A 72,089-nucleotide genomic window follows, 5' to 3' on the forward strand; every position below is an offset into this window, starting at 1 on the left:
TCGCAATCCTGCCCGAGAGCTGACCGGGGCCCCGCGGCACCTCAGCAACCGTCATTGCTCATCCGCATGCTAATCCTCAAAATAACGCCAAACTCCAACTTACCAGTTTCGGTGATGAAGCAGGTATATATTTTGTTAAATCTCGGAAAACATAACAACATATAAGACAAAATTCTATTCTATACCCCTTAAATGGTATTTCAAGTACAGTTCTGCAAACTCAAACCAGAAAACAAGACGAAGAGGATCTGGTCTCCAGGCCAGTGATCCAGAGCTAGAAAGCACTATAATTAGAATCAGGACTGAGATTGAAGACCCAGTTTGTTTGCAAAACTAATTAGCTAATGTCATTAGAAAGCAATAGAGAATAAGCAAGGGCAGAATCAGACTCTACAGCTCTCTAAGCAAAGGACAGTTTAATAACTGTACTTAGGATATATTTTAGAAGAAAAAAGAAATCACTTTATGGATTAAGTTTCAGCCTGGGCAATATTCATACATCTCAGACTTAGCAAAATGGCTTGGAGAAGAGGGTTTCATCATAGTAAACAAGGCTACTTCACAGCAAGATTTATTAATACATCCAAAAGAAAGAAAGAAAATCATTTTGTCACACTATATACAGATAATACATACAGTGTTTTATACACATATTACATCAGTTTTTACACAAGAAAAATATACATAAAAATGTAAACTTTTGTATACAAAAACCCTTAAACAAATTAAACAAGGACCAGATAACAAAAGGAGACCAATCTATTATCATTTCATTGATTTTTTTTTTTAAATGGTAATACAGTACATTCATTGAGAAGTATGAGGAACATGTGAGCCAACCTTTCCTATTTAAAGGGAAAGTACAAACGCGAGCTTTCCTACCCGCCCCTGGAATGCCGTCTGTGAGCCTCCAGCACTAGAAGCAGTAGTGTGAGCTGCTATCGCTGCCGGGGACCCCGTAGGAAAAGACCCTTCTTCTTGGGCATCCCCACGCACCACACTCTCCGAAAGCGACACATCCGCAGAAGCAACCGGGACTGGGCTTTTTGTGCGTATTAGCTAGTCTTCCAGCTAATACCATGAGACGGGATGTGGCAATGCAAGTTTGTATGTTCCCTTTAAGCAGTCATTAAGTGGATTTAGCTTTGCTGGAGTAAGTTGTTTATTTTTCCCAATGTACGGTATGCTGAACAGGTGTCGAGGATGAGAGGGAAGAAGGGAGGGGTGTAAGAGACTGCTAATCCTTGCTACCATGCAGTTACTTCAAAATCAGGTACGTTTGCAAGCTACAATTCACTGGTTCAAAATACACTGCCTCACCTTTGCTTTCCCACTGCAACTTGTTTACATTTTAAACTCTAGTGGCCAAACAACTGTACGAGGCTCTTTGTTACAAGGCTGTTTCTGATATCAAAGTGTGATCAAGCTACCTTTAAAATGACACCAAACACAAACTTCTCTGAGACAGCCTTAAAAAGAGTGAGCATTCCCTCTAAGCATTTCGGATTGTCCATTTGCCACCTTCTCTTTTATTAAATCTAGGATAACGATATTTACCCTTAACTGCAAAAAGGATATTGTTGAGATTCTGACATCTGTTTTGCTCCACTTGTAGATAAACATTCTGGGGAATTGGAGGGAAAAAAAACCAAAAACCAAACCCACAACAATAAACCCAAACCCGAAAACCTCAGGCATCAAATAAGAAGGGAACTACTTAATTTGTTGGTGAAAAAACAGTTGCAGAAACTCGTTGGAAACAAACAAACGACAGATTCCAATGAAGGCTTCTCACATTAAATAAGTTAAAGACTTGTTACAGACATCTTCAATAAAAACATCCATCCTCCACAAAGTATGTTAAAATGTAACACAATAGTGATGCACTGGTATTTCTCCTGAAAAGGACAGAAGGACATGAAATCTCCTTAGTGATATCAGTACGATGAAAATCTCCTCAGTGATATTGAACGTAGGAGGTGAACAATGATTTACGAAAGTAAAGTAATGAGGGAAAAAGCTGTGTAAAAGAAACCATGAATCATTAATTATAATTGGACAAAAGATGGGATGGGGCAGAATGTGAGTACAGTATGCCTCAGAAACCCCTGAAGGAAATAAATACTCAGAAACTTGTGTTTCCATTTCTTTCTTATGTCCATCTAAGGATGGTGGGAGTAAGGGCTTGTCTGCTTGCTTTTGGTTTTTTGTTTTCTCTTTTTTTCTTTTTTTTTTCTTTTTTAAAATAACAACCCTTCCAGTAAAAAGTCAAAAGACAATTACAAATGGCTTTAGATAATTAAGAGTCTCCTTTTTAAAATAAAACTTTGATAACACATTTCTCCATTTCTTCTATATAATGCAGCTTCAGTGAAAATATGTCATAAGGGACAGCAATTTGCAAAAAGTGGGGAAAAAAATTGCCAACCAAGGTTCATAACATATATACACATGTATATGCAGGACATCTACACTCTATATACATATTTAATATACGTATGCATGAGTATATATCAGGAGAGAACCAACAGGTACATTCTCCACATACATAAACTGAAATAGCGTAATATATGTGTGCGTATAAATATGTATTATACACACACAGTACACAGACATACCCATACACACGCCCGAACATATGTATTATAGAAATCATCGTGTATGATTGCATGAAAGCTCAGATGGAGCAGTACACCAGTTACCTTTTTCTAATAGAAATGCAAGGAAGACAAAATTCCATGGCTGAATTGCGGCCAAGAAAAATCATGCCATATCCATACTGAAAACGTGGAATGCAGTACGGCTCGATGACAGAACTGGAGCAGCATTCTCCATTGAAACTGAAGCCTAAGTTAGCCAGGAGTTTCAACAGTGCTTAAATGTGACTGAGCAGGTTTCTGACAGCTGCTTTCTGCTAAAAGGATATAGAAGCTCCACTTAGCCAGAAAACAGAAAATAAAATACTTAAAACCTCAATTTACTTGCATAAGCAAGCTCATTCAATACACAACTAGATGCAAAGTGCTAGCATGTTAACGGTCAACTCTGCAGCTCGTTTTAAAATCTGTTTAGTGGTAAAATGTAACGAGCTGTGTTTCTCTTGGTATGTCTGATGACCACCCCATTGCTCAGAACAGAGGACAGGGCTGCCTTCTGCTTACTGCCTGCATTACGGGAAACACAAACCGAACTCCCTTTTTCCCCCGGGGCTGAAAACTGAAGATAATTTTCGGTGGGTGCATTCTTCTCATTTTGAACATTTAGCTCTAAAATATGATGCTGGGTTAACCTTTTAATATGCTAGGAAGCTTTGCATCAGGTTCTAAGAAAAGTTTATGTTCATCTGCAAATCAATCGCAGTCGTACTCAAGCACAATTGAATAGCTGGGAAATTCTGCGTAAGTTCAAGCAAGTGCTCAGGGCCCAATTCAGCTGCCACTACAGTCACCAAGCTAATTTCCCCAATGCATAAGCAGAGCTGGATTGGGCCATTAAAGCTGATTGCTGCTAGCAAGAGAAACTGTAGAGATGCGGGGACAAGGAGGAGCTGGAATGGAGGCAATGTAGCAGAGAAGCAGAAGAGGTTGCCATTGCAAGAGGCCTCAACGAGTATTAATATAGAAGAAACAAAAGCAGAAACGTACCAAGGAAACTCCACTGTGAGGGCTGAGGTAACAGAAATCAATGGTGACCAAACTCAGATCAGTCACTGATGTCATCCAAATCCCTCAGAAGAATTAAAACCACCTTGTTTGGCACAAGTGCTTACCTGTTACACATATGTTACGTGGATAGTCTCTCTCTTTAGCTCACACACTTACTCATGTTACAACTAATGTACATGTGTGTGATACAACGTATATTCCATCTATACATCCGTATGCATGTATATATAGATTTAGATTGATTGCATTCATACGTATTTATTGTACATCATGAGGGCAAATCCACATTCAGCAAAGTGCTACCAACATCTCATATACAGATAGATCTCTCTGTACAGGTATACACAAAAATGGGTCTATTCTTCCCCATAAAGGCATAAAGATTTATGCTACTAACTCCCATTACCACCAAATAGCAGAAGGAAAGGCCTCTGACAACTTCCACCTCCCTGCCCTTTCACTTGTATGCATATGTGCCAGAAACGAATTGCGGGGAGGGGGAAAGGGGGAAGGATGCCTGGGGGGTATCAACATACTGATAAGGAGGGGGATATAAAAAAAAAAAATTGAGAATTAAGATTTGATTTGCAACTGCTTAAAAAAAGCCTTCAAAAAATTCAAATGTCTGTGCAATACTGGAAGCTCTGTTTTTCTAAACAGATTTTTAAAGTCACCAGGATCATCATCATTAAAAGTGATACTGTATCAATAAATAACAATTAGGTTACTTTCTCCAGCCTAAATAGAACAGTACGAAGAGTAAGCCAATCTGTAAGAATGTTTCTGACTTCTCACAATCTCAAGTGAGAACTCCCATAAAGAAATCTTCCTTCTTCAATTAAGAAAAAAAGGTTAAGTGCCCATAATTAAATTCAAAATTTCACAGCACAAGTGAAACTCCCTGGATTGAAGTTGTATTTTGTTCTGCGATCTCACAACAGCAATTTTGGGGCAAAATTAATACACGCCAAGACCCTCAGGAAAGAAAAGAATCTACTTTGAAGACAACATCCTTTTACAGAACGGAGATCACCCCACAAACACTGCCCCTTACAACCTAATTTGAAAACACAAGTACCCTGATTGACAACATTTTCCAAGTCAGACCATAGGAGATTCGGGTATTAATACAGCAATTCCCACGCCTCCCCATCCCACCGAATGCAGACCTTCCCATTTCAATTTCTCCTGAAAAATATCACTCATTTCTCCCATCCCTCCTCCTCCCCCATTTGTTTTATTTAAAGGCTGTCTTTGGGAGCTTGGTATTTTCATGGCATTTTAAACAGGGCTCAATGCAACTCTTTTAAAAAACAGTAAAATTGACATGATATCAGAGTTAGCCTTATAACAGAAGATTATGTAGTAGAGAGTTTCAGTTATTTATACAACAGTGAGGACATAACAACCCCCTACTAAATAATCACATTTCTACAATACATTCCATCACCTCTCAACTACTTTTCTCTTTACAAAACTATGACCTACATACAATATACACATTCGTATCGCACATACATCCCCCCCCAATGCATATTTTTTGTGTGTATATATAATACATACATGCACACAAGCAGTCTAATTCTATTTATAAGTCACAGTGGGAATTCCTTTGTGAGGAAAGGAGGGGAAAAATTCCTGAATAAGACACTGTAGATTCCTAATGTTCTGACTTTTCAAATTCCAACTCACAGAGCTAACTGGAAATAAATACATTTAAAAAAAGAGAAAAGGTCTTACAAACTTGGTTCACAACTTCCAGCTACAGTAGTTGGATTTTTTTAATTTGATCTATTTACCCTGTAACTAAATTTCTAATCATAGGTACAAACCACGGATAAATTATTGCAGAATGTAACACTCAAAATAAAATTTAAAAAGAGTTATAGGAACAGTAATATAAGGGTTAAAAAGAGTTCTATGCTTTGTTGATACAGGATACCATTTTATTTTATTTATATATATATATCTATATATAGATATAGATATCTGCAAGGTAGCAAAGAATAGCTGTACACCTTGACACGGCAAAGATCCAGTGTAAAAAGGTGCTTCACTAGTTTGTTTTTCCAAAAAAGCTTGTATATAATTTTATAGCTATTAAAAACACATATGCAACATAATTCATTACACTCAATACAGCTTTAGTATAAAACTTATAATTTATGAGGTGATGTTAATAGCATAAATTAATATACCATTTCTCTTAAAATCTACAATAAGTATTCTGAAAGCTCATTGGGGAAGGGTATCTTTAAATAAAAAGTTTAAAGCTGAGCGTGATGAAAAAGATTCTGTATGTTGAACTTGAGATGAGAGCCCCGAGAAGAGAAAGAGTCCCTAAGCCAGACACCATGGACTACAAAACTGAACAAAGATTTCTCCTTCTTGCGCTCTCACTTAGGTGACGCTCTACCTTAAATTATTATTTATGTTTAAAACTATTTACTTTTTTTTTTTTTTGTTAACTGCCCTTATTTCCACAAGGAATCCCTGAGACATACCCAAAACTGTACAGTGAAGGTCATCACTGTTCAGAGAAACTGGTTCAACCCCTTCTGGTAGGATGTAGCTATTTTGCATGAGAATCGAACTGTCCATCACTTCAGAATGAATCTATTTGCACCGGAACCAACTAGACTGTTTAAGACGCAGGTTAGAGAGTCATTTCAGGGTAAATCAGTCCACTCCAAGGTAGAAGCCAACGCCATCGCAGTTAGCTACGTCAGAGCAATCTGCACCAAAGTTAAAGTTTTCCAGAGGATATCTGGGGACATTACCTATCCAGAGTTCACCTCCGCGGGCACCAGCTGACAACGACAGAAAGCAGGTAAAACATTAGCATTACTGAACCAAGTTCAACACGCGTATGCGGTCAATACGCTGGTACTCTGGACATCTCACTGTGTGTGTGCTTGGGGGACTAGCAAGGGGAAGGAGTAGGAAGAATGCATTTTTCTACATTGAGTAAGTACAGTTTTAAGGTCAGAAGCCCAAGTTTCATTCTATTCACTTCCAAACCGAATTCTATGAGCCAGAGTAGACTGAAAAGGTGCCAACACTTACTTCAAGGAGACAGAAAAAGAAAGCCTTCTCCAACTATTGCTGTCAATCTACGGCCAAGCCCACTTTCTTCCTTCATGCTTCCGCTACCTTATTCCATAGTAGCCAGAGAAGGAGCATGTGAAAGCAGACTAAAACAGGGGAAAGCAAAGAACCCAACAACCATGAGAAGTAGCAGAACAGCAAAAGGAAAAGTTCCCAAAACAGTCACTGTTGTTTTTTTTTTTAAAATGGCTGAAGACGTGAGTGAAAGAATTGTTCTAAGACACATCTTTTGTAACTCCTTCTCCTCCGCCAAACTTTCCTTTCCCAACAACAGTGGTTTTGTCTAGTTTTAAAAACAAAACCAAAACTTCACCTCATAGAGCTAAGGTGTCTCATGACCAGACCGCTCCTAAAGTCCAAGTTTAAATTTAGTAAACACAAATGTAGATTTTTCGACCAACCCTCCTTGCTTTTATTTGGGCTTGCAGGTATTAAAAAGAATAATTTAAATTTTTCTTCGTGACTTTCTACTGATGCACTTCTCAAAAGAGGAGGAGCCTGTGAGAAGGTAAACTCTTGCTAAAAACACCTGCACGTTCACTGCTAGCGTGTGCACTCCCATGATCAATGTTGTACCCTCAGCATCTATTACGATATATTAGCGTGCTGTGAAACATCATCTTACTCACTGATCTGAGAAATACTTTGATCTATTGCACTGTCATTCTAGCATCCAAAATGTATGTTACGAATTGCAGGAATCTCTCCTCCTTTTCATTTTACAGTCAGATTCACTCAGGACCACGGAAGACTTACTGGTTGGCATTACTTACATTGGAGAAGTATCTGAGAATGGGAGAATAAAAGAGAATGACGAAGAATGTAGAGAGGAAGGAAATAAAGGAGGTACGAGAAGCAGCCCACAACACCCCATTGTTAAATGTTACCAAGAGATCAGAAAGACCTTGTGACCAGAAGATCAGAAAGTCCTGAAGATCTGGTCAGCACATTAGCTCAAAACTATTCCTTCAGTTAATATTTCCACCACCACCGGACCTTACAAGAGGCCTGCACAGGAGGTTCCTTCACATGTAATGGTAAAAATACAAAAGCAAAAGGGAACATCCCACCAGGGAAGCTGCCCAGACACCCATTGCAGAAGATCACTGCAGGTAAGTTTTCTATTGTTTGTCTGCTGAAAGCATCTCCTGCCACCATCCCTGCGCCCCACAAGTCTTGAAAGATCCAACGGCAGCAAGCTGGCTCTTCTAAAAATTTTTCCCTCCTCCCTGCCCAAAGGCTCGTACTGTTGGAGAATTCACCAGTGGATTCAGCTCACTGCAGTACAAAGACAGGGAGAAATACCCCGGGAGCCCTGCCGATGCCCACAGGGAAACGCAGCAGCCACGATGCTGCGGGAGCTCAGGGAAGAGCTGGAGTTCAGAAACAGGCTGACAACACGCGTGTGTAACCACCAGGGCCAGCTTCTCAGGGAAGACACCTGTCCACTGTTTATTGTACTCCTGCGTGAGACTTTTCTTTCCTGGCAAGCAGATTCAATCCTAGCCTGTAGTTAGATGTGGTTACATCAAAATGAAGCTTCAAACTGAATTTGGCTACGGGTTTGCAGGTTCAATCCTAGGGCCTTCACCTTGGCCATGCCCCTGAAGCCAGCGGCATCACACTGTGCCTAACAGTTCACAACAGAACTTCCCAATTTTTCAACTAATACCCATCTCCCTCTTAAAAAAAAAAAAAAAAAAAAAAAAGCCACTTCCCTTGGCTTCTCTTTGCTATTATGGATGACTCTCCTTGGACATTTTTTTCCTTCATTTGTACTTCCAATACCACCTCTGATTTTTGCCTAGCAGGTGATAAGCTTCTTGGAGCCTTCCAATGCTTTCCAAATGAGAACTGCAAATCCTTATTTCACTAACCTGCTGAATGAAGTGGGAAATCTAGCTGTTGCCATCTTCTCCACAATGTCTGAGGCAGACCTGCAACTGTGTTACCTCTCAGCGTTATCGATTTAAAGCCTTTATGCCCAACCATAGAGAGAAGCATGCCACTAACGAGAAGGGAACTAAGCAAGAACCTGGAGGAACTGGAAGGCAGGAGGACACAAAATGATGCATCTTTTCCATCTTATTGCATCACACATACATCTTCTTGTATCATAGTAATTACAAGGCCAAAGAACAAATCAACTTTGAGGTATCTAAGTGCATATGGCTCCCCTCAAAGTTGGCATAAAGTCTTCCTAAGTGAAAGGAAACATCAAAGCGTGCCTTACAGAATGCCTTACACACCAGGCCAGCATGAGGCTGTTCCTGATGAGCCTCTGTACACTGTCAAAGTTCATCTTGTGTTAAGTACTTTTGTACAAAGACTAACTGAGGTGCTATTATTACCAAAAATTATGTTACTGGTATTTTATACTAAGTCTAATTTTTTTTCAATTCTTTAAAACTCCGATCCTATGTAAAGAAATTAACTTTTAGGTTCAACTAGCTTTATTCCATTTGTTAACACGTAAAGGGCACGACAGGTATTGACCATCTCAAATCAATGGACTGAAATTGCTACACTGGCTCTTTGGTGAAAGGGTGATTAGAGTGCTAATTGCTATACGACAAGATGATACTCAAAAACCTTTGTGAGACAGCATGGATTCTACTCGGGAACCACATAAATAACAGCCTTGAGGACTACCTTAACCAGACCTGCAGTATTTCCCAGAGGAAGAGGTGTGAAACATCTCTGGCTGCACATACCTCTCAGATTGGACCTCTCGCATCCAACAGTAAGACTCTGATTCACTGAAGTCAACAGGTTGTGTGGGTGTAGAAGCCCATCTGGAATGATCCACCTTGTAAAGCTAAGATCAAGACCCGTAACTGCTTGGTAGGCTGTAACCATGAAATCGGTGGCAGTGAAAAACCGGGATGTGAACCAGGAAAAGGCAAGAGTGGTGGCCCATTTCAGAACTCTGTGTCAGACAGGACAGAGGGATTCCTATTTCAAATGTATACAAACCGAAGTTTATTTTTAAAAGTGCAGCTTTATTGCAAACCTAGTTTGCTCATTGAAAAATGTTATGTAGTCACTTTTCAGGGAAGAGTCATCAAGGGATATACAAAAATTGAAGTCTAAGCAGGGGAAGAGAGTTGATATCCTAGGCTGCCTTAAAGAAATGCAGGTACATAACAGCCATTGATTTCAAATGGGAATTACAGACCTGCATAGCTTTGACAGCTTTTGAAATTCCCTGTCTAAATCAATGCTCAGATTAAGAGCTGGGTTCTGTTCTGAGTTAGACCAGTACAAACTCACAGTGACCTTAGACCAAAGAGCTCCTCCGTAATTTATACCAATGCGAGCAAGCAGAACTTGGCTCTCAGTTCCTCTCCTCCCTTCCCCCCTCGGCATTTCCTAAGAAAGAGAAATGTGATGTGGGGCAAATATACTCTGCACTAGCTGCAGCTTCATTAAAGAGTTTGATGGGCATAAGAACGATTTCAAGACCAAAGTCCTGAAACCAATTTATAGAAATTAACATCTTCTAAAATGACATGAATACACAAGCAGATTAAAGAATTAACCATTTGGTATACTAGTTCTCCACTCTTTTTCAGCCAGTCACCCGAACACATTGAAGAAGGTATACGGACACAACGAAAATCATTTACAAATCAAACAGTTGTCTCCTCAACAAAGTATGGGGAACATAATACAAAAATAAATAAATGCCTTGTCAGATTTGCCTCATTTCACAATACCACTGGGCATTCCTCAATCAGCAGGACAATCACAAGCAGGATTTCATAGGCTTCAATTCAACTTTTTACATGATTTAAAAACATTTAAATGTTACAAACATATTTAAATCACCACTTAAAAATACTCGGCTTATATTATTAAGATCTATTTTACCAAGTATGAAATAAGGACTTCATAACAACAGAAGCATGAAAATAATTTTTGTTTCCTCCACCCACATACACTTGCAATTTCAGAGAAGGACATATGCATCATCCATACTCCTTTATATTTAAGGAGAACAAATCTTTCAAGGAAAGAGGGATAGTATGATTGCTACGATAGTAAGAAGACACAAGACCTATCCCATTTAAATTCTGTTCCTTAGCAAGATGGAAGGAGAGGTTTGGGTCAGAGATTTTGGTGTGGGCCTGACTGCTAACAAAATGAATTTCTATAGCAACTAAACTTCATTCAATGATCCCTTGCTCAAACAATTTAGTAGGCCTCCCTATTACATGTGCTTGGTATCTCTTAATTTCCTGAATTAGACTAGAATTCATGCAGGTAGGACGTTTTACTGTAAGGTAGAATGAAATCTGTCTTCTACAGTAAGAGACTGAAATGCGGGATTTTCTATTCTCTCTCATCTGCATCTCAGAAACAAATGAAGAAAAGTAGAGACTTGTTATATTAAGTAGGAGCTACTTTTACAGTCAAAGTCAGAGTACAGTAGCAAGTTTGAGCCCTATAAAGTCACAAGCAAATTCCTTTTTTCCCTTCCTGATAGAGATGCAAGTAAACACCTCAGAATTTCTGCTGCTGTTATCTCTTCGATTAAAAAACATAAAGTAAAATTTAAAAAAGGTCTAAAAGCTAGTGGACTCCTTTCTTTAAGAACTGAAATTACTACCAAAGAGTCTGAATACTATCTTTAGCAGGTGGGCAGTAAAAGCAAAACTGTCCTGCAGACAGAAGGAGTTCTTATCTCTCTATTTTGCTTTAGTGATTTCTCTTTTGGGTAGCCATGATTGCTGATAGGTACCTGCTAGTTCCTTACATACATTCAGCTTCCCATACAGATCATCAAACCCTACAGGTCTCAAAAAAACTATATGGCTCCCAGGGGGGAAAAAACTATGCAAGAAAGTCTCAGTAGCTAGACATAATTTGAGAAATGCATCCATTTGAAACTTACCAAAGGGTCTGACCTAGACTTGTGTGGATGGGCAGAATACCAACCAAATTCTTCCAGTTTCAGCTGGGAAATACCTGTCAGCCTGTCAGACAAGGAGTTCTGGACAAAGCCACACTTGAAAAGGCAAATCATCAATGCTACAAGGCCACAGTAATTCAGCAAGGGAGGGAATTTCTGCACAGGAATCTTCACTAATCCATGATCTATTTCAATCCTGCTGGTTTTCTTTCTTTTTTTTCCCTGGGCTAACTTCGTATCAGCCTTCAGATTCTGGGCAACCAGTCAACTGATCCCCTTGCTGCTCAATGAATTAAAAATCATCATAATAAAAAACCAAAAATCAGCATGCAGTAAGAACAGTGACCAGTTCTGGAAGGGGACAACTCCCACTTCTTCACCAGAAGAAGAAAAGGAACTGCTGCTCCCTGCACCCCAAACACACACGCGCACACAGAGGAGGTCAAGAGACTATTTTAAGAAACTGCCAAACTCATCCTTGAACCATGATCTTGATTTAGGACTTCAGTGCACCATTCTCAAATCAATGCGTGCAGCCAAGTTTTCCATGCCAGATGCTACCTTTGGAAAAAAAGTAAATTAAAAAAAAAAAATCAAGAGACTTCTGCCCACTGGAAAACTTTCTACCAGATGCTAATGGGATAGCAAGCACTGATCCGAACCCTAGGAAACAGTAACATGCATCAGTAATCTGAGGTATCTTCCCATTTCTAGGTCTTACTGCTAAGATCAATTACATCCAGTAACTGTGCTGTATCCTTAAGGAATTATTGGGGAACGGTGAACCTGCCTGCAATAAATGAGCACCGGTGCGTAACAAGCACATGTGAACGCTAGAGCAAGGTTCACAGAGGGCTAACCCTGGTCAGTACTGAAGCAGGGGTTTACTTCTCAACCCCCTCTTAAAAAAAAGGGAAGGGAGGACAGAAAAAAATAAAGAAAAAGGAAAAAAGGAAAGATAGAAAACACAGGTCCCCCATCTACCTGCACAGAGCCAGGCAGACAAGCTCAGTTGGAGGTGGTGAAGGGCGCGGATGCGTTATTGGTACTGGTAGCGGTGGCACCGGTCACTGCGAAGCCCGTGGGAGGAGCTATGGAGCTGTGGCTGGGCTGCAGGTCCTTGGGGATGCCACTGTGGGAGCTCAGCTGGTGCCCGAAGGCTGCGCTGAACTGAGGGAGCTGTTGTTTAGGGGAGGTGGAGGCCATGAGTTCAGCGGAGGCAGGACCCATGCCACTAAAACTGGTCTGCGGTAACCCCGGAAGCACACTGGAGCTGTTGGGGGTCACAGTGGCGAAGGCAGGCTGTGTGGTCTCTGAGTGCGAGGTGGTAGGTGGTGTGGACAGGGAGGTGGACAGGAGGTGTCCATCTGCACCAAGAAGGTTGCTAAACGGAGAGGGGTCCCCAAGATTGACAGGAAGATTTCCCCAGTGAGTTCTGGGGTTGACCACCCCGCTAAGTGGCACATCCAGCTGAGTTGGGAGCAAGTGCTGTGCCATCATGGGCATCTCTGCTGAGAAGGTAGCTGCCAAGTTATCACCAGAAAAGGATGTGGTGTGAGGGGATGTGATATGGTCACTGTAGGGAGACGGCACATGCTCACTATCATAATGGCTTCCATGGGGTGAGGAGTGTGAATGGTCACTGCTGTATTGCTGTCGTGAGGTGATCAGGTCATCTGCCTTGCTCAGCAGCTGGGCAGGGTGGGGCCTCTGGGAGGCATGGCTGCCATCATGAAGTCCATGAAACTGTCCTGGGAAGGCTCTCTCCCCAAGGCCACTCTGGCTTATGAGAGTGGCAGAAGTAAGGCCGACGTTGGCTGGGGCTGAGAATTGCCCCTGGATCTGCCCTGCCAGGGGCGTAGGTGGGTTGGACAAGGTAGCAGAACGGAGCAAGTTCTCATCCAGCTCCAGACCGGAGAAATTATCATGTACTATACGCCCATTCAACAGCTCCCCCAGATCCGTGTTAACCTCTCGACTCAAGGACTGCATTCCTGGAGCTCCAGCACCTGTAGAGAACACCCCTATCCCTCTATCTGACAGCTCCTGAACTGGCACACCATCTGTCTGTGTAAGTACTCCAATGGTACTCAGGCACTCAAGAGAAGTTACAGCCTGTAGGGCCCGTTCCAGTTCTTCAGCCTCTTCTGTAGTCGGAAGGAGATCTCCATTTTTACCTGCAGAAACAGGGACACCAGAAGTTAGTGCGCTCCTCTCAGGTGAGCCCAGCATTGGCACTCTAAGGATGCAGATGTACAGACAGTTCAGTACAGAGCTGCAGCGTATGATAATCTTCCAGAATGGCTTGCGGTACACAGAAAATTTCCTTCACCAGTGTTCACTAGGTAAGCAAGGTAAGAAAAACGGGAAATTACACCTTCCTCGTCAATGGAATTCCTTCTCTCTGCCCTCCTCTTCCACATACTACAATACAAGATGCCTCCCAAACTCACTAGACTTAAAGTAAAATTGCTTAAATAAGATTTTCTTCCATGCTGCAATAACACAAATAGTCCACAAACTCCCTTCTACTTACCACATTACAGCCTGGACCTAAAATTTACACAGTATAATTCAGGTTAATTTCAACTCAAACACAGACTGATGTCATGTCATACCAGAAAACGACCAAAGAAATCACATACCCCAACTCTGCGCTGTTCTCTTTTCTTTGTTATCTGTGATAGGTACCGAGCTTTAGAATCCAGAAATTCAGGCAGAGTTCTGATCAAAAGCTAGTTTCAAAAATGTATTTAAAGATTTTATTCTCACTCTCTTCTCCTTTTATCAAAGGCCAACATTGATTGTGATTCCAGCCCCACTCGATGGCAGAAAGATGCCATTACTGAGAATACTCAACTGCAACACTGACAGGCAGTAAAAACGTAAAATGAATTATTAAAATACTAAACCAATTAGGATTTTCAGAGCAGTAATTATGAGCAGGCAGAGAACTACACACATCAGTCTTCTTCAAGTCTGCTTTACTTCAGAGCTCACGAACAAACAATAGAGCAAATGCACACTTCCTTGTCTAGAAGTTATTACCTCTGTAGGAAAGCAAGCAACCCCTCAAAATGCATTTCAGAAACACTCACTTCTTCAGTTCACTGACTGTGTTCATGTTAGCATAAAATAAAATAAAATGGTACCTTCAAAGAAATCAAAATCTTGCAAGTCATCGGGCAGCCGTGGCAGGACATCAGAGAAGTCCTCCTGATTCAATTCCAAGTCATGTGGAATGTCTGTGATTTCGTTGGCGATATCATCAGGCAGCTCGTCGGCACTCAGCTCAGGTGTGGAGGGGCTCCTGGACAGAAAGTACCGTTAGTCCACGGTATTCAACTCTGATTCCTTCAAACAACAACTATGAATGCATATCCATCTATAATGGGTGTTTCCCCACTCCTTTTTTTTCTTCCCCCATCATCTAGGAAAAAAATGCTTTTAGAAAGTTTCTTTAGAAAGCTTACACTTAGCCTATTGATTAAATACATAAGATGGGCATCAGGAGCAAGACATTTTATCCATCAAACTCAATCACTGGTCAAATCTAAAATAACCCACTCTAAGGTATTTTTTCAACAGTCACATGGAGATGCAATTTCTAGCCCCGCTCCAGATGCTGATACGCACAGCAACGTCACACCTTTCTACAGTGCTCATTGACAACGTTCAAGCTAGCAGCGGGGCAGGGCTACCACTGACCGTATGTGGGGCATCTCTACTGGCAGTGAGACACTGGCGGGCATGGTGAGGTTCCCTTGGGGCACTGCAGGAGGAATGGGTTTCTGGGGCCGGCGTGGGCCTCGCCTTCTCTTCTTCTTGTGTTTTTTGGTAAGTGCAGGTGGCTTCGTTTTTTTCCTGGGTTTCCTCTGCTGCTGGTGCTGAACTTTACGGGAGCTGTCCCCTCTCAAGAAATTGTCCTTTGGGAATAAAACAATAGCAATGGGAGCATATTAAGAACAAGTATTACCTTCCTTGCTTTTTTCCCCTCCGGTCATTCCACAGACATTCACATGTAATAATGCAAGAGAGACTGCTAACTTACACCCAGGCAAGGTTACAAAAATTAAGCTGTTTCCTTCCTCATTGATCCCAATGGCAGAAATCACACAGACCAAATTATGAGGTATGCTAAATAGGAAATCATGCAGCGTCACTTTAAAAATCATCATAGCAAACCCTAACTAAATCAGTGCAAAACTGTAACTTTTGGCAGCATTCCTGTAAGTATTAAAGACAGAACACTGTTGTGAGGTGGCAATAATGGGGACAGCGGGCAGCAGCTGAAGCCAGCATCCTCAAGTGCCCAGTGCCGTAAAAGAGGGACAGCACTGAGGAAACGGAATTAATACGCCTAATGCCTTGAAGGAAGGGCAAGACAGAAGTGGGTTTGTGAATTATCCTAAAAGTTTTGTTCTGGAAGATGGGAGGCATAAAAGGAGAGCAGAGGACATCATCTTAATTTCTGCATTCTCTCAACTTGTAGTAGGCCACTGCTTTTCCTCTGGGATCCACAGATCCCTGAAGGAGGTAAAAGATAAATTCTAATAGTCAGCAAAACGTAAATAAGGTAGCAAAACCATTAGTTGTATGCTTGTAATTGCTGTCTACGCTTCTGCTAGAAAATATTTTGAGCCCCATGTACTGAGACTGTTTGAGATGCGGTGTTCTTACCATACCACATTCATACTATATTCAGATCCAAGGGCCAGGAATAAGCCCAAATAAAATGACCACAGGATCTCCCACAATGATTTTCTATTTCTTGATTTAAGAGAGGAATCAAATTTCTTCCAGTGAAGGATATTCTCATGCACACTTTATTATATACTCAAAAGTATGTAAAAGATTTTCACAACATACTTTATACTAATTGGGAATGTTTGGCATGTTTTACCTCCTTAAGAAAAATAAAAGGAAACGAGCTCTTAAGTTCATAAACTTGCTAGTTGTCAAGCAAGAGTTCATAGAAAGACTGCGGCTGAAACTCCTGATCATCCTAATACACAAATAATTACAGTTTTGGCTTTGTACTTACCATTTTTTTGGCATGTTCTTCGCACAGAGGTGTCTGATGTGTAATGTCAAAAACTGGCACAGAGCACTGTTGACCATCCGCAAACTTGGCTGTGCAACTTGAGAAGAGCTGCTGAGAACGGTTCAATAAGATATCTGTGCATTTCTGCATCAGGAATAACACATGAGGCAACAATGGAGGAATGCCCTTTGATTTATCAATCTGATTAAGATCAGAGCCTTCAACTCTACCTGTCCATAGATGCTAGTTTTAATGAGTACCTTAACTTTGTTATTCAAGTTCAAAGCTGGGTAAGGCTCAAACCCAACTTTTAAAGTGAAAAACTGCATTCATGCAGAATCTCTAATGATTTTATTATATATTGAGATAGTTTTATGGAAGCAGCCATTTCACTAATGAGTTCTTAGCAAAAAGAAGCCTTTTCCTGGAGTCTTAATCAATAGATCAATAGTAGCAGTTGGAACAGTGTAGTCAACAGGACTATTTCCTTACAGACTAATGACAATCCATACTGAAACATTAAAGAAAGAGTATTTCTTAATTCAATCTTTTAAGGTACATTCTTGGCATTTATCTTTAGAGCACAGACAAAGAAGTTTCAAGATCCTTCCTGCTCCTCTGAAAAAAAGATGTGCAATCAGACAGAAAGGTCAAGTAAATCCAAACGTAAGCTTGCTGAGATTTCCTTCAGAAAAATCCCCTGCAGGAGTGAAAACGTTTCCAGACTTAGAGCAAATCAAACAGATATTTCACTGTGTTTTTTCAAACAACATTAGAAGCACTCCTTCCATCTTGAACAGTTCTCAGACCTCAACATCACTATGTATGTTCAGAAAAAGTGAAAACACAAAAGAAAGGACAAAGAAAACGAAAAACCTGCAGAACAGTTCAGATGGCAGACTTGGACGCATGGGTCAGAACCAAGAGCCTGCTCATTTTAGGAGAGACTGTTTCCATTGAGAAGAAAGTGCAGAGGGGAAAAATAGGCACAAATGCAAAATCACTAGGATTTTGTCTTCTCTGCTCTACGCACAACGAGCAAGACCACTTAAACTTTAAAAAAGTAAAAAATAAAAAAAACAGAGTCATGAGGCAAATCCCAAACACAGCTGCGCACCACGATGCTCCCTCATAGAGAGGTTTTGAAACTGCTCTGCAGACTACTTTTAAGGGGCCTGCAAAAATCAACCAAGAAAAACAAGGCATCTGCAAACCAAAAAGATTGAAAAGGTGCTGCAGTCTGATAGCAACTGGAACAGATCAGCACTAGTTACTTAAAATACCAAAACCAAGAGTTCGAACAAAAGGAGTCACTCCAACAAAAGCGCCAACAATTCTTCAGCTAAAACCAAAAAAGACAAAGTCTGCAGAATTCTTAAGTATTCCAGGTCAGAAGTCTGCCTGTTTATAGCCTTCAGAATCAAACCTCACATCTAATGTGCTCCCTCCTTTCTGCGACCTTCACGCATTGACTCTTGACATCCTTTTCAAGCTTTGCTTGACAATCCCCAGCATTGGAAATTCTTCCTCATCTAGAATTTGGATTCTGTGACTCCTTCTATTCTGCTTCTTTAAACAATGCAAAGTATCAGATTTCCATCTTTCTAGTCAGTGTAAGCCGCCTTTTTATACTATGTGTAAAAGCTTGTTCCCATAAACCCTTCATAGGTAGTTAGTCTACCTACCAAGAACTGTTTGAAAGCCATGAGGCTGAAAGCCATGTGGTTTGTACCAAGTCACCTGTGAAAGATGATCATCTTTGTAAAGGCTTCTTGTACCTACTAAATACAGCTTACAAAGTTAAACAATGTGACTATGATAGATACCAGTGGCAAACTACTTATCTTCACTGTCTACACATCCAAATCACACAGACAAATTAAAAGCGAAGCAGTTGATAAGTCACTAACAAATAGGTATTTCTTTGTGAAAACATAATTTGTCAATGCAAAAACCTAACAAACAAACAAAACCCCCTAAAACAGAACAGCTTCCACGCCTGAATACCACTCCCAAACAGAGTTAAGAGGATACGCTGAAAACAATGCCTGGTGAATGGAAGGGCCTTGTTAGTGCACTGTTCTCCCTTCGAAGTCCCACTACAGGTTGTTGGTTCTGCATCTCCCTGACTCGCTTGGCTTGTGCTGAAAAAAAAAGCAGAAAAGAGTTTAGAGACAAAAACCCAGTCTCGGGTGGTTACTTAGCACAACTATTGCACTGAATGAGGCACAGTAGGATGAAAAATTGTAACACACGTGTGTGTGTCATGATCCAGATGGGTGCACACTACTACCAGACTCTACACAGGGATACAGAATAGATGTCAATGACAGGTGAAGGTGTGACTGCAGTAACAGGATTATTGTTTATTTCACAGGGCCTTAATTGTAATGAGAGGTGCTGTGTGCTACTACCATGTAAATATTACAACACCCTGCAACAGAGCCAACGACAGCAGTAGGTGAGTGTCAACACAGGTGACCCTTAAAATGAGGTCAATCTTTAGAATACAATGTATTGGGTATGCCTACATGGGCAGTCAAGTGCACTTCCAAGCCTGTTCATAAATCAAAACATGCCGAGCATCCCCAGAGCTTACATGCAAGCACGTGCTCAGACAAACTTAGACTGAGCTCTGGAGTGGCAGAGCCTGAGCGTGCTCAACATGAGTAAAAGCTCTCCTTCACCAACGTGCTACAGCCCAATCCACCAGCAGGTGCCCGGAGCTGAGCGCTTCCTCAGCACAGCCTCAACGCTTTGAGCCTGAGCTGCAAGCAGGCGACCAGACAGCAGTGTGGATGAGTACTGCAAGCGTTACACAGCTCGCTCGGTGTTAGCCTGCTCTCAAGGCGTTTGTCACCTTCATGTAGATAAAGCTGGCGATTCCAGGGCTGAATTTCACCTCTGTACACGTTGTTTTCTAGGTTGACAAAAAGCTGTCTGTGACCTGACTGTTTTCCTTCGGCCATTTCTGTCATCAACTGCACTTTGACCGAGCAAAGTTTTAGTTAGCAATATTACTCCTGCGAAAAATTTTGTAACTGAAAAGACTCTGTGGTTATTTAAATTAACCAAAGCAGTGATGACAGGCATACCTGGCTTTGCCAGTCTACCCAAAACAATGTCATCTTTTTTGCGTAATAAAAGGCAAAAATAATGGAAAAAAGTTTAAGTTTGGAGACATTTACACAACTTTGTAAGCTAGTAATGCACCTCTGCATTACACCTCTGAACAGCTATTCAGCATCACTCCACCTCCCCAGCAATAAACCCTCCAACTGTCGTGAACCACAGCCCATTGTCCAGGAACAAAAGCATCTCATAACCAGAATATATTCTCAGTACCCTGCTCCAGCCTGCCTCTCATGTTAGCCCCCCCCACCCCCTACAGTCACACATCCTGTAAAGCAAAGCCACAACAGCAAAAGGATGCCGCTGGTACCCCAGACACAACGCCAGGGTTCAGACTTACTCTGTTTCTGCACAAATATGAATCAACCAACTCTCAGTATGCCGAGAGCTGGAGGGATGTTGACATTATCTAGAAAGAATTCCCACAGAAGGTAACCTTCAGAGTTGTTAGAAGATATTTATTTTGTTGCCAAGTTTCATTTAATGTTAGATTGAGTTAAGTCTAACAAAAAGCGTGAGCTTAAGTTTGATTTGCTGGGAAGAGAATTAAGAGGAGGTACAGACTCTTCAAAAAAAGCTGTCTGAAAAACGAAATCTGAATTGCAGCAGTGAACTACAGACCAGACTGCGCACCTTCTAAAGAACTGGGTTTAGTAAAGTACCAGATATTTGAAGGCAGCCAAAATACATAGATTAATAAATAACAATAAATTTTAGCAGGCCACTAACTTCTTTTGTGACATTTAAGAAATCAGGCCCAGATACTGCTGAACAAACAATCCACATTTTAAACCACAAAGCTGGAGAACGCCTGTCTTCATGGAAAACACTGTATGCCGTGTTTATTTTACTCCACTGTCAGGCATTTATGTGTCATGGTTTTTTTGCCTTGTGCATGCCTACCAGTTTCAGAGTTCAGCATTTCAGCTGCTGGATACTCTGCCCATCTCCACCCTGTTCAGACCCCAGGTTACTGCAGTCACAGGGGAAGGTCTAACCTGGTACGAGCACGCGTAGCTCTTCGGAGTTCTTGTATCAGTTGCCCAGCACGCTCCGGCTCTCTGCTGGCCGCCTGCAGCAAGGCTTTCCGGAGTGTATGCCGGCATTTCTTCTGACGAGATTCTGCCCGCTCCAGGCGGCAGAGGTGCTTGTATTTCTGCTGAAAGTAAGTGCAAAGTCTGGTCACCCTGGAACTCCTGTCATCTGCATTGTCATCATCGGACCTGAAGGAGGGAAAATAAAAACAAATGGACCGTAAATATTTTTTTTTTCAAGGAAGCTAATTTGTCATTTTAATAGAATTGTTAAGTTGGCACCCATCTTCTAGCCCCACAAACATCCAAAGGCTGAAATCAGGCAGGGTTGCTTGAGAAATGGTAACAGCAGGATCCCTTTTGAATTCTAAAGATACTTACCCTTCTTAGTATGTCATTATTAGAGATTACATCAATTTATCATCAAGTCTGACACATTTAAATGTCTGGAGCCTGCTGTTCAAAAAAAAATCTATACTGTTAACCTTTATTTACTGTAAATGTCTCAGCAAATGAGACAAACTCTTAAATCAAAGTGCAATTAATGGAGAGGACAAGGGTGGGGAACTATGTAGCGGAAATTTATTGAAGAAAGGTCATGCTGGAGAAGATGGTCAAATTCTAACAAGTACCAAAACTGATGACCTTTTCCAATTCCTCTTACTCTGCCAGGTGGTGTTTTCCTTCCTAAACCAAAATATATACTCACACAGCTAGCACTTGATATTGCTTTCCCCTTGCTACAGAGTTAAAGTTGAGTTACAGTACAACCATGGAGAAGAAATTCACATTTAACTCCAAAGGTACTGAGGGAAAAATCAGACCAGGACTAAACTGACCAGATGAAGGACTGATACGATTCTTTGCTTAAGAAAGCCTTTTCCCATTTATCTTGGCTTTCTGAATGTCCAGGTACATATCAACAAGACAATCAAACCATGTTAACACATTCAGTTAAATGAAGTAAAGATCATGAAATATAATAAACTCATCACTGGGACTTGTTAAAACAACAAGGTCCATGAAGCTACCCACAAGTCCTCCACAACAAGCACTAGTTTGCAGAATGATTTTTTTGTTCATGGAGCAACAAAAAGCGTGCAAAGCAGACTTTGTTCAGTTTTCCTTTAAGTTTTTCCTTATAGAACAGAGAAACTTTTTGCCAACTTTCCTATCTGTAAAACAAAGGAAGGGCAGGGGGAAGAAATCAAGTCCAAACAAATGAAGCAAATCAAAAGCTCCCAAGGTTCAGACTGCAAAGCTCAGCCAGTGAGATTTGAATGAGCTGACACCCAAACCTGTGCACAGCAAAGTGGACCACAACTAGCTGATGATAGAAGAGATGCAAAATACCCACCATGATATTTACTAAATAAATTAAGATCCAGAAATGCAGGCAGAATAGCTGTCCCTGAAAGGCAATATGACTAAGACGTACTTTCCTTTCTGGAAAATCTTACTCCGTTCACACGCAGGCTAAATTTAAGAGACTGCATCCATCTCCACTAAGGCTGCCCACAAAAACTCCCCAGGAGCAAACACTGCCTTGACACAAATGCACATTTTTATAAAGTTTTATGTAAAGTTAACCACACTATGTATTTTGTTAAAACAGATTACAGATTATTTTCTAGAAGCATAAATTACAAGTAATTAACCTCTGCAATTAAATGCTTAGCAGCAAATACAACCTGTTAAAAATATTTAACATCTGTAATGTTTAAAATATTTTCACATTGAAGATGAAAAGAAAATACACTTTTAAGATCTCTTAGGAAAGAATGCCTACTGAGAAAACCAATCTGTTTAGAAAAATTTAACTGTATGCTATTTAATATAGATTTTCCTTTTTCCAATGTATTAATAGAAAACAGGAATACATGAATGGGGTCAGTTAGATATAGGTAGGTCTAAGGTCTTAGATATTTCATTACTGCTCTGGGACAGGATTTTTAAACAAAGTTACAGACATACTGATTTAATTTTAAATATGGTTACAAATTAACTTTAAGAAAAGACAGGAATATTCCTTAGGGAAAAAAAGTGTTTCTTTTGGGTGGAAAGAGTGTTTTTTAATGCAAATGTCTCTATATTTGAGACTTTTTACTTCCCTGCCACTGAAATAGACAGAAAAAAGTCATTGTACGTTAAAATATTTTGAGCTGCAGTTTATGAAATAATTTTAAAAAAGTAGATGAAGACATATATACAAGACGTAGAAAGAAATCATGCCTGCAGTGGACAAGGGCTTATTCTGAGGCTAACAGTTTCTAAAAGCCTATTCAGAATTTTGTTTCCAGGCCAGTAAGATTAACCAAAACATATTTATATGTTCAAAGAAACCTAAAAATATCACAATAACACCTCCTTTTTTTTCTTTCGCTAGGCAAGTACTGAAACCGAAAGGTACTTTTACTGTTGTCCTTTCACAAACAAGTTTACCAACTTCTGTTTAGTTTATTCTCTTAAGCTGCATATATAACTTCTGAAGTTCAACTTAATGTGTGGCATTTCATTTTTTAAAAGATTTCTGAAAGTGCACACAAACCATTTGATAATCCAAAATGCTTCTTCCCAACCCTTCCCTTTACGATTGTCATGTGTAAACGTCAGGGGAATTATTGCTGAGTGTTCATGAAGAAAACAAAGGCAGCACGAAGCAGCAGAAAGGAAGAGCAAAAGGGTAGCGCAAGCAGTCGGGCACCATCAGGGAAGCAGGAGAACGTGCTCTCTACTCTGAGACACACCAGCAACTATACTTCAAAACCCTCTGTAAGGAGGGATTTGAAGAACCTTCCCTTCTTCCTTTTAGTTCTTCTAGTTATTGGGAGTTATTAAATCCAACTTTGACAATACAGTGTAGATATTTGCTCCTTTGAGTGAGCTGGTATGAGGAGGTACTCCAATCCCCACACGCCCTTTTCAAACTCGCTACTTGAAATGCTCACTTTATCTATATTTCAGCGTAGAAAGTGAAAAACTACTTTGTTTTCAAGTCATTTGTTTTCCAGTACTTTCTAAGCTATAACACCCAGTAATCGAATCATCCGGGGGGAAGCTTCACTAATCTGCAGCAGGGAACAGCCCCTGCTTTCCCTCCGAACTGCTGCTCCCGCAAGGAATTCCTCCCACCCCAGCAGCTTTCCCTGCCAGCCGCCCTGCCTGCCCTGCGCCCGCTGCCAACTCCTGTGCTACTATTTGAACTCAAACATTTGTGCCTGCCTCGAAGCACTGCAGCCTGGAATCCTGTGACCACAGGAACCTGATTTTTCAAAATTAAAGGACAGAATAATAAAAGCAAACATTTGGCCTGTGTTTCCACAGATGACTGCAACAATATGAATTTTACAGATTAAAAGGCCAGAAGACAAGTGAACTCAAAAATGTGTTACTGTTAAGACATTAATTTTAAACCTATTGGTGAATTTTTGAGAGTTTAAGAGCAGCTAGAGTATCACACAAGAAAGTTAAAGGATTCTCCCCACAATCACACAACCAGAAATACTGAGAACAAGCTGTGCAGTAATCAGAAAGTAACTGTGCTCTTTTTTTTACTAATCAGTTCTGAGAAGCATCCCTCCCGCAGTCTTCCACGGAGTTAAATAGAAAAGGACAGAATGCAGCTAGCTGGTGAGAGTTATCCCTTTCACACAGGGACCGTAAGCTCAGACAGAAATGAACAGAGAAAAAACAGCTTTAATTTTACTATGAAAAACAGTAAGTAAATTCCCATAGGTTTAGGTATGTGATTTCAGAATCTGAAGGTTTTGGGAAACAATCCCCATTGGTTTTCTGGTAAAATTAGCCTCCAAAATTCAGAGTCATAACAAGTCACTGGCTGACTAAGTTAGGAGCCACCTGTCTGCACCACCAGATTAGCAAACAGAGTCATTTTGACAAACCAAATCACTCAAGAAATAGTCTGAACTAATTCATCTTCAGCAGCAGACAGACCACACTGCAAAAGTGTCAAAGTGAAACATTTCAGGTAAAAAAAAACCTCTACAGAAGCTTGCAGAATAGGAATTAAAATTTTAGAAGGCTGACATCAAGTGAATGTATCAATGTTTATCCATAAACAAAATGAGGAAAGTTGTTGAAGAGCTAACACTGGGTAGGCTAATGGAAGTACAAAAGCTGCCAGTACCATACAAAAATTTATCCATCATGATTTAGTTAAGACAGTGTTTAATCGAAGTGCATAAAATGCTAGAATGGAACATAAAATGTCAAGACAAGGTATTATTTTCTCTCAGTATGTGAAAAGAGTAGGAAGAATCCAAAGGAAGTTAAGACAAATAGAAGACAAAACACACAGAGATGACCTTTATAAGTTGACAAAAAACCAGGGATCTATGGAAGAACCAGATCAAATGTCAAAGAGAAAAGAGTGTAAGGGAAGTTATTTAATAGATATATCTGCTTTGAAAATTATGTATGATCTAAAAGTCTGAAAGTCTGTTCATGTTTTCCCAAAACAGTTTATTTAAAAGTTGCCTTGCCTTTCAAGTTAAAACTAACGTTTGTGAAAGCTCACTCTCTCTCTGACTGCTGATGCCCTAAAAAACAATGGTCATTCATAACAGAAAAAACTTTCTTTTAAAGCTATTACATTTTGATCCACTGAAGGCTCTCAGTATTTAGCATCCTGGTGTCTGTCCTGATGAGAGAGATACAGCTTTGTTGTTCACTTTGTGGACAATCTTTATAGATGGTAGGAAGTTCTGGTAAGTTTCAGAATTTCCATGTAACAACAAAATAACATTTCATTAACATCATTACTCTAACTGTGATATTTAAAAATTAAACAAATGGGAGAGAGTTGTAGTATCAAAAAGTTCAGTTGCATAATGAAAGACAATCACATTATAGAAACTACAATCGAAATTTATTGAGACCCCAATTTCCTTTTGTTATCAACACGCTTCAGTTTCATTACAATACTATGCTTGGGATGCTTTGCTTTAACTTTGCACTTTAAAATTTACATTAATAGACATATATTATCGTATCCTGCTGTAAGTTCAGATTCATGACTTAGCAGTATATGGAGAACACCATAAGCCTTTCTGCACCAGCAGCTAATATCTGCTCTGCTTATCCCTTCAATCACATCACTTCCTTTCAATGCTTCCAAATATTTGATAGAGATTTATTCAACACTTAATTGTGAAAAGAAATGCCATGCCCTTTAAAAAAACACATTAAAACACCATCCTGCACAATTACCATAAGGATTAATAAGTAAAATGCAGCAAGTTTACTAACAAAGTTATTCACAAATAGTAGGAAAGACAAGAAACCAATAGCAACTCCCTTCATTTGGTTCTAATTCAGGAAATACCTCTACTACAAGGCACACAAGTTCATGAATAAATCCCACTAAACTCAATTAAATTTAGGCAAATAAGCTTAAATTCTTTCCTGATGCATCCTTCTGATAGCAGACTGCTCAAAGGTCTCTAAGTTAGGTGGAAACTGGGACAGAAAGCAACAAGCTGTTTCATAGCTCTTACAAAAAAATGAGTTCAAACAGTCCTTTGTTTCAGCAAAGCACTTGAACAAGTGCTTAGGTTCCACTGACTCCACTTGAGGTGAAGTTCACATTTGCATCACTTATTCCATCAAGGCCAGCATGAATACTAAAGAATCATACTCACTCATGTCTCTCATAGCCGAGGGTCTCTCGGATAGACCATGCAACCTGGTAAGGGGAGGTTTGCTCTGAATCCTCCAACTCTTCTCCACTGTCTTCAGACCAATCCAGCCCTAAGGGAATTGAAAACATGAAAGCTGGATGAAAAGTATATCCACCTCATGTAAGTCTCTGAGCAACCTATGGCACAAAAGATGAATGTGTAGTATAGTCACAAGCATAATTATGTTTGATTAAATCATATAATATTCTCGATTACACAGGAAGAGTTACAGTGTGCAAATAGCATGCACCGATTTTTGTCAAATTTGAGTTTTCCTTTTAAAATCCTTATTGGCTTTTTTACCCATAAGTACTGGAAGAAAAATCACCAGCTTTCTTACCCACAGGAAAATATCACAAGCTTTCATACCAATCACATGGAATCTTTAGAGACAAGGCAAGAGAGAAGTCCCTGTCACGAAGAACTGACTGCCTGGCAATTTTTAATACTGTATGATCTAAATAGGCCACTTTCATTTCTGTTTATATTCTGACTCCTGCTCTGTGCCAAAACGGAGGGAGAATAGGAAAACCATAAGACGGAGCAGCATGGACAGAGATAGATACACAGCTACACAGGATCTTCCTCTGCTCAGTCTCTGTAATTGCCTGCCAAATGCATACACTAGCATGAAAAGAGAGCTAGAGAGATGCAAATACTCCTGCACTTTCACTAAGCAGCATGCTTTCGCTTGATGATGATGCAGTGGGATCAATTTATTGTAATGCACCAGCAGCCTCAGTTAGTCAAGCTAAACACAATCGTTGAACAGGACAGCCAGAAACTGAGTCCAGTAAGTTCTCAGGTGGAACATTTTATCTGGAGCTTCATCTTTTGCAGTTTTTCCTTCTCTCTCCCACAGCCGTGGAATTCTTGCCAATTCCTTGCAGCAGGTGGGATAAAATCCCATAGCTGCATTTACAAGCCAGCATTATTACTTTTTCATTTTCTTGTGTGCTCCTTGAAAATGGAGCAGCAGTTGGGATAGAGTTAAGGAGCACTTTATTTTTACTAAAACTAAACTAAACGACTATATCTGAGATTATTCTAAAGTCAGATGCTTTGAATTTGGGAAATGCGTCAGTATTTGGTCACCTACTTTCAGAGTTAGACACACACACACACACACACACACACGGAATACAATTGCCAGGAGCGCCTTCATCATTTAGAAGCAACACCTTTAACATAAACCAGAAATATCAGAAACCCTATTTTTCAGGAACTTCAGCATCCTGAAAATTCTATTCTTCGTTCCTGTTTTTAAGATATGCATTTGAACTAAATTAAGATATCTTAAGACATTTGATAAAATGCCAGAATTATACTTTCAACTTAAATGTTTTTTTAGTCTCGCCCTTCCATAAAGGAATCCAACTTAATCATTGGATAAAGATGTCCACAGTTGATACCATGTAACAAATTATTTACCCAAAGTTTAAAAATAAAATCAGAAGTTGTGTTGTTTTGTTTCTAATGAAACAGAAATGAAGGAATAAAACATAATCCAGATTCAGCTATACTCACACTGAAGACTGCAGTTACATCAATATCCAATTACATGGCTCTGATGTAGGTACACATAAAACTGGCTGCACCTTTTTAAAGATTCTGTGCAGTCATCTCTAGTGCTACTCTATCATAAAAAAGAAATCCTGAAATTCTCTGAACCAGCATAACTAGTCTTTAATATTAAGGCATATTATGAATAAGAAACAAATATATTTTCCACTCTCACATAATGAATATGTGAATTCCGTTACTTTGCCAAATATAAAATGTTCTAACTGCATACACATACAGTTATGCATCTGCATAACTGTACATTTATAGGTCTAATCAGTTTTTTTACTATGCTTTTTTTAGGAAAATGTATTCTCTTCACCACTTGAGAATGTAAAACATTAAACACAGAAAGTGATCTTTCTACAGACTTTCAAACGCGGGTCACTTTCTAAGCTATTGGGGTCTGTGACACTCAGAAGCACCTCTGGAGTTGCCATTCCTCAAAAGACCTGCATTATATGTACGATCATCAAAGCAGTTTTCTGAAGAACAACGTCCTTTGGAAACATGCTATGGGATGCTAATTATCTTCTGAACAAATAGTCAAGATATCCCATGAGTGCCAAAGGGCAGATTTTAACAGCAAATTAAAAAAAGGTTAATTGAAATAGCAAAAATTACAGATGTTTGCAATTAAATAAGATGTTATATGAAGAATGTCCAGATTTATTTGAAGTCTTTTTTTTTTTAAACATCATAAATGGCATTCCTGCTCTAATATACACACTGACTCCTGTTTCCCTTTTCCCTGTCAGTATTTCACTTGTTAGAAAAGTACAATCTAAAACTAAGGGAAAAGTAAGGTAACTTTGGAGGGTGAAGGAGACAACAAGGCCAGCTAGGCCTGTATTCATAATAATAATAATTCATACCTAGGTCTGTATTCATAATCAGACAAATAAGCCACAAAGCCTGCTGCCTTTTTAAAGCTTTATAGAGCACTACTGCCATAGCAGTAAGTTGGTTATATTTACTTACATTTTCACAAGCAGCAGTTGATTATTACAGTTTCTATATAATAAGTAAGGAGACTATTCCTGCACTGGTATGTGGACAAGACTCCATCCTCCAATTACCTTCTGCAACAGTGCTGCCCTCCTGCAGTAATCTTGTGCTTTCTTTCATTCACATTCTGTATGACCCCAGAATAGGCCCAGTGGAGAAAAATTCTCTTTTCCCAGTCAAATTTTCCCAGTCAAGTCAACTGGAAATTTGGATCTGCACAGAAAAATGGGCCAAATCTCCAAACTTTTACTTGCACTCATTTTATAATGTGCACTTGTCACATAACGTTCAATCTAACCTTGTCCATTCATGTAGGTAGGTACAGCTGCGCCACCTTTACTACTCAAGTTGCAAACCTGCTGTATGATGTCTCTATCATCCAAGCAATGCTTTGTACACCTCAGCTTGATTTCTCAAATGGTTAACAGGACATTAAGAAGAATAAATAACCAAAATGCCATAAACCATATGCGATGGGTCCAGGCATTCCCTTCTCAGAGAACAGGGCTAAAGAAAACACCAAGAGATGACCTAGTTCAGGGTTATTTTGTAAGGACCACACGTGAATGCAGGACAGGGCTAGGAAGACATTCCTCTTTTGTCTTTTGGTTTCAGGTTAAAAAATAAGCAGGCAGTGCATCTACTATCTACCCACCTAAATGTGGAAACAGATCAGTGTCCAGCTGCTGTTTTCGAGTGCACAGTTTCACCAGTCTCTGTAGCCGGCTCATGCAGGACGAGTGCGGAGAAAAGGCTGTGGCTTTCATGAGGACCCGATCAGTCCTTGGAGGGTCCGTGACAGGAGCCCTAGCGGGTGGCAGGAGAGGCAGAGGTCTCTTGTTAGACAACTGCCGGGCTTGTGCTATAGTGTGTGTGGTGGGTGCCACTCCCTGCATTGGTAGGCTGGTGTTCGGAGGTTGAGGTGACTTGCAGACTACGCCCTGCGGTAGCCCTGTCGGCTTTAACGAAGCTGATGAAGGTGGCAGATGGGAGTGCTGCTGCTGCAGAGGCTGCTGCTGCAAAGGTGCAGGAAGGGGGCTAAAGTGCTCTTGGCGAACTTTTAAAATCTCTGTCTCTCTCTGGCGCTGCCTGTTTTGAGCCAACTTGCTCTGCAACTTTTTCCTCACTGTTGCCCCTTTCTTTAGGTCATCATCCTCCTCGTTGAAAGCAAAGGGGTCTTCTAATTCTGCCTCCAGGTAGTGGAGAGGAAGCCTAGCCCCTGGAGGGGAGAGGGACATCCCATCCAGTCCATTGGGCATCTTCAAGGCCAGGGTGGGCACTGTCAGACTGAAGGCCATAGCATCCATCTGATGCCTGACCTTTACCTCCTCTATGGGATCATTCTTTTTCTTCCTCTCCTTTTTCGGTATAAAGCCAAGTACCTGCAGGTGGCTGTTGCAGTACCTTTGAAAAGTAAAAGCAGTCAGTTATTAACTCAACTCTTTAAGTAAAATTTGAAGAAAACAGACATCACTAAAGGGAAATCTACACACGCCCATCTCATGTGAATTTAGATCGAAACACAAGAGGTTTTATAAGAAGTGTACACAACTGCTTCTAATACAACAGGTTACTGTGGTGTTCCCAACCTGTAACAGAAAACAAAAACTTATACAAGTCACAATTTGTAATCTTAAGATATAAAAGTCTTCAGCCATTATTCATAGGAGATTCACACACAACCATTCAAAATATTTACTCTCTAATAGGGTAAATACTCACAAAACAAAGCAAACAAAACAAATGGACCGTCTGATACATAAACCAGTAAGAACTCAAGCCATTAATGCTGGTAATTTCAAAAGCTCCCAAGAAAAAGTACATTGAAGACTACTTCCTTTCATTCAGCTCTTCCTCCACTGGAAGTAGTTAACATTTTCATCAACGCACACATTATTGCTATGAATTCCACTGTAGTAGGGAGCAGTTTCTTATATGGACAATCTCACTAGAGATCCCTGCTGAGAACGGTGACTATTTGCACTTAATGAACAAGTAGCATAAATATTTAAGTTCTGTTTTAGTAGTTTAACATGATGCATTTTGTAGCGAGAGGATTAGCTGTATGTTCTTCAAACAAAAATCTAATTTAAAAGAAATTCTCTGCTGCTAGAAAATTTTTACACAATGCCAGGAATATGTATACATACAATCCACAAACATGGACTTTAAGCTCTTCTAATATAAAAAAGCTTTTAAAGTCACGTTATTAAAAAAAAAAGGGAAAAAAAGGAAAAAAAGTCTTTGAAAGTTTGTAATGAAACTTAAAAGGAGAAGAGTTAGAATTTATGGCCACAGATAACAAACTAAGAAGTAAACAATTAATTTTTGTCTGATTAAAACAAGCAGGTGATTAGGAATGTAGGAACCATGATCTGATCCTTTTCCTGTTTCACACAGGCAGGCCCTCCGGCCTCTGTAGAATGCCACCAGCAATCAGACTTCCGCCTTTGCAGGATCCCATCTATAACCTGCAGCTTATAGATGAAAACAAAAATATGAGGAAAAGGTGATGTCTACACTAACGTATTAATGAACAAGCTAAGGATATATCCATGAAGGTATTCATGGATATGAATAAGGACAAGACAAGGAAATATACCATGAAGGTATAGAATCTGATCAGTATGAATCTGAAAAAAGTAAGTATTGTTGAACAAATAGGTTAAAATGAAATTATTCCTGGCCTTCATGGAGAAAAAAATAACAGAAAAGCCCAAACCAAACCCCCCAAAAGGTTTAACACTTCAGTTTAGTGACTTTCAACTTGCTGTTCCACCCTTAAAGAAGCAATGTGTGAACTGCTTCTAAAGGGTCCATAAAAGGTAAAAAAGAAAAAGCAAATTCATATATGTTCCTTAACAACCTCCATACATGTAGCTTCTCGAGGGATCCACACCCATAAGGATTCACAAATCAGAAAAGGCTGAAAAGTATTGCTACTTATTATTGTCTAAATAATTTCTTTATTACATTAAGTTGTAAGTAATAAATAAATCTAAATGAGGCAAGCTGAAAGCCAGCAATGTGTGGAGTCCTTATTAGAACACAGTGGAATACCATAAATTCATACTGAGACATGCACTTCTAAAAATAAAATTATATAATGAGGGCTCAATAAAGCTTCTCTTAAAGTCAACAGCACTATTTCCATAATTAAAATTAAGCACTTTTAAAATATTTTGTTTGAACAAGACTGATGAGATGAGTTAGAACAGCATTTTTACTATGACAGAAGAAAAACCAATAAACAGACAAGACAAACAAAATGGAATTTTTTCCCCTCTTATTCCAATAAAAAGAGAGTTTTGCTCAATGTGAATGCTTCCTTTATATTGTTCAGAACTTAAATATTGCCACCTTGTGCTTGTGCAGGTGCGAGGAGGTAAAACTGGCTAGTCTGTTTTCATTGTGAAAACCAAAGAGAAAGCAAAAAATAGAAAATGTGAATAAACCTATGAAAAGGTAATTAGTTTGCTAACATTCTCTGACTTTTAGGCTATTAAGGGGTTTGCTTGTTCGTTTTAACTCTAACAGCATCATTTTTATATGGCAGAGAATAAAGCTTTGGCTTTATTGGCAACTGCATCACTGAAAGCCAACAATATCTTACACAGGCATCACCTCTAGACACAAACCCATAGACAACAGGCTACAACATAATGAAAATATGGATCACATGCACTCGCAGACTCCAGTACACATTGACTTGGCTCTGTACTTTACGCTCTGTCTATCAACTCTCTGTGTTCCAGCATAACCGAGGCTAATACACCTTGCCCGCTGGACTAAAAGGAGCAAGAAGAAGCTGGGAAGAACACTTAAGTCTTCTCTGGGTAGAGAAGACTACACGCAGGCAGTTTTGGCTAGGCATAATTTATTAGCACCAACTCAACCTTGGCCTTATCAGGCTCTAGCTGGTCCCATGCGGAGCCAGGCAGGCACGCACACCCACTTCCCCGTCCTTCAGGTTCCAGGATGGCATTTTAGTTGGCAATGGCCCAAACTGGCTCTGACTTTACGCGGTGCTGCAGAGACTGGTGCAGCCATTAACTGACTCTGCTGGAACCAGTCTATAACCAGCTGAGTTAAGGCAATAAACTCTTTGGATCAGATGTAATGCCAGGAAAGGCATTAGTAGTTCATGCTCCATGGAAGACAGATTACTGGGAAGACTGGAATAGCACCTGCAAGTAGCACAGTCCATTTCACGTGGCTCTGAGCATGAAACCACTAGGGTCAAGCTGGCCCTACAAGAGCCAATTCCGATGTGCCTGTCTTAGTGGCACAATTTGTCACCTCTATAACCCGTGTGTGAGTTATTCTCAGCTGACAGTATCACACCGAGTATCTAATATAGTTTTTTTCCCCCTTCTTTACTCAGTGCCAAAGGCACTTATTCTCTGCAGGTGGGTTTGAATGCCATCAGCACATATGGTAAGCGCAGTGGATTGATATCCATTAGAACTATCGTAACATGAAGCACACAAAAGATGACGGGCTCTGAAGGCTTCAGCTGGACAGTTTCCCACATCACTGGGAGGGCAAGAATCCAGACAGCAAGGTTTTCCACCTACCACCGCATTCTGCTTCCCAGTACATCCCAGACTGGTATCACGGTTCTGTCACTTATTTAAAGGAAGATCCAAATAAACTGAAGAGCATCTTGCACATTAACAAAATATTTAAAGATTCTCTTGAAATAGGAGAACTAGAGATAAAATGGTGTTTAACCCAGCTAAATTGTAATAACCCTATACTTAAAAATTAAGTTGAACTTCATTATCTATGTGTGTATTTGGGTAAGAAAGAATTAGGAGACATGTATTCAGAGGAAATATAGATACAGAACCCATATCTGTATCATCTGTATATATTCTTTAAAAAACAAGATAGTGAATAGAGAAACTAGACTTCAAATAAGGCAATGAAGTCATGCACTATTAATAGATTTAATTTGTAGAATGTTAATGGTTAGTAAGAAATCTAATAATATAGCAGCATATTAAACATCTTTGTGCCTGGTAGCATCTCATTTGTCTGGGGTCAAGTGATAATTTTTTTTAATTATCTGTGGTCAGACTATGAAGCTTTTGGCATACAATGCATGCATCCTGGTAAGACATTTTATTTTTTACAATCTTTAAAAGTGTATAAGAAGATAGCTGTCAGAGCATCATACAGTCTGCTTCTGATCATGTACAGTTACGTGTCCAAAACTGTGACAAAATGACCATCTGACAGTAATTTTGTACACAGAAAATTAAAAGCTATGAGTGAAGAACTCAGACATAGCAAACATTTTTATATCGAACGGAGTGTGAAAAAAGTCTTCTAAGAAACAGATACAGGTTTGCCTGCCAAAAAAAAAAAAAGTTTAGAGCAGGCACACTTATCACTAGCATTCATTAAATTTTATTGTTAAAATTAAACTCTGCCCTGAGAAGCAGTCTTTTAAAATATTCTTTCAAAATATCACATCCTCTCATTTGAAATTAAAAGTTTATTTTCTCCTTCAGACACCTGCTGTCCTCTTCAAGTAGTGTAATGTGACACTCGACATGCAACTGAATTATTCTAATATAACATACACCAGATGTCATGACCACACTTCACTTTAACTTGAGAAAAATCAAAAAGAACAAAGTGTGAACTCAATTCAAGGTGTAAAGAAAAATCTCAAATTCCATGGGAACATATGAGACCTAAAAAAGTGTCATTAAGTACTATTATTTCTATTGTTTTTAAGTATGACCCCTGGTAAACAGCAACTCTGGCTCAGTCAGCTCTTGCATCTGAAATTACAGCATACCATTTGCGCTAACAATTTCCATGATCATTTCTGCGAGCTTATTTCCAAAGAGCCTCAACTGTACAGTAGCAAAGAAACAGTCACCGACTGTCAAATTACAGCTTAAAGTTATTCATCTTGTGCCATTTGAGCATTTGCCCTACAGCTTTTGACAAACATTCATGTTTTTTTCTCACATCATCAGTCTCCTCAACTGAAATGGCAGGTGAAGTGCAAGTTAATTTAGAGCACAGTCCAACTGTTGTTTCAGACAAGAGAGGGAGCTGTGAGCTGCGAAGGAAGTTATATGTAGGGCACAGTGGGAACACTGCTAATAATGCAAAAGGTTAGTGAATGGCAGCTAATAATGTGAAAGGTCAGTGAATAGTGGTTTGATTATTTTTTGGCATATTTTGTTTATATTTTAGGTTAAAAAATCGTTTCTAACAGAACAAGCCTCACATAGTTAACACACACATTAATTAAATACTGTGTTACTGGCAAAACCTGCAACAATGACTCTGAAAAATTAAAGTCATATATACCTGGCAGCCAAGATGAGACAAATTCTGCTATTTCAGCCCAAGCAACACCAATGAGACTGGTGTTCAGGAAGTCTTAAAGAGCAAGGAAGAATGTCTTTTTGGTTACAGTATGGGCTGCAATTCAGGAAAACTGGTTTGAATTCCCAGCTCTCCAACAACTTCAAGCACTACCTCTTGCAAGGCATTTAATACCTGGGCACCTTGGGCATCTCCATTTGGGCAGGCAGGGGGAGAGAAAGGGGGGAAGCAAAGAAGAAAGGGAGTGGAAAGCACTTTCCCAGCTGGCTCATCTGTTATCAATTAATATTTATTTTATTCCAGTAATACAACATTACAGATCAGTACCAAATCACAAACACTGAATTGTGATTCTGGATTTGTCCCTATGTGCCACTGCTCCCTAAGCCCAGAAGGTATGCATTTTCAACTGTTTGTCCTGAAAAAGTAGATGGAAGTGTACTTTTGGCACAGCTGGCCAAACAAGCAGGCCTTTTTAAGAGCATGTACTATGAGTGACAAAGCAAATTAATTAGAACAGCAGGTATTGCGTAGCAGGTTTGATCCACACTTTATAGTGAATTTAAGAAAAGCAATGAACTCTCCTGAAAGCTTCCTTGGGACTAAGTTACTGCTCACTTTCTGAGTACCTGACTCCCACAGAAAATAAAATAAAGTTTACTGGTCTTGAAACAAAACCCTCAAAGGAACCTCCTGGAATTCATCCACTCGGGCCAGTTCCTCCCCCACTCTGAAACCAGGCAGCATCTTAAAAGCCAACTCATGCCTATGTCCCAGCCACTTCCCACTTTGCAGACAGGTAACCACAACTCACCTACGGTCCTCAGATTTGGGGATGGGGTTGGTGCAGCGTTGGCTGTTATACTTGGCCACATATTCACATTGCTTGAAGGGGGCAGTCTTGTCCTCCAGAACGTGTCTGATACAGAAGGCGTAGCCGTTAAGTCGCCTCTGCTTGCACAGTTTGGGGCTATATGAGCACAAGGGCTTATTGTCAACCTCAGAGAAGTGTATGTGTTTGCCTTCATACATCACGTGACTCTATTCCTTGTGAACATCAGCTGAAAGAACCAAAATATTAAGAGAAATCACATAAGGAAAAAAAATGCATTCATTTCTAGATTGTGTGTTTCATTTTGGCAGGAAAGAGGGACCCAAAACAATACCTGATTTTAAATCTTCTGTACCATATCAATGTTAAGAGAGAGCCCCAAGGACACCACTATCCTGGAATGACGATGAATCAAGATGAAGCAGATTGTCTAAGGAAAATATCAAAAAGGTCAAAGTCAGTCAGAATAAAATAGATATTATTATTGCTTAATAAGTAAGTGGCCAGATGTAGCCACTAAACCTGTGGTTCAGCTAGCATCCAATAAGCCAAATCCACTAGCGCAACAGTTTTCAATCAGTAATCACAGATCTTTGGAAACCGTGAAAGGAAATTATGGAGGGAAAAAAAATTCTACTGCCACCGCACTTAAACCTGTTAAACAAAACTCCACTCATCTACCAGAAAGTGATTAGGAGCTACAAGTTGAAAAAGGTTAAGCATCACACTAGATCACTTGCTTTCAGGAATCAAGTTGAATGATGATTAACCCATTTGATTGCAGAGGTTTTATTTCAAGTATCTTTGCTTACAAAAACGCTGGCGACTATCCTTGCTCTGCAAAATTTTAATTTCATCAGGCAATGCAAGAAAGCTTTTTTTTTTTTTTAAAAAGCTAGCTTTACCACACCTGACAAACAGTTTTCAGATCTTGTAGCTGCCCACAGCTTCTGCAAGCATCAATATGCAGTCATTCCTGAGGTCATTATGGTTCTTCAGAGCTTTTCCTACCTTATCGTACTTATTTTAGGTAAATGCGGGCATTAATAATGTCAGAGGCAGTATTCCCATCAATGCCAGGAGGGCTGAAATGTCATTTCAGCAAGAGGCTGGGATTTTTTCCCCCTAAAATAGACTCCTACAGTGCAACAAAATAACAAATCCATGCAATCATAAGGTACTGTTTCATTTCCTAACACTATGTCTTTGGCAATCATCTTTAAAAAAACAAACAAACAAAAAAAACCACCCCACCCCAAAGCAGCTTCAAATAAAATTAACAGTACATATATTCTGCAGCTACTCTGCTACACCCAGCTTAGCCTGCAAAAGGCAGCTTTTATTCAGAAAGGCCATCCTGAAGCACTGGAATAAACTCTTTTGAACATGGTATATTCAGTACTCAGTTCAATTTCATATGTGTTATATACCAAGCAAAGGAATGTATGTAGAGGTGATATTCAGGAAATATGTAATAAATTAGAGGCACGTGACAAATGTACAGATTACCACCTCAATCAACCTACTTGTTCCCGAGGCCCGAAACGGCAAGAACACGATTGCAAGGAGGGGGCCTACACAGACTTTGCAGGACAGATGCAGTTTCCTCCTGTGAAGGTACAAGCCTTCACTTCCCGCTGTATAAAAGAACCTTGAGAAAATGACAAGCACTATGGCACTGGGGGATCTAGAAAAGCAACTTTAAGTCACTAGGGCAAAACAAAACACCCCATCACACCTCTAACAGTAAACTGCATAAACCAGGCCTTTCATTAGCATATATCTAGCTGTAGAAGCAGAAGGACAGAATACTACTAAAAATTTAAAAATACACTTAAAATTCTTGAAACAGTTGTATATGCACACATGCAGCATACACAGCATACAGAATGGAGACGTGCTACAAAATGTAACTAGCACAAGTGCAAGCGACCTGATTAATCATTTGATAATAATAAGGATCGTTTCCTATTTCCTCTTTACATAGTATTTCCTCTTAACACATAGTTCCCTTTCCATGCACACATGCAAGCACACACACCCAGGGGCAGGGGCCTCACGCTTTGTTTACGCCGGATAGCCACAACACAAGCACGGGCATCTAATCCAGTTCCAGTCACCTTTCCCAACTTCTCTCAATGCATGGAAGCACGTGAAAGTACAGAGTACTTACTATATATATTTGAAACTAATCACTGGAGTATGACCCTTCACAACGCATCAGTCCCAAGAACAGAAAAGTTCATTGTTGGCTGTGCCCTTCAAAAACACAGAATGGGAAGAGGGAACGATCTCTTTAGCATGCTGAGAACCAAATAACCCTTTCAAACACCTTTGTTAAGGCAGATACTGACACACACTGCAGTATTATCCAGCCACAATGTGAAAGAAAAAAATAAAATATGGGAATTGTGACTTGGGTTTGGGTCCCATATGTTTGAGAGACAGCCTCTTCCATTACTATGGCAGAAAAAGTAATCAAACGAGTCTTAACTAACTGCATCTCATACACAGAACGAAGCTGACAGAAAGCCTTTTGCTCTGGAGTTTGCTCCTCTCGACAGTTAACCAGAGCTCATATTTTGTGGCATACTAGACAGGATGAAAAACTTGAAAGAACAAGTGCATCTTGCAGTTGGGTGACTCACATGCTGCTCTCTATTTCTTTCTGGTTTATTTACCACCTTCTTTTAAGCTACTACTATTATGCTTTGCAGAGTTTTTGACGGATCAATGACTCTCTCCTCTTTTGCACAACCCAGCAACATTTCTTTTCTGAAGGTTATCAAGCAACAGACCAAAGAAAAAGAGTTCCTCAGAACGGTTCCAAAGTAAACAGCAAGAAATGCATACCTGGTGTGCCTCCGTTAAGCTTCTGTAAAGAAACTGCTCTGCAGTTCCCAGCCGCTATAATCCTGGATTTATTCTTGTGCCCCCAGTCTTATTTTTGGATTTAACTCATAATTAAGTCTCATTTTTGCATTTAACTTGACTGTGTCAAGGCAGGCATAGTATTTCACTTCTCACTTGTCTGAAAGATACAGGGCACAAGTACAATGCCATATGAAACGTTTAAGCAAAAATACTGACAATAATCCTCAGGGAAACCAATGATCTTGAACATGAATTCTTGGGTCTATATATACACTAAGAGAAGTTCATGCAAATATAACTATGTTAAAAATCCTGATAGGAATCAATTAGTGCAACTACAGCGTAACAAACAAAAAGCAAGCTAATATACCTAGCAGCCAATGTTCTATAAAAAAAATCCTACAGGAACTCTCTCAAACTTGCAATTATATCTTTATTGGTAGATTCCTACACAGACTGCCTGAAAGACAGTGGCAGTATGTGGATACACTGCCAGGATCAGAGACTGAAATTGTACTTAATCTAAAAAGAGATTTTTCTTTTTACTTTCCTAGCATACTCTATACACACACACATATATGTATAAAAATAACAGAAACGTTTAAATCTATTGATTCTGATTTAGTCTGATGCAGTATTTTATTTTGAACAAAATATACAGTTTTTAACAGAGCTTTTTGCTGCTACATAAAAAGTAGCACAAGCATGAAATAGGCACGTGTCGCTTAACTGAAGAGAACTGAAACTACACTTTGCTAAATAGTGGGTGGGGGAGAAATTATTTTTGTCCCACAGGATTCAGTAAGAGATGACGGAAACATGGACTTCCCCTGGAAAAATCAAATGCTTAAGCAGCTGTACTTCACTGCAAAAATATCAGGGTACAAAACTTTCTGGAAGCTGTTTTGAGTTTTGCATTTGTATGCTACACTGAAGCTGTAGCAACATTCAACAGAAACATAATTTATGCCTACATATGCTCAAACTGGCTTTAGCCACAACCCATGAATGAGAAACCAGAGGCTGCTTCTTGAGGAACCTAGATTTTCCTTAAACAACTGCTTCTAAATAAAAGATTTTGATCAGAAGCAACGGGGCAAAGAACAGAAGAGAACCCAAAAATGCGCGTCATTGCCAAATGATGTAAGACATGACTGAGGTTTAAAAAATGATAGTAGGGGATAGGGTGAATATAGAATGGTCGTATACCATATCACACAATATTGGAACTAGGGGTACTTGATGAAGCTAGTAAATGATTGACTCAAGATATATTAAAGAAGTACTTCATTTTTACTACTCACGGGTAGTGAACTGCTGGAACTTGCTGTCACAGGAAGCTCTGGAAACAGACAATATCATCAAGTTCAAAAAGACAATAGAAAAGTTCATAGACAATGGGGACATAAGTGATGTACCTGCTAGCATGCCTAATTTAACAAATATGGATGTTGGAGGAGTAAGAGAAGAAAACACTAAAAAATGGCTGGGCTCTTCCTAAATAGCATCACTTACTCCTACTGCCCAAGACAGAACACTAGGTTGGATCGATCCCTGATCTGACCCAACAGGGTATTTCTTACGTTCTTATGAGGTTACCACTAACATCTGTAATTTGGTAACACATCCATTCCTCCCCTTCTCCCATTTTTTATTCCTGAGCAGTTGACTGGAAGAAAATCTCCTCCTTCTGGCAAAAGCCCTATCTGGACATATGAACAGCAACAAACTTAGTATCCCAGCAAGGCTTTATGGGGAGGACAGGCAGGACACAGAGCAAAGCCACGCTCTGCGACACCATCACTTAGAGCAGAGTTACCCGTCCTGCTGAGTGCAGCCAGAGTGGTCCATAAGTCAACAGAAGGTGGTTGGTTGTGAACAGAGAAGGACTTGTGGGTGATGTGACAGTTGGAGGCTGTCTTGGGTATGGCAATCACAAAATGACATAGTTTTCGATTCTTGGAGCAGTAAGGAGGGAGGTCAGCAGAACTGCTGCCTTGGACTTCCAGAGGGCAGACTTTGGCCTGTTTAGGAGCCTGGCTGACAGAGTCCCTTGGGAGGCAGTCCTGAAGGGCAAAGGAGTCCAGGACAGCTGGACATTCTTCAAGAAGGAAATCTTAAAGGGGCAGGAGCAGGCCGTCCCCATGTGCCAAAGGACAAGCCAGCGGGGAAGAAGACCGGCCTGGCTGAACAGAGAGCTTTGGCTGGAACTCGGGGAAAAAAAGGAGAGTTTATGACCTTTGGAAGCAGGGGCAGGCAACTCAGGAGGACTACAAAGATGTCGCAAGGTTATGCAGGGAGAAAATTCGAAGGGCCAAAGCCCAACTAGAACTTAATCTGGCTACTGCCACAAAAGACAATAAAAAATGTTTCTATAAATACATTAGCAACAAAAGGAGGGCTAACAAGAATCTCCATCCTTTATTGGATGCGGGGGGAAACATAGTGACAAAGGATGAGGAAAAGGCTGAGGTACTTAATGCCTTCTTTGTCTCAGTCTTTAAGACTAAGACCAGTCGTTCTCCGGGTACCCAGCCCCCTGAGCTGGAAGACAGGGACAGGGAGCAAAATGAAGCCCCCATAATCCAAGGGGAAATGGTTAGCAACCTGCTACACCACTTAGACACACAGAAGTCTATGGAGTCGGATGGGATCCACTCAAGGGTACTGAGGGAGCTGGGGAAAGTGCTCACCCAGCCACTTTCAATCATTTATCAGCAGTCCTGGCTAACCGGGGAGGTCCCAGTTGACCAGAAGTTAGCAAACATGACGTCCATCTACAAGAAGGGCTAGAAGGAGGATTCGGGGAACTACAGGCCTGTCAGTCTGACCTTGGTGCCAAGGAAGGTTATGGAGCAGATCATCTTGAGTGCCATCACACAGCACATACAGGACAACCAGGTGATCAGGCCCAGTCAGCATGGGTTTATGAAAGGCAGGTCCTGCTTGACTAACCTGATCTCCTTCTATGACAAGGTGACCAGCTTAGTGGAAAGGCTGTGGATGTTGTCTATCTAGACTTTAGTAAAGCCTTTGACACTGTTTCCCACAGCATTCTTCTGGAGAAACTGGCTGCTCATGGCTTGGATGGGCGTACTCTTCACTGGGTAAAAAACTGGCTGGATGGCCGGGCCCAAAGAGTTGTGGTGAACAGAGTTGGCAGGCAGTCACAAGTGGTGTTCCCCAGGGCTCAGTATTGAGGCCAGTTCTGTTCAATACCTTTATCAATGATCTGGATGAGGGGATCGAGGGCACCCTCAGTAAGTTTGCAGGCAACACAAGTTGGGCGGGAGTGTTGATCTGCTTGAGCACAGGAAGGCTCTGCAGAGGGACCTGGACAGGCTGGATCGACGGGCCGAGGCCAAATGTACGAGATTTAATGAGGCTGTGTCAGGTCCTGCACTTGGGTCACAACAACCCCAGGCAACGCTACAGGCTTGGGGAAGAGTGGCTGGAAAGCTGCCCAGAGGAAAAGGACCTGGGGATATTTGTCGACAGCTGGCTGAATATGAGCCAGCAGTGTGCCCAGGTGGCCAAGAAGGCTATCAGAAATAATGTGGCCAGCAGGAGCAGGGAGGTGATCGTGCTCCTGTACTCGGCACTGGTGAGGCCGCACCTCGAATCCTGTGTTCAGTTTTGGGTCTCTCACTACAAGAAGGACATGGAGGTGCTGGAGCGTGTCCAGAGAAGGGCAAAGCAGCTGGTGAAGGGCCTGGAGCACAAGTCTTATGAGGAGCGGCTGAGGGAACTGGGACTGTTTAGCCTGGAGAAAAGGAGGCTGAGGGGAGACCTCATCGCTCTCTACAACTACCTAAAAGGAGGTTGTAGTGAGGTAGGGGTCAGTCTTTTCTCCCAAGTAACAAGCGATAGGACAAGAGGAAATGGCCTCAAGTCATGCCAGGGGAGGTTTAGATTGGACATTAGGAAAAATTTCTTCACCGAAAGGGTTGTCAAGCATTGGAACAGGCTGCCCAGGGAAGTGGTTGAGTTACCATCCCTGGAGGTATTTAAAAGATGTGTAGATGTGGTGCTTAGGGACATGGTGTAGTGGTGGATTTGGCAGTGTTAGGTTAACGGTTGGACTTGATGATCTTAAAGGTCTTTTCCAACCTAAGCGATTCTATGATTCTATGGTTTGCAAAGGGACTGTAAAAAGAGAAATGAAAGACTTAAATACACACAGGTAACACCTGTGCAACCATCAGTACCTGCTGTCAGGCATAGGAAGAAGCCAGCTCCCAACTGCTTTTCATACCGGCAAGCAGGCATAGTCAGTCCCCCTACAGCACACATCAGCTCCAAGACAACAAAGCTGTAGTTCTGCCCTCCACATACCCTCTCTCCCAAAACAGTTAAACAGTCCTTCAGAGAGGCTGGGAAACAGTGTGGTAGCAAACTTGGGGGGGGGAATCTTTGCCAAACCGTACTGAGTATCAGCATAATGTCATACAGAAATTTGGTACCTGACATCATCTGTAGTCTACAGAGAAGTTAATGGCCTAGTCACTATTAGAAAGCCCAAAGCATTATAGCCCCAAAACTCAATCGGTAATTTTGAGAAAACACCATGCTGAAAATATTAGAGTATTTTATATCATTTGGGTTGGATACATTCTTAAACGTATGCTCAGAACTTGACATTCAACGTACGTAAGACCCTTTTAGGCAATGGAATCCCCAAATGCATTGTAAATTGCAAGGCAATTATATGTCAGTGGTTAAAAGATGTATAATTAAGAGGACTGAGCTCAGAGCTTCACACATTGCATCCAAACAAAAGCCACGATTAAAGAGGTCTCAACTGTGTTGTTTTGTATTTGCTAATACTAGCGCAGATTTTGTGTTAAATTGCTTGGTGTGTTCGTGTCATCTCACAGACAAGGTACAATCATCTACATATGCTTCCAAAACCATCAGCATGGGGCCAGAAGTGGAACATGGGTCTCCAAGAACCTCAGCTTTTCCACAAACACAAATAGCATAAATAGTAGTTTTGTTGATTCCCCAACTTGATCAAGAAAGAACAATTCCCTGTGCTGCTACTGTCTGACCCTTTTGCTACGACTAACAGTAAATACATAGATTTTAACATGTTTGGGCAACGTGGAATTTCATCCACTCACGAGTTGAACAGAGATCATAAAAATCATTGCAGAGAGACATGCATTTAAAGCTACCTTACAGTAAAACCTTTCAGTCAGTATTAGTAAAAACTGTATTATTAGAGAGAAAGCAAAAACATTCCTTTTTTCTATTTCATACAAAGAGACTTTAGGCAACTAGTACCTCTCTGTGAAGTGCTCTGTTCTGTCACGAGAAGCTGCACCACATCTAATTGTGGTCGACATCAACACCACAAAGTTGTAACTTCTGTCCCTGTTCCGTGATCTAACCATAACTTTGGCTTAGTCCTGGTCATTTAACAGTTCAATTCTCTACTACGCTCAGCTATCAAACCAAGCCTGCTGTAATTCTGGAAACGAGAGTCTCTTTGTTAGTAAAAGCATCCAAATGGAGACAGAAAACACTGGGAAGCAACCAAAGTCAACTACAAGAGTTCCTGTGGGGAACACTTTTATTAACTAGAGCACAATCGTTACTCAAGAAGACCTCTGAAGAGCCCCGCACAAGTCAAGGTACTGCACACACATGCAACTACCCAGACAGATCAAGGCACTTAACATGTTAAGATCTTACTAGACATTTTTAGTTACCACCTGGAATTGTATTTTGGACTACTTTTTTTTCATATGTTAAAATCTACCTAGGAAGATAGAAGCAGCAATATTGTCCTCATTCTGCCTTTTCAGAAAGCTTATTACTTCAACTCTGCAAAAAGGCAGTTTATATTGCATAAGGATGTCCGATATATTAACAGAAAAGCAGCAGTATATTTTAGGCAATATTGGTAATATAAATTATGCTTCAGAATATAATGCAATAAATACAGAATTAAATTTAAGCAGTATTTCTAATAATAATAATGGCTAGAGAACTTACAGACTTGTAACAAGTTTCAATCAACAGCAGAAAACATAACTAAGAGGAGGGAAAATAACTCGTTTTGTTCCAAAACTGAACACGTTCTTTTTGTTTTCCTACACAAAATGAACTTAAGCAGGAATTTTAATTTCAGCTGATTCACTCATCTGATAAATACTACCTTAAAGAAAACATGACAAAGACAGCCCACAGCCTAAAAAACATCAAACATTTAAGACTCTAGGAATTTTAGAAACTTCAGAGGATTTCTAAAGAGAAAAGATATTAAGTAGGAAGATTCATAACTGTCACTAAGAGCACATTTCCTAGAGATTTCAATAAAATAATTTCCTGAAGATGGCTATTCCTGACCTAAGGTTCAAGACAGGCTCCATATCTTTGGAAGTCTTTTGAACAAGGATTTCTCTATTCGAGCAGAAGGTCTCAGGCCCCAGTCCTGCAATCACATCCTCACAGGCAGATTCTCATGCTTGCACAGAAGCACACTTATTTCAACGTGGCTAGAAACAGGCCCAGGTTTTGCCAGGGCAAGCGGGGCTGCAAAAAGGTGGCCTCCAGATGCAGCAATAAATGGAACATTTAGGCCATTGCAACATCGCAGAAATGCACTTTAAAACATTATCTCAAAATATCAAAACCATGATCCTGAGAGAAAGCAGAGACTAAACACACCACAGCATACCTTACATCTGTACTTGAACGAAAAAAAGGCTGTAAGTCCAAGTCTTTTATTTATTCAAGTAACAGATAACCTGCACTTGCATATGAGGTTAAACAAAATAGCTTAAGTCGTCTTTTTAGTCCCAATGCTGCGAAGACAAACAAGCTTATTTTCGCACAATACAGGAATATCATTCTTGCTTCAGTGGGAATACTCAATAAATAAAATAAAGCAGTAGAGCTCCTCACAGAGCAGCCTTTTAGCAGTTATAAGCTATCAAAGTTTCAATATGGTATTACAATAAATTTGTACCTCCTGAGGATTTACCATACTGTGAGAACATGGTACATGCAACTCTGTAGGACCAGGCCTTACATACAAATTCATTCACTCATCATAAAAATATTGAAACATCAAAGTAACTCCCACTAAGTAAATTTCAGGTTGCTTTCTGTAGATAATTCAGCTTTAAAATTAATAAAACTTGTCTGATGTACGTGTGTGTTATAAACAAATCACATAAAAGGCTGAAGATGGCTGCGAAAATGTCACCAGGTTGTAAGCGACAGCTTCATACAAAACACAAGCGCTCCGGTTCATCCATCAGCAGCGGTACCTGGTGGGGCCCGGCGTGAAACATTGCCAGTACAGGGCTGCCCATAGGAGAGGGCACTCGACTACAGGGGAACGATGCATTGCCCTAAATTTGCCAATTTTCTTTTTAAGTCTACCAATCCTCAAAAATTGAGAACAGCCTTAAAATAAACCTTCATCATATGTTGTTAAGTAACAAAGTTAGAACTAACTATAGATCTACATATTTTAATCAGATGGCATAATATAAGGCTTTAAGGTAAGCGTTACTGTCATTTCCAAAATTCAATTGAGGTTACCTGCACAAAGCCATTAGCATTTTGAGCTAAAAGACATATCAAGGAACATTTGACCAAAACTAGACACCTCCCACATTAGAACCCGGAGCTATTTCACCTGTGCGGGGTGAAGCACGTTGGTGGGTTTTCCAGTGGACTCACTTCACAACTACCAGACGTTCTTTTCCCTGAAAGAAAGGATCCTTTCATTTTCAGTCCTGAGGGGCAGCGGCACCTCACAGGGACCCCCTGCCCCAGCGAGACCCCAGCCTGTGGGGACAGCTAGGGCCCTCCGGGGGGGACATGAGAGGGGGCCAGGGCCCAAGTCCCGATACAGCCCTTGCTGTGCAGGGGCTGCTGAGGCGATCCCTGCCCCTGGCTGCAGGGCCAGCCAGCGGGCTGTTGCCCCCGTCTCGCCTATGCCAACCCGTCCTGGGACAGTGGGGGTGGCAGAGGGTGGCCCCCGGCCCGGACCCCGGCAGGGCTGAGGTGGCTGCCTGCCCCAGCACGTGGCGGGGCGCAAAGGCGAGGCCGAGGCAGCCCCTTGCTCCTGGCCCTGGCTCCCAACTTCGGGGGCCGGTCGGGGGCCCCCACGTGCAGGCAGCTTACGGGGGGAGGGGGGGTGTCACTCTGGCGGCCTCCCCACACCCCCAAAACCGCCCCCCCACTCCCTCCCAAAAAGTTGTGAGGTGAATCACCCCGCCGCCCGCCCGGTCGAGGGGGAACCCCGCCGGGGGGGGGGAAGGGGAGACGGGACGGGGGGGGGGCCGCGGCCGCGTCTCGGGGCGCCCCCGCCCCGCCGGCCCCGTCCCCACGACCGCGGGCGCGGGGCAGGCGGCGGCGGCGAGGGGGGGAAGCACCCTAAAAACGCCGCGAAACTTTCCAGGCCGCGGCCGGCGCGGCCCCGCACGCCCCGCGGGACCGGCACCGCCTCCGCCGCGGCGGCCCCGGACCGGGCTGGGGGAGGGGGCGCCCCCCCCACCCGGCCACCTCCACCGCCGCTCATTAAAAGTCATTTCGGCAAATTAATGCCGCCCCCAGTCCCCCCGTCCCGCTGCCCCCCTCGCCCCGCCGCCCCGCGGAGGGGGGGGGGGAGCGGCCCCGGCCGAGGCGCCCCCGCCGCCTCCCCCAGGCCGCCAAGCTCCGGCGGCGGCGGGGCTCGACCCGCTTTGGGCCCGGGGCCCGGCGCGGGGGGCCCGGCGGGGCGGGGAGCGGAGCTGCCGGGCCGCGCCGCGCTGAGGCCTAGCGCCCCCCCGCCCCCGTTCTCCCCCGCCGCCCTTCACCTCCCGGGCAAAGGCGCCGCGCCCCGACCCTCCCGCTGGGCCCCGGCGACCGTCTCACCCCCCGTCGGCGCTCCTCTCGGCGCCCGAAAGCCTCAAAAACCCCCCCGGCTCCCCTCACCCCCCGCTGCGGCCTACACCGCCCCGGCCGATCCCCGGCCTCGCGTAGCCCGCCTCCCCGCCCGCCCTGCACCCTTCGCACCGCCTGCCGCGCTACGCGAGCCCGGGGATGCAGGCCGGGCCTGGCTTACCTTTCCAGCTGCTTTTTTTTTCTCCTCTCTCTCCTCTCCCCCCTTTCCCTCTGTTGGGCTGACAGATCAGAGTTTCCTCCCCAGCAGAGGGACTGGGAATGGGCTCGGGCTCTGTGCTGAGGAGCTGCTGCCCCCCTGGCTCTGAGAAGATCCTGCTTTTTGTGGGGAGGAAGCTTTGGGGGCTCTTTATTATTTTAAAACTACAAAGTGCTCAGAGGGTAGGTGATTATTAAGGGGAATCCCTGAATATATTCTCCAGCAAAGAAGGCAGGGCTGCTGGGGCTGCTCAAGAAGAGAGCCAGCAGCCTCCTACAGCACCACTACAGGCACTGAGAGGACATAACATCAGAGAGCGGCTCCTCTGCCCTCCAAAACAACAACTTTCCTACCATCTTGGAGGTAGTAGAGAGGGAGAGAGGGAGGGGGAAAAGAAGTACAGAAGGTTTTTATAAAGTGACAATTTGGGGGAGGGAGCCAAACGGCCAAAACCAAATTTTTTATCATTTATGTGACTTTTTATTTTAAATAAAAATAAAATACAAAGGCATGTGGCTGAAGAAATAATTTTCTTTATAACCTGTTAAGATCAGCTTTCTGGAAAAAAAAAATTAAAAGGAGGTACGGTAAAAAATATATTTTTAGTAACTTTGTTTTTCTTTAAAAATTAAAAATTCGTGGTTTTTTCCTGTAATTTATAAAGTTTATAACTTTTTTGTCGTTGTGTGATAGTTCTAAAAATTAATGTGTAATTGTGAAAGTTAGTATAACTTTTTTTTGGTACTCGTACTCTCAGTAGAATAGCTGAGATTGATGTGGGATAGTTTGGCGTAACTGTACCGTTATGTCTTTCTCTCTCTCAAGGCATTGTAAATAAAACAATGTACAGGTAGGAAAAAACAGCTCTTTTTTTTTTTCTCTCCCCCCTTCTCTCTAGAGTAGGCCATGTAAAGAAGCTATGGGGGATTTAATGCAAGTGAGTGGAACCTGTGATATATAGCTGAGAAATTTTGCTAATCTGTCATAAATTTAGCATTGTCTGCCCTTCAGGATGGGATGTGAAAAAATAAAGCTCATATCAAGAAATTTGGAGGCAATATTTGAGTTTTGGTTTTAATGTTTTCAAAGCACTTTGCAGCCTTCTAAAATCTATTTTGGTTCTTTTTAAATTACTGTTTTGATTTGGGGACTTTGTTCCTGATATTTATGAATACTGTTATTCCTGACTTCATCTTTACAGAGTTGAGAAATGCTATTAATTTATACTACAATATCTTGCAATATAAAATAGTCGTTGTGTTTTTCTTTGTTGCACATGTTTTTATCATCTTGTAAAAAATACATGCAATGCTGTCAAAACAATGTGAGATGCTACCGTGTATCTATAGGTGAAGACACTGATCACTGTATTCAGCAGACCTATGATAATGTTTCTTGAAATAGGATTATGCACAGCCCTGTTCAGAGACGAACTGCAAAGATACCTTTTTATTTGTCCTGAAGGAAGAGGAAATAATTAGGAAACTAATGAGCTATACATAAAAAAAAAAAATTTAAGTTTTTTCCATTATAAAAATTATTTAGGTAGTATAGGCTAATTGAACTGCAGTCAGACTAAGTCAGAGATATGAGTAAAGATATTGAATTACTTAGTATGTTATCAACCTCTCCCTCTCCTCTGTCAAATCTGAAATATGTTGGTTTAGCTCAGTTACTGTAATCTTTAAAAAAAAAAAATCCTGAATTTAGATAATTCCGTTTTCAAAACATACTTTGTGAGTTTGCCTCGCTAGTGTAGTGAGCGTAGTTTGTGTGTTTATAGTGGTTTTCATTTAGATAAATTAGTTTGAATTAAAGTATAATTAAAAGTCAGCTAGTCTTTGTGTCAAACTGTGTATTTTTTGTTCAGCAGGAATTTTTTTAAATTATGGTTAGTCTACCTAGCATATTTTAATAATCCAGAGAGTTGCATTCTATGGAGTTATTGCATAGGAGGTGTTTTTCTGTATCAGGTTATTAATCCATTAAAAGCATTATTCTGCTCTGACATTAGAAAAGCAAAAAATAATCAGGTATGTTGCTCCTACATTGTATTCTAAAAGATTTTGTTTAAAAGTAATGTGATAATTAGGGTACTTCATAATCTTACCAATCATTATTATGTGCTTTGGAGCGTGAAGTATAGTGATTCTTTCTGTAAGATATTTAAACAAAAAAAACTTTCATATTCTATCTCTAAAATTCATTATATTCTATCTCTAAAATTCATCCCTGATCCGTTTCAAATAGAATGACAGGGACTACAAATGTTGGTCATATATGGGATGATTGAAAAAAAAACACCTTTTGAAATATTACAAATAAATTATCTCAATGGATTCAGAAATTCAACAAATGCAGCGTAAACTAATATTTCCTTTTCTGTTATTCTAAATAAATAAAGGACCAAATTCTCAGACCCCAGTTTGCAAGTGCTTGCAGGCCTGATTAATAATTCAAAAGTGTTTGAAGAATCACTCAATACGTACTTGCGTACAATTCTTACCAAGTTGGTAGGGTTTTGCTAGAGCACTGAATTCAAGTTTCTGCACTAAATGATTTCTTGTATCTAGCATTATGTTAAACAAGAGAATTGCTACTTTTAACTGTAATTCAGTAGTTCAGTATAATTCAACTATAATTCAAATTAGTTCTCTTTATTGCACTATTAAGAAATTTTTAGTGTTTTAGGAAGAGAGGCATACCATGAACAACTGGTGTATACTGAGTCTTTCTGTGGTACTCTTGAGAATATCTGTACAGCACACTGAGGGGTATCTTAGTATTTTTTTTTAAATGGGATGCAGATGATACAACATGTTAGAGAAATGGCTGTGAAAGCACTGAGAACCTGAACACAGAAACAATATTAAACCCTTTCTTTGGCTTATGTGCTTGACTTCGCAGATACCAACTTTAATCGGATTACTTGCATGCCTAAATTTAAACATGCATCATAGTAGCATTACACATTTTGGTGACATCCTGAGATCTATTTGATGTGTGTTAATTGCAAAGCCAGAAGCTTAATGCTACAGGAAAGGAGAAACATTCTGAATCTAGTTTGGAATAGGAAAACTGAAATGGGATATTTTTTAGTGTCTTGTACAAAAAAAATTTAATCTTTTTAAGGAGGACAAAGTAAAGAGGAAAAATTCACTAGATCTTAGTTACGTGGACTATTGTGTAATCATTCAACAGAGAAATTAAAATCTGTACATTATGGATGGAAGACTTTTATTTAACAAAACTTTGTTTACTTACCTGAGAGGATTAAAAGGATTTGCTTTTCAGTAATTTACTAAAAATTGCAAATATTATTTTCATTGTTTTGCTGACAACAAAATGTTACACAGTAACACCCTAAAGGAGCAAAGTCTGCTAGCTTTAGTAATGTGGAATTAAAAGAAGATTTAAAAAAAGATTTGTTTATCTTTATGGACAAGACTCTTCTCTTAAGTTGGGAGATGCATCATTTTGATAGAGTAGAGCAGTGCTCTGAAATTATGTTGGAGAACAAACTGAACTCCGAGACTCCTGCACAAGGACAGTGCGTACACCCAAAGCAAGAAACATCTCCTATACAACATGAAGAATTGTATTCTGGAAATTCCATTTCTTCATTACAGAATAGGTCTGTCTGCCTTGACTTTAATGTGGCCGCATCCCTGGACCAACCACTCCAGCCAGTAAACGTATTGTACGCTTGAGCACAGAGTGGTCAAAGAACATTAATGTTCCCTAAATCACTAGTTTCTAGCTAATGAGGCATACTTTGGTGATGTGTCTCACTGATATTAATAGTGAGACAGAGGGCATGACATAGTGAATAAGCTTTGTGAGTCTAATAAAAGTAATGGAATAGATGCTTTAGCTTGTATACCAGTTACTGGAGGAGGCTGCATCGAGAAATGAACCTTGACTCTCTCCCAAGGTCATGTGCACACCCGGGGCAGACCTCAGGGATTTCTGGAGCGCGACTGTGCCTGTGGTGAAGAGTCTGGGGTTTTCAGCAAATAGTGTTATCGTGTCAGCATCTTGGTATTATTCCTTGAAAGACACATACATTCTGAGGAAACAGTTCCAATGCTTGTGAAAGGGATCAGCAATTTAGTTAAAATGCAGGTGAATACTGTGAGGGGGAGGAACAACTGGAAGTGTGTGTATGTTCATTAGAGACTTCCGTATATAGAGCCACATTTGTATAGAAGATCTTGTCTTTAGGCGTTTAAACACTGAAAAGGGTGACAAATTAAATAAAAACCAAAATTATTATTAGATACATTATTCTAAGCGATGTCTTGCGCAGCAGTTTTATGTGGTATTGGTTTATTTGATTGTGGCAAGTTTTGGGGTCAAGCTAACCATTAAAGCCCAGCATATTAGTATTATTGAAAAATGCTTATTCTTATTTTTCAACAATTCTTTAACATGGAGATTTTATTGCAGTCATTGTCTATAGCATATCTGAAAGTCAGTTACCCTGTCTGTTGCAGTAGTATGTATTTGATAAGCAGTGTGCTTTCTGTCACTTTTTCAAACATCAGAGTCCCTATACTAAAAACATTGTCTACAGTCTGAGGATTTTTCTCTAGCAAATACACCCAAGTTATGGCATAAATTCAGCTTCTTAATTCAGCTGCTAAACTCCTTCAAACCCATGTTTTAGTGCACTCCTACATGACAGATAGCACAGCTGAAAGTATAGGACAAACCATATGTAGAACAGAGTAACTTTGCTTTACTTCATTTAAAGTCATAAATGCTAGCAAAGCAACACAAAGTATGGGTGACTGGCCTTGTTTTCCTGAGTCTTAGGGGCTTCATTAAAGCTTATTGGAGCAATAGGAATTTTGCTGTGGATTTCAGTAGGAGTATAGTTGCAGAAGTATTTAACCATTTGGGAGCAGACGTATGCTAGCTATTGCATGATAATATAATTAATTGATAGTGACCTGTACTGAAAATAGTAATTAACTAAGACTTAACTAATCTGTTCTTCATTATCAATGTGTATTTTAATCTGCATTAAATAAATGGTATTGTCTTCCTAAAGCTCAGCAAAGACAAAGTAGTAAGACTATTAATAGTGGGAAGGTTGTCCAGAGTACCTGATGGGCATTTGTGGAGACTTCTTTAAATAGAAAACAAATGAATGGAATAAACTGTTCCAGCAGAAGGCTGTAATACAGTCACATTTTACTGGGAAGCCCACTGTTAATTCAAAGTATACTATTGTATTTTTACTGTCTGCTTCTGTCTATTGATATTTCATTACCTGTAATTGTAGCTGTTAAGAAGCTACATACACACTTTGCCACCGGACCTTCTTTCTGCTATTAGTTCAGTTACTCATTTACGTTCAAGTTAGAGTGGGTCTTCATCATTACTGCAAATTGGAAAGATGAGAATTCCTACCCTGGAACAAATCAGCTATCCCTTAGTCTTCTGAGAGTAGCCAGTATAAGGTGCTTCAAACAAAGGTGTGGAATATCCTGTGATAGATAATTCAGAAATGAAAAGCATGCAGGACAGGATTTTTCAGAAATAGTTGAAGTTGACCTAACATCAAAGCATAAGGCATAAAGCATAATTAGTGTCCAGGGTCATGAGATCCCAGTGGATTTTGAAAGTTATTTGTTATACATGAAGCTTTTTGCTCTTAGTATGTTTCTTTTTGATGCATGGTTCTCATCTCTGATCCATTTCAAACATAGACACAGGTGTACAGAAGATGACAAGAAGAAATAAAATTATTTCTTTATTAGTTACGTATATTCAAAATTCAGTATTAGCATCAGAGTGAGGAGATGTCTCTACCAGCTGTTATGTCTTACTACGCGAAGAGGCCTCTGAGTGTCAGTAGGCTTCTCAGAGTTAGGCACTGTGAATGGATGCTTGCACGTAGCCAGAGGAGAACATTTACTAACGGTGTTCAGCATAGCAGGCTTTGCTGACTGTGGAGTCACTCAGAGAGTTTGAATCGCCAGGTTTTATGTACGTCTCTTATGACTCTCTGTGCCGTTCCTCTGTTGTGCTCAGCTGTGGGCAGTTGGGGATACGCAGGTAGTTTGGGACACTGCTGATATCATTCCATCAGCTAATACATGTTTCTCTAAAGCGTCTTTTGGATAAAACCTTACACAACAGAGAGGAGCATGACTTGTATAAGCCCACCCCCCATAGCAAAGGATTCAGTGTTTGTTTCTGAACAAAGTCTTCCTTGTGACTCTCTGTAAACTTCAGTGTTTCATTCCCAAAGGTATCTGTGCCCATTTGACGTTTTATGAAAAGTAATAATCTGTTAATATCTATTAATAAATTAGTAATAGTGGGTTTTTTAAAATAGGAAATTAAAAACTGTTTCTTGAGCAAGGCAACTTCTCAAGTAACTCTGGGAGAACATACCCCATAAGACATGTTCTTGTACTTCTGATAAAAAGCTTACTTCAGTTGCCAGTGAAGTCCTTAACTTTTAGGTGCTCTCCGTAATTCCCTGCTTACTTATTGCTAATTTTTTTCCATTATTGTAGTCACAATTAAGTCCTCTTCTATCAGTTTGCTTGTTAGCACTTTCTCTGTTCATGTCCTGTCAGTTCCTTGAAAGAGTCAGTCTTTCAACCCTTAATCACTGAAGGCGATTTCATCTAATTGCATATTTGAAGGACACAAAACAAATCATTATTAATGTCTTGTTTTGGGAGAGGGTATTTTGGCTAAGCTATTGTTTGGAGTATTTTCTGAGGAGCAGGCTTGTGGGGACAGGGATTGAGATGAGGTTTTATTACCTTTTCTCTTTGATTAAGGCTGATGCCAGGCTGCAGCTCTTTTTCTTTAGCTCTATGAATCTGAGCTGCTTTTCTATCGGCTTCAACAGTAATACATAGCACATCCCTCAAGCAAGCAGATAGCGGCCACTGTCCTTGCAAGAATCTATCAGCTTCAGAAGAGGCATTGATCCCAAATCTTTTACTTCCTGGGGAAATGCTATAGACACTTCCTTTTCTGCCTTGAGCTATGCATCAAAATACATTAAAAAAATTGAGTCAGTTACAACTATTTTTATGAACGGCCTAGTTTTGTTGGCTGTTTCAGAGTCTTGCTGAGAACATACCTCAGTTTGACTTGACTTCCATTTGGGACCACATTGTCTGGTTTCTTTTTGTTGAAGCAGCTCACTAAATTGCCCAGGATTTAAAGCAGTCTCCCTCTGGAGCTGTAGGGGTGTACCCATGGGATGCTGGTGCTTCCAGGAAGGTGGCTATTGAACAGGGTTTTAAAAAATTTTTTTTTGTTTTAAAATCATAGCTTTAGACTTAAATGCTTAGATCTGCCTGTAGTATTTTGACAAAGTTTGCTTCTCGTTAATCTGACCTTGGTGTTAACCTGGCCTAAACTTGCTTGAAAATATAAGTGCTTAGTAGGGTTTTACCTTGAATTAACACACCCTTTTCCTTCTCCACTCCCCACAACCTTCTGCTGAAGACAAGACTACGTAAAGGCAAGGTTTAATCTCTAAGCCATGTTTGGGGTTAATTGCTTGCATGCAAGAGCTATGTTCACATAGTGCTGTGTTGAGAGAAGATGATATTTAATGACTAAACCCATCCATCTCTCTCCCAGACACATGGCTGTTCTTTCTCATGCTGTCTGTGCAGACAGGAGCGTACAGGAAGAAGCGAGATGAAGGTTACTGGACCATAACTGGCAATGCAACCAGGGAGAAATTCTGCCATTTGGCCACCAGGTGGTACTAGGGCTGCATTTGGGGAATTAAATCTCCTTCAGTTCTGGTCTTAGCTTTAAAATAAAGTACAATAAACCCCCTGCCCACCCCCCAACAGAGGCTGGATAAATGCACCCACCAACACTGCATTTGGAGGTTAGCTGCATCAGCAGACCTGACCGTTCAGGCAGTGTATCACCTAGCTAATAAGCCCTTAACAATCAAGAACAATACTTTGAGCATGTTCATCCCCTCTCATCCCAGCTCTTCACTACTGCCTTCTCATAATGCTCTGCTTTAATCTGAGGTTGCAGTTTCAGAACCAGCAAGTAGTAGCACTGTTAACTTTTTTTTAAATAAACAGAACCAAGTTGCATGAATAGCCCCGTTTCTGTAAATTTCTGTTCCAATGCTTTGCCCAGGCTACAGCACCTCCATTCCTTTGCAGACCCCTACTATCCTTTTATTGCTAGCTGGGCGAAAGTCCACGTGTGCACTAACTGTCCAGCCACCAGAACAAACAGAAGAGATAAGGGAAGGGCTATGCTGTAAACTCAAGTTGATAAGAATGCTAATTTAGATTTCTCTTTACTAGATAGTTTCCAACAGTCAAATTTGTAGAGAGCCTATTATCAAGCTTGGCTGAAAAGTTCTATACTCAGCGAGTAGCTAGGGTAGAAGCAGGGCAGACAGAACCACATGTACTTCTTATCCTCTTTGTCTTTTAAGATAAGGGCTGGACACTTTTTGAATAGAAATAAGGATCTCCTATATACACTAACTGAAGGATGCAAAGCTTTCAAAAAACAAAAAGTGACCAGAGCTCCCAGACTTAAATAATGCTATAACATTTAAGGCAAAAAAAATTCTCTAAAGCTTTTGAACCTTTATAAATTTTGAAGTGAAGAAGTGATAACTGACTTGTTGCACAGCTGAAATTATTCCTCTGTGTTTGTACAACATGGATTTTCAGGGAAAAAATAAGGTTTTCATCCTAGGAACCTGAGAACCAAATGTTTTACTGAATATAGGATTCAGCTACACCCTTTCCTCTTAAACCTACCATCTGTGAGAAGAGCCAACTGCCTTACTTTTGGCATATGTTCTCACACACATTCTTCTTTTGCTATGTCCCTGCCATAAACCCCCTTCCTCCTAAAGAAGTAACATTCCACATAGACAACATGAAGGTTTTATGGTGTACTTGGTCACACATGTGGACATACACACTACGGGGTCCCGTGAACTGCCACATTAAAAAAAGACTACATTTCTAGATGTCTTATTAACATGCATAGTAGTATCTTTAAATAAAGTGAATAGTTGTCTTTATTTTGTACTACCAAGAGAACTGACCCTGTTGGTAACTGGAAGATGGCAGGCTGCATCAAACAATGTCCAACATTTAAGACTTAGTCAGCTAGTGTAAGGATACTGGGCTGTACCAGGATAACCAGGTTTTCTTCCTGGGCAGAAAGAAAACAATTTTTAAAAAATTACTTCCTTGTTACGGAAAAATTTCAAGCGTGGAAGAAAAAAGGAATTCTATAAAGCTAAGGCTTCTATAGCAGCACTCTCATGCAGTCAGTATTATTCTACACTGGAAAACGTAGCTTTTCCTCACGCAAAATTAACTTTTTCGTTTGTTTTTTTTTTTTTTTTTTTAATAAAGTTGGAAGTGATGGCTTTATGATTCTGTTCCCATTTGCATGATTCCTGGAAGGATTACTCTAAACCTTATTACCCTAGTAGCCTAGAAGCTATCCTTCTTCCAAACTTACATTAACCAACATAATAGAGGAGAGGGTCGCAGTTCTGAAGTAATTCTAAAGCTTACAAAAAAAACCAAAAACAAAACCCCAAAAACCAAACCAAAACAAAACAAAAAAACAAAACCAAAAAACACTACATACGCCTTCCCTTCCCCCACTTTGCTATAAAAAGATCAGCACAGAGAAAGTATTCTGAGATATCTTCTGTATTTGAACTGATGTAACTAAAGGCCTTTATCTTTTTGCTGAATTTTAAAAGCGGTTCAATATGAGGAAGCTGTGTGAAAATTGCTTTTCTTTTTCACGACATCAAAATTATTTTTATTCCCTCCATGAGTAGTTTCTTAACTGAAACGAAATGGAGAAACATAGAAATATCTAGAGCAGTGGTAGGTCTGAACACTGACATAAACAGGTATGCTTGACTCTAAAGAGGGACAACTTGCTCTGAAAGTGCATTACAAAAATAGCATATTCACACTCTCACCAGTGCTTAAAATTAAGATATCTGGATACTCTGGAAGAAGGTTACAATCTAGTATTTTTGCCAGGTAGACTTGCTCCCAGCAAATCAAGACTTACTGAGTCCGAGTTGCTTACTGAGTTCTTTCCATACAAGAAGCGTGAGCTGTATGAACGACATAGGTAATGGATTGTTTGGCATTATAATTTATTTGTATACAATCATCATGTACTCTGCCTCTGGGTACAGCAAGTTGAGTGCTGCATGTTCTCTCAGACACAACAGTCCTATAATATTATGGGACTATTTGAACTGATGAAAGTGTGAATGAAGAAAAGAAAAATACAACAACCTAGCAAACAGATTTTGAAAAAAATGTATCAGTCACAGCAGTTAACTGCAACAAATACTTGGATGGAGGTGGTAGCAGTCTGATTAGTCTCTAGCAGATGGCTGGCTCTTCTACTGCATGAGCACCTTCAACAACAGCTTTCACACACTTGGCCATTGTCTGGGATGCTCTACTGATTGAATCTGAAAAAAAAAAATCCAAACACATGTCAGTGTATTATAACTGTTCATTTTCAAAATTATACACAGACACAATATAAAAGAGATTTAGTACAGAACTGCATACAAAGAGGATAAAGAAAATTGCTTAGTTGAAAGTATAGTCCAATAGTCTTGCTTTATGCAAATTCCAAATCATTTTGCTGGAAAATTTTTTTTCTTCAAAAGATTCAAATCCTACGTATCTTAGTGGAAAGCTTCAAATGCCTCATAAGAATCTAAAGTAAAGTAAAGTAAAGCTAAGTAAAATGTATTGCTGATTTCAGAGTGGAAAGGCCATACTATACATACCTGTCATATAAAAGTCTTTTATTGTGAGCTGAGGTGGAACAAGAGGATCAGCAAGAAGCTGTTGCTTCACCAACTGTGGCACGAAAGGAAGAAAAACAAAGTCAGCTTTATGATAGGAAGTTGTTACCAAAGCATTTGTTTAGTGAATTCTGCATTCAGTGCAGGTTGAAGAATGCTTGTAGCACTACATATGAAGAAGGCCAATTGCTTTAAAAAGCATCAAACTATGTAACAGCACTAAATCATGCCCAGATGCTTCAGTTTTGGTTACCTTTGACAATTCATTTGCCTGGTTGAAGTAGTTAGCCTCTTCCACATCATCGTATCGAACCAGATTAGGAGATACTTCTTCTAAACGCTTCCGTATTTGATCAAGGTTCTCATAAGGCAAGGTCATACCAGCCATCTAAGAGATTCACAGAAAGACATGCCGTCAAGTCTAGGGATTTAATACATAGTGGTTTAGAGCACCAATCCATTAACATACCTAAAGTAAAATCAGGAAAAATCTACACTCCTGAAAACACAGGCAGTTATAATGTACAAACTGAAGCAAAGTCACAGTATTGTGTTGGACTTCTGATGCCTACAGTTAGACTTCCCCATGTTAAAAAACTAGGCTGTCCTGTTTGCTATACAAAGGAAAAAAAGAAAAGAAGTACTTTTCTCCTTCCATACAGATGTCACTTGTACTTTCCCTAGCTTACCACCAAATGTGATAGAAGTTGATACAATTATCAATGCATCTTGTTCCGAGTGACTAGCAAGCACATATTTGACCTTATCTAATGATACCAGATCCTGTCCTCAGAGTTCATGCTGTTTTCTTTCTAAAAAGAAACTGCATCCTCCCACCCGTTTCCTCTAAAGCACTTCATGAAGACCAACGGAATTTGCAGACAAAGCTTCACCCGATAGGCATTCCAACAGCATACAGCAGCTACAATATTAGTGCTATCCTCAGAAGGGAAACAATATGATTTAACTCACAGAATCAACAAAGGATTCAATACAAAACATTACTGCTTAAGACTACAGTCACGTATTTCCCTGAAAACGTACTTCTTTTTTGGAAACACTTTTCAATATAAAAGGAACTTAACCTCTCAGTATACTTTTATTAGAAGCAATCTGTAACAGCAACAGTACCTCAGAGACAGCTCTGATAATTTTCCAGTCTTCCCTTGCCATCCCAGGCGGTGTTACCGCTACTCTTGTCTGCTGGGCCCTGCCCTCAGTATTCACGTATGTGGCCGCCTTCTCTGTATATGCTGCTCCTGGGAGAATAACATCAGCCATGGGAGCTCCCACATCCCCGTGATGTCCTAAATATATGGAGAGAGGAAACAATATACAACCATGTAAGACATAAGTCAAAATAAAAAGAAATGCTTTACTAACACAATACAGAATTTCTGTGTTCTCAGAAAAAAGGAGTTTATAAGGTTTGCTTAACCAGTAATACAAAGCCTATCAGGCTGACTGCTCTGAGGTCTTACTTGCCTAATACTTCGGGGAGAATGAACAGACTACAAGCAGTAGTAAAAGGTAGTTCAGTCTCTATAGTCACGCAGCTTTGGGGGGCTCCTGGAACAAGGATGCTTAATGAATTAAGATAAGACCATGTTTTGGTATGACAGAACAGCTGGGAACCGATGCCATTTTGTCTGCCAGGTTTGAAACTGTTCTCCAGAAGACCTAACTGGTTTATACTCCCTTATTACTCATCAACAGTTTCTCATTTTTACCTAAGAAATAGGTAACCAGTATCTCAGTTATGTGTTGGAAGGTCCACTTCTTGGCAGAAAATAAAGGTTACAATTTATCAAAGGGTCAGATATGTTTGTAAGAATATGCCACTGTTCAGGCTTTCTCTCCAGCTATTAGATAGCAAAATTTCTTAATTTACATCTACTAGTTACCTTGGTAGATGATAAAACAATCCTTTGGCAAATCCTGACGTGTTATACAACCCGAATCTGCTCCCAAGAGATACAATGCTTTGGGAGGATTTTTCCTAATTGCCTCCACTCCTGGTTTGAAACCCAGATCCAAAGCCGCTACCTGGCTTGCAACCCTGTAGGAAGAAACACTTTATGACTCTTAAGTTGTTTCAGAATTCTCCCTCTGCCATCAGAACAGACCTAACTTCTTTTCTTGACTAAATATTTCAAAGGGATGTAAGAGGTCTCTAACAGTAACGGGACAAAAATGAAGCATAAAGGCAGCTGAAAATTCTGACAGAGTATTTGACAGAATATCAGTTGGTTTTGCATTTTGACAAACTGATGCCATTTGAAGTTTTCACGAGGAACCTCACCTATTTAAGATGGGATAGCAAAATAAAGGCAGACATTCCAGGTCAGGGCCAAGTGGCAGGCAGCTCACTTGTTATCTGGAACATTAAGGTTCACATTTCAGCTATGAATTGAGCTCAACAGGCCTTTAATTTAGGGCACTCACATGGAAGATGAAAGACCAGCTACTGGACCATCAGCTACTCTGAAGCATCTAAGACTTAAGACCACTATTTCATCACTATTCATTTATTCACACATAAAAATAATTTTAAAAGAATAAAATAATCATTCTTGTTTTCTGGCAGTGTTTTTCTTTTCCAGAGAAACAGTTTTGCATAATCCTGCATAATCAGGTGCCAGACTTACAATTATATTTAAAAGAAAAGAGGTTCTCTCTGTAGAGTACAGATCTTTCGATGTTACTCATGTTTGTCTGACATAGTCAGACACACAGGTTCCACTAAGTTAAACTGGTTTTTACACTTAAGGTAGAGAGGATGGTGCACCAAAAGCATGGAAGTCAGTAATATGAAAGACTGCCAAACAACATGTAAAAAGGTATCATGAGCGTTCTTTAACTCATCAGTGTTTTGGTATTAAATGTTTCAGTTTCAACAGCAGGATTTTATATTCAAGTTCCCTTCAGAGGACCAAGCCCTGCTCTTGCTATACTAGTTTTACATCAATTAAGCTGCTTTTGGCAGAAGGACTTTGTTGAGTCTCTGAATCTGAGCACCACTACATTTGCTGAAATAATTTTTCCTTTACAGAGGTTGTCAATTTGACAGACAGAATTTTAGGAAGAGTGGGGAAGGACTGTCCCAAGAGAAGCTTGCCTATTAAGAGGAATAATATCCCAATAAACTGACTGACTAAGACCAAAAGCCCTAAAATGAAAAGCTTTGAAGCTTTTCTATTAACTATGCAGTTAAGAAACTGCACAGTAAAAGGAATATTATAAGAAACCATATTATTTAAATACCCTTGCCATTTTGTTTGTTTTTCTTCCTCTAGATAAAAAGCAATTATTTAGCAAGTGACACTGGTCTGCTGTGCTTTCTACTGAGCACTTAAGCTCTCTTGTATTCTATACCTCTAAATTTAAACTTTAAATTCTACATTTAAACATAATAGATTATTAAAATCTCATGGAGAGCCTGAAAAGTTTGCTAAGTCAAGGAAGCCATTTTTACTAAAAGTTTCTGCTAGTTTGTACTTCTATTTTTTATATTCTCTACAGGTTCTAACCTGATAAGTCGCTTATGTGTACACAAAGAAATCTGCACACATACATTGTGGTAACTTGTGTAGGCCCAGCGTGAATGAAAGTGGCTCCCAAAAAAACTTTAAAGCAAACCTGTGGAGGATGTTCATGACTTTCCAATCAGAACCAACACCACTCTTAGTCCTGGCGTTTTGTGCAATGGTGGAAACGGCAGCATGGATAGCTGCTCCGTCACTGCGCTGCAGTGCTGCACTACCTACCACCACCATTGGCTTTTTGGCCTGGTCGAGGACCTGTGCAAGTAAAGAATCAAGAAATTCATTCCAAGGCTCTGAAGACAATTCTTGGTGCAGATAACGTAATAAATCCCGTAATTTCTACATAAGTCTTCCACGCAAAGCTACGGTTCTGAAATGGCCATTGTTTCATTTGGAGATAAAGCCAAGAGAAATTGTTATAAGCAGTACGCTACCCCGTCAATACAGAATTATACTCTTGATAATCAGACACTTAAGTGGAAACAGCAGCGGCTGAAGCAACCAAGAAATATTCCAGAAGTTTCCTGCACTGCAAAGTTTTACACACTTGAATATATTAAACAGTTCACACATACTCGGTGCACACTAATCATTACCTCATCTCTGCATTTGATTAAAAGCAAATAACCCCATATACAACATGGTACATCTCTTCAAATCTATCTCTGTGGGGAATTCAGATTATTATTCAATACAACTGAAATGCAACAGTCCCACTCTTAAATTGTGTGTACCTTGGAGAATGCATGTTTTCCAGAAGCAATGTCCTGGAGTATCTGTGGGGACTCTCCTAGATGATCATATGTGTAGGTCAAATTCACCGGAGAGCCAACAAGGGCCACTTGCAAGTCATTGTGAAGCCAGCTGAAAACACAGCAAACGTTTTATAAAAATCAAAGAAATACAGAGTTTTACTCAACCAAAGCCACTGATTATAATTTTAGCAATAACTTGAAATAGGATGCAAATTCTTTCAAAGGAATTTAAACGGCATTCATTGTTTTGGTAACATGCAGTTTAGCATTATTCTGACTGTTAAGCAAGCTTAAGGTTTTTTCAGAAGGACTATTTCTCTACGTACATTCTGGAACTAGTGCAACAACACACCTCACATGAGAAGTTCATAACTCAATTCCCCCCTCCCTTCAAGCTTTTGCCAATTCAGTAGAAAAAAACGTTGCACAAAATGAGGTGCTACAACTGTAAACCACCTTTTCCAGTGTTAGGCAAAAACAAACAAAACAAAAAAAACCCCACACCTACAGCTACTATTAAGTTTCTTTAGCTTGACTTAACTCTTAGTTAGTTCAGAATTAAAGTCATTTGTAGGAGGAAAGAATTCTGAATTTGACTGTGCTCACAGTTTTAGAAATCCACTTATTTCTTAGATAAACAGAGAAAAAGTTAGCTGGTTAGAAATTTTTCCTTTTTTGCAGCTTCTCATAGCATAGACTTATAAAAATATACGAATCGTTCATAAATTTCATTGCATTTTTTCCTCTCAAAATTTTAAGGCCACTATTGTTTAAAATTGTGTATTTTAGAAGATCCCAGCATTAGGAAGGACAGGGCTTTTATAAATCTCATTTGTCTCCTGCTGACGTATCTTGTTAAAGTTGAATTAGCTATGTTCAAAAGTTTGGGAAAGCCACATTACTTGCCAAAGAAAATGTTAAACTTGAATGACTGCTTCTAAAATCAGCGAGTCTGATTTGTTCCAACAACAATACAAAAAGCAGTAAACTGATGCTGAAAATAATTCTCTAAGGAATATGCTTTAACAAACTTCTGTAAGATAGAAAATCTGAGGTGCCTGTGTAATGTAACAAAGGAATAAATGCCTGAGTATATGAACTTACATAAAATGTCAAAGTGAGAATGAACAAAACATAGCTATACACTACAGGGAGAAGAGGCACCCTTTTTCTACACATATATCACCATTCCCTTTACTAAAAGGTGAACTAAATCCAGTGAGTCCATCTGGATGAACGCTCTCAACTTACTGCCTGCGGCCCCACCTGAGCATTGTATCAAATCCAAATGGATTTGCATGCTTATTCACCACCAAGGAATACAAACCTCTTTCGAATTCTAGCATTAAAAAGCGGTGCCTCAAAGCGTGGATTGGTGCCAACCAGAAGCAGGACATCTGCCTCCTCCACTCCAGCAATCTTGGTATTAAGCAGGTAGTTAGAGCGTAAATCTGTGCTGTAAGAAAAAGATGTAAGAAAGAAAGAGAATTCAGTAAAGGGAAGGAATGAAGATATGGTAAAGATTCTAGATGTTCAAAATATTTTTTCATCTCAGGAAGAGAAAGAGAAAGAAGAGATTTCTCAATCTGAATTACTAACCCAAATAAAAAGTAAGAGCTTCTCTCTTTCATGAGTATCAGAGACAGCAAAACATTAAAGGAATTACAATGTGGCCATTTCCTACATTTACAGTTACTATCAGCCTTCACAAGCTTCATCTGCTATTACACAGTTTACAAGATCATAATTGTACTATAGTTTTCACAACACAAATAGAAATAGACTCAATTATCCAACTTACAACACAGTGTAACTGGCTTTCAGTAGCCTACTGTTAAACTGCAGCAGCCTCAGCATACAGTGAAGTGTGCAACCCCTGTTGTAGTAGAGACTATGTGTATCAACTCACCGTCCATAAATACTGCCTATAAATGAATATTGTAAATTCAAACAAAACCTGCTAATGCATCAGCAATTGCTATCCTTGGTCATTTCAGAATCTTACCATGAGATGATCTGCGGTTTGGAAAGTTTATTAACATACTAATTACAGACAAACTTTGCCTGAACTCTTACCCAGCTCCGGCAGTAGGGAAGACCTCTTCAGTGCAGAGCGTATCACAATTCACTCTATTCAATAAGTCCTTCAGAGCTATTAGTGCTTCTGCATCCACCAGTCCTCCTACAATTGCTGCTACTTCCTTACCTTTGACAGCCTGTAGCTGGAGAGAAAGTATAAACATAAGCAAAAGAAACCATTGAAATAAACTGCCGCTTGGCTGAGGTAAATGTTTGTTACATTAGGATCTGCCAAAGCCAGCAGTGCAACCGCTGGCCTGGAGTAGCACAAACTGATCAGCAGTGTCTGACTTCCGCAAAGCAGCAACTCCAGCTCCTTCGGAACTCACGATAAGAAAGAACATCTCTCGATATTCTATGCAGGTCTCTCCCACTTGAGTTATTGCTCACGTGTGGCTAATTCTCATTTGGTGTGGTGAAGAGAGGAAGATTGGTGAATGCTTTTATTTTAATGAAGCTACAGTGCAGACAGAATACAAACTTCCATAACACAAGCTCAGGTAGTAAACTCAACTCAAAGGTATTATCTGAGAGGCAATAGCTTTCATAACAAACCCTGCTACTGAACCACAGGCAAAAACATCTTTGAGGAAGGTTCAATTACAGTTATTCAATTCTACTTCATCCCACATAAAATTTTTAATCAAAATCCAGAGCAGTCATGCAGCACTTCATTTGAGCAGGAGAATAAATCTCCACATAGAGAAAGCACTGAGGCAAGCACAATTCAGATATAAGTAATACAGAATTAATGGCTTTGACGGCAAAAGTGGTGATAGCACAGTTTAAACAAATTTAAAGAAGTCTTCAGATAGATCAGAGTAATTCAGGAAAGTTGCTTCCTCCTAGATTTCTGAAGGAAGTTTAGTTTCCTATTTAAATAAAGGTAATTTCTCTCCCAATGCCCCAAATGAAATCATGGTAAGACGAAGTTCTTCAGATGGTCTATTCCATGAAACAGGAAATAATATTTCAAAAGAAGAAATTTAAGTGGAAATACAATGGATTAGAAGTCAAATGCTCCCCTCTAACCTTAAAGAAAAAAGCCCTTTTCTATGTAACTTTTCATATTAATCATTGTAATATGTCCAGCTTTAGAAATTAATTTTACACTACATATATTGAAAATTGTTCTTACCACACCAGCAACACGAGTTAACACATCCTCCCATGAGGCATAAACAAATAGTCCTTTCTCATTTTTGATCATTGGCTGAGTGAGTCTCTGACGCTTCAGACCATCATAAGCAAACCTAAGTGAACACCACTATTATTAAAGAGCAAATACAAAGATAATTGTGTATACTAAATATTTTCTAACACTGAGTTTTCTTACAGCTTGCAATGATTAGAAAAGAGAAACACAAGAAATATTTCCGCTGAAAGTTTAACTTTTCCTTCTCAAAAACAAGCAAAAAATCTGTGATACAAATAAAAAAGTTACTGTAAAAAAAGCTACAAAAATTAAAACATTAGAAAACTCAGTAACTTCAATTATAGCATTAAAAACATGTTTTACCAATTATTTTTCACTATAGCTTGACAATATAAACAGTGGAATCCAGAAGTCAGTGCTACTGACCACATTTCTGGTTCTGCAAAGTGTGCCTTTAACGCGTGCATAAACACACACGTGGCAACAAACACCTCCCACGCACCTTGTTTTGTCAGATATCCATTCCTCGTTGATATCTTCATGCAGCCTTGGCAAAATTCTCATCACTTCTCCAGTTCTCGTGCTCACTACAATGTTGCTTCCAACTGCATCAAGAACATCAATTGACTCTACCTTCCTGTTTAGAAGAACAAATAAACCATTTGCAGTTTGCTACATACAAGCAGCAACAGACTGCATTAACAAAAAAACCAACAACAAAAACAAAGTGCTGTAGGTTTAGCTTTAGATATACATATAAGAGCTTATTTTCACAAGATATTTTAAATAATATCCTCAACAATTACTGAGTTAATGAATTTGAATTTTCCTTTATACACCTTTTTTTTGCTGAGCAATCAGCACAACCTACAGGTCCAAAACATTTCAGAGTCAAAATAAGGGAAGAATAGTCTACAAACTATAACATTCTTCCTTTTCTTGAACGAGCTGTGCGTAAATAAGAGAATTTGTGTTAAGATTCAGTCTATGGAAAAGTCTACAACAAAAACGCAGAGAATAAAAATCAGAGAAAACCCTTGGTATCACAGGTGGACATATTCTAAGATAAAGTGTATGACAGAATCAGAGAAAGCTGCATCTTCAGTATGAGTTAAGATGCATACCTTGTCTCCCATGGGCGTGCAGTAAAGGCATATGGCTTGGAGGTAAGAGCACCAACTGGGCAGATGTCAATAATATTTCCTGATAACTCAGACATGAACATTTTTTCAACATAAGTACCAACTTGCATATCGTTTCCTCTTCCGGTTGTTCCCAAGTCATCTACCCCTGCAACCTCACTAGCAAACCTGGTAGATGTAAAAAGAATGGAAAACAAATCTGGAATGTACAACAGCAACACAGCACATGTTTCAACCCTTATTTCATTTTCTTAAGATAAAACCTTAGCCTTAGTTCATACACCTGAAAGAAGAAAACAATTGTTTAGATGCAATAGTCAGTGCCATCGCACGCAGGACTATATATCTGCAGAATTTCATTCAGATGGGGCTACAAAAACTAAGTGGAGTTAAATCAAAACACAGAGCAGTTCAGTGTTCATTGAATTTCACTGCTGGAGTCCAAGATTAGTCCTAACCAACAAGTTCTTTCTAGAACTAGGCAGGCACATTGTATTCTTTTCCTTCTGGCTCAAGTTAGCTGGTACTGAATCTCAGGACTACAGAACAGCATAAATACAGGTACCAGAGGCTGTCAAGAATAAATAAATCTTGCAACTGCGGCTGAGAAAGTCACTTAATGTTTTAAAATCCCTTCTAGCACTAACACCATGGCACCAGTTCTGCCCTGTAGAATTCTGATTTCACGTTCATGTTTTGGCCATCTCTTTCTATTTCCTGCATGACAGCTGTCTGGTAGCTCTGGGAAACCAGCTACCAGTCCCTACTAGAAATAAAATTGTTAAGTACAGTCAGAAAAGAAATAAGAAAAATTGACTGCCTCTCATGGTGTTTCTTTCACAAGTAATAACTGATATAAATATGCCTGCTCTGTACTCTCTCCAGTGAAAAATAAAGGACATTACCTGATACATCGAGTGCACTGTATACACCGAGTCATGATTGTTTTGACTAATGGGCCAATGTTCTTGTCCTCCACAGCACGTTTTCCCTCTCTAAATCTACTCCTATCACTGCCAAACATCATCGATTGATCCTAGAACAGACAATAGAAAACAGACATATTCAGGCTGCTGGAAAGCACAATTTCACCTAAGACAAGAGTATTAATACATAAGTCTACACAATTTAATTGGATGTTGTACCTGCAGATCACATTCTCCTCCCTGATCACAGATAGGACAGTCCAATGGGTGATTTGCCAGCAGGAACTCCATTACACCCTCTCTGTTGGGTTCAGGAATTAAAGTTAATGTCAACTTTACATCGTTTAGCAGATAGTACAACTAATCAGCTACAGGAGGCTAAAAGAAAGGTACCTTGCTTTCCTGGACTTCTCAGAGTTTGTCAGAATGTTCCAGCCCTTCATAACTGGCATGGCACAGGCAGCAACTGGCTGCAACCATCATAAAAAGCAAGCATGAACACAACATATTTCTTCTCAACATGGGCACAAACGCCAACCTCCCCCTCCCCCCAAATTCTTACATAGGCATCTGTTATTAATTTAACATGTTGTAGAAATAACAAGGTATCTGCAAGAAAAAAAAAAAAAGAAAAATCTAACCAATAAAGTCACTAGAAGCCATATTTATTAATAATCTGCTATATAAAAAGGTTAATTAGTTGTGATTTATTTATTTTTAAAGTTCAAAATTTTACCCTTTTGGGTTCGAATTCAAGTGGTTAATAGCAAGAAGAAAGTCAGTTGTAACAGGTACAAGGCAAATCAAAGACATTCAGCAGAGATCTGGAAAATCTCTAGAACTGAAGTTCAGAGTTCATAATTTTAGACATTTGGTTGGACAAAGCCTATACAAGTCTTGGAATAAAATTTTTCACAAGATTACTGCAAGATTAACAAAAACTCCTGCTCAGAAAACGAATCCCTCCTACTTTTCAATTACGTCATGAGATAGACCATCATGACTTCCATCTTTAGTGATAACCCAACATATCCAGAGACACAAAGCTCCAACTATGGAATTCAAATTGAGGTGAACTAAAGAGTTTTATATGTGAATATAAATGATTAATCTAAGACTGAACTCCAAAAGAATGCCTCAACTATCTGCATATATTTCTTAATATTGTTGAAGACAGCCTTCAGTCCTGAAGTCAACTACTATTTTACAACAGACATCAATGGTACATAATGCATTAAAATATAAACTAGTAAGTAACCCCGATCTCTACTTAGGTAGAACAAACCTGCAGACACTAATCCTACAGCTGAATTTATACAGTATCTGAAGCTTACTATATGTGTAATATCAGCTGAAAATGTGCGGCTGAAGCCTGAATTACAGAAAATAAAAATATATCCAACTGAAAACGCACAGCTATCAAATGCTCACATCCAGGAGCAAGATAATCCATAGGAGCCTGAGAACTGACTTTGATCCATAGGCAACCACTGTAGTCCAGTGAGAAGAGGGAAAAACCTGCTTTGAGCAGCTGAATGATAATTTGTGTGCTAATGACAGTGGAAACAATTATTTACAAGATTTAAACCAGGCCCTAAGCACAGCAGAAAATTGTAATTCCTATGAAACATCTACAATACCTTGGGAGCTTTCTCTATTTCCACAAGACACATCCTACAGTTTCCAGCAACAGAGAGACGATCATGGTAACAAAAACGAGGTATCTGAATTCCAGCCTTTTCACAGGCCTATAAAGAATAATAAACAAAGGAAAATTAAATTTTAGTTAGACCTTTTAGTTCCACCTCATAAAACATTATTCAGTTTTTCAAAGAATAACAGTGTTAGTGCTCAGGAATATAGTGCATTCAACCTTTCATCTTAAGAAGTGACCATAAATGAAAAATAGCGATCAACAGAAACATGTCAGGTTATCAATTACAAATTATCTTTTCCCAAATTTGTAACCGATTGAGGAAATGAAAACTGACCTCTCTTTCATTTTTTCCTCCAAAAATAGAGAGAATTCTCTCTAATAGATAGGACACTAGCAATAAAAATAACTTTTTAAAGAAAGCATGCACTATTTAAAGAAAAGTGCACAAAAGAGGAAAATTTGAAAAATATAAAGGAAACAACAGTGGGCATAATGACTTCTGACAATTCAGCAACATGGAAACTCTCTACAAAGGTACTGGAGCATAGCCAATCTTCAACTTCAGTAGAACCCCAAACTCGGAAACAGTCTTCCATGACATGCCTGAAGAAGAGATAGGAGGACAGAGACGACAGATTTCCAGAGAACAGATGAAGACGGCCTTTCCTGCGTAAAATCCCCATGGCTGATGGGATCTATGCTATAGTGCTAGCTATGCCTGCCAGAAAAAACACCACTGAATTCAATAAAAAAGAACTAACAAGATCTAATTTTTCTGATGATTTCTACAAAAAATTATCACACATAAGCAAAACTAAAAAGCTCATAAAAATAGCACTTAAGAAAATATTACATTAGACTCCGGCTAGGGGCATTCTAATGCCTAAATAAATTAGTAACTTGTATCCAAAGAATGAGGGATATATTTTGAAATAAACACTATGTACTTTAATGTTCTAACTCACTATACCACATCCCCATTTAACGGCTGCTTAAAAAGAAGTGAGACTGGAAAAAGATCTACTTGAAATGTTGGCCTGAAAAGCAACAATGCTGAGTACAGGCTGGGAGATCCAGGTTCCATGTCTTCCCACACCAAGAAGAATAAAAGCAGTGAAGGATCAGCATTCTGAATCATAAGAACTAATAACCAAAAGGAGACAATCCCTCATTTACCTGAGACACCACTTTAATAAGATACAAAATTAACAGGTTCTGAAAGACTACCAGGTCACGTAGAATTCAGAGTTAGAATTTCAACCAGAATTTATCGAAGTCTGTTATTGCATTGCATAAATTTTTGCAGTTGGGATTCAAGCTGCATGCATCTTCTTTCAGACAATCATGGCAGATGCTTCTTTTTCAAACACTGAACTCCCCAAAGGATTTCCGCCGTGTGAAATTGTATCACAGTCAGCGAAAACACCCCTAAAGAATTGTAAGAAACAATGCAAAGGGTTTTTCTTGCTATACGGAATAGAGCATGCTGCCAAGAAGTGAGTTGGGGAGTCCAAGAAAAATCCTGCATGCCACTCCCCACACCTGAAGTACTGTGGTTCCTGGGTTCACCAACACAGGATGACCATCCACAAACACCTCTATTTGGTTGCTGGCTGCTGTCGCAGTTGTACGTCCTGAGAGACATGGAAAAAGAAAAC

The 72,089-nt window shown here is 40.0% G+C and overlaps 2 protein-coding genes across 5 annotated transcripts in view; both read right to left on the reverse strand.

Annotated features, from left to right (window-relative positions):
- Positions 1-555: 555 nt before the first annotated feature.
- Positions 556-48,812, reverse strand: INO80D (INO80 complex subunit D). Of its 2 annotated transcripts, XM_075153431.1 has the most exons (12): positions 48,296-48,812; positions 46,883-46,952; positions 36,689-36,784; positions 36,337-36,583; positions 29,824-30,572; positions 26,559-26,667; positions 20,863-21,087; positions 18,767-18,876; positions 16,733-16,866; positions 15,397-15,614; positions 14,841-14,998; positions 556-13,865 (listed from the first exon to the last, which is right to left on the reverse strand). In XM_075153431.1, exons 4-12 carry the CDS (start codon positions 36,552-36,554, stop codon positions 12,697-12,699), a joined length of 3,090 nt encoding a protein of 1,029 aa, XP_075009532.1. In that variant the 5' UTR covers positions 36,555-36,583; positions 36,689-36,784; positions 46,883-46,952; positions 48,296-48,812; the 3' UTR covers positions 556-12,696. The 2 variants fall into 2 exon arrangements, with proteins under 2 accessions (XP_075009532.1, XP_075009533.1); XM_075153432.1 differs by lacking the exon at positions 46,883-46,952 and having other exon boundaries at positions 48,296-48,688.
- Positions 48,813-58,482: 9,670 nt separating this feature from the next.
- The window catches only part of NDUFS1 (NADH:ubiquinone oxidoreductase core subunit S1), a 15,036-nt gene continuing 1,429 nt past the window's right edge, over positions 58,483-72,089 (reverse strand). For all 3 annotated transcript variants that reach the window (XM_075153433.1, XM_075153434.1, XM_075153435.1), the window contains 17 exons: positions 71,974-72,065; positions 70,415-70,522; positions 69,168-69,244; positions 68,994-69,075; positions 68,754-68,884; positions 67,831-68,016; positions 67,209-67,343; positions 66,689-66,803; positions 65,548-65,693; positions 64,799-64,927; positions 63,451-63,580; positions 62,811-62,971; positions 61,076-61,230; positions 60,303-60,478; positions 59,425-59,559; positions 59,154-59,226; positions 58,483-58,826 (listed from right to left, as the gene is read on the reverse strand). In XM_075153433.1, the coding sequence (XP_075009534.1) occupies positions 58,735-58,826; positions 59,154-59,226; positions 59,425-59,559; positions 60,303-60,478; positions 61,076-61,230; positions 62,811-62,971; positions 63,451-63,580; positions 64,799-64,927; positions 65,548-65,693; positions 66,689-66,803; positions 67,209-67,343; positions 67,831-68,016; positions 68,754-68,884; positions 68,994-69,075; positions 69,168-69,244; positions 70,415-70,522; positions 71,974-72,065 (2,123 nt within the window). In that variant the 3' untranslated portion in view covers positions 58,483-58,734. The remainder of the gene's footprint in view (positions 58,827-59,153; positions 59,227-59,424; positions 59,560-60,302; positions 60,479-61,075; positions 61,231-62,810; positions 62,972-63,450; positions 63,581-64,798; positions 64,928-65,547; positions 65,694-66,688; positions 66,804-67,208; positions 67,344-67,830; positions 68,017-68,753; positions 68,885-68,993; positions 69,076-69,167; positions 69,245-70,414; positions 70,523-71,973; positions 72,066-72,089) is intronic.

This window comes from Calonectris borealis, chromosome 6 (assembly GCF_964195595.1).
Source record: "Calonectris borealis chromosome 6, bCalBor7.hap1.2, whole genome shotgun sequence".
NCBI classification, from domain to species: Eukaryota; Metazoa; Chordata; class Aves; order Procellariiformes; family Procellariidae; genus Calonectris; species Calonectris borealis.

Coding starts and splice junctions, on each gene's coding strand:
- INO80D (XM_075153431.1), bottom strand. CDS start 36,554: ATGTATGAAGGCAAACACATACACTTCTCTGAGGTTGACAATAAGCCC. Junction 21,088..26,558: donor CTCGGCTATGAGAGACATGA/GTGAGTATGATT, acceptor TCCCTCCTTCAG/GTCCGATGATGACAATGCAG. Junction 15,615..16,732: donor AAGAACATGCCAAAAAAATG/GTAAGTACAAAG, acceptor TTATTCCCAAAG/GACAATTTCTTGAGAGGGGA.